Consider the following 72,089-nt stretch of genomic DNA (forward strand, 5'->3'; position numbering starts at 1 on the left):
TGCACTCCACTTTTCCACCTTGGTGACAACAAGAAGGGGCTAATAGAGATAGAAACATATAACTAAAAGAATAATGGTGCCAAGAAAAATATGTCATTCAATAAAAAAACAAAAGTGTATCATGCATGAAAGGCACTTGTTCCAAAAAAAAGAAGCACATTTCTTACATAATCAAACCATACCTAGAACACACCCCGAAATGAGCTGTAAACAATGGAAAATATATTAGTGTAAAATACATAAATGATGAAAAAAAATAGAGAATACATATAGATTATCCTGTTATGCTTCATAGTGATTTGCTTGTTTTAGTACATATGACATATGGTAGCATCCATGCATCTGAAAATTCTAGACTTCTATGTTATATACTCGATATCTTTTAAACAGAGAGTAAACTTTCACTTTCCACAACAAAAAGAGAGAACATAATTTTGAGCGCTAGTGTACAAATTCTGTTTGTTTCTCTACCACTATATGCCTACTATAACACATATTTTTAAGAAAAATATAGCAAGAACCACATATATCACCTACATCTAGACTTCTTCATTTTTATCTAAATGATAATCATTACTGCGATATCACTACATCAGTGCTAGTTTTATCATCTAGGATATTCGGCACCTATATTGCTTTGAACATCTGAAGAGAAATGATAAAAATCTTGGTATAAAAAGAGTGAAAGATAACATAGAAAATTGATTATGTTGTGGCATTTGCATGGATAATTCTTTTAGTTTGGCCTTCCACATCATATCCTTTATGTGATTCCGTCGTATTCCATCCCTTAGAGTGAATGATAAGATTGCTCAAAAGGAAAGTAAACAACTAACGTTTGTTGTACATTTGTATTTTTATGGCTGCACCATTTAATTTTCCACGTCATATGTTTGATCTGTACCACCATATTCTATCACATAATTAAAGAGGACAAGAACAAAAGTACGTGTCATATGCATTTATCCATTCATGACTCAATTCTTTATCCTTCCACATCATCAACTCCACCTCCAACTCATTCTATCCCTAAGAATAAATGAAGAGATAAGAAAGCTTAAGATAGAAACAAATATCATGCATTGTACATATGAATTCAACCATGGACCACCACCCTCGTCCAAATGTAGCCACATAATAAATCAATACCAAATTTCAGGTGACCTCCCTAGGCATTTCACTTTTATTTTTGGATTTTCTTATGCTAGTATTAATGCCATCATTTTTTTTTCATTCTAGCCCTTCAATTTTTCTACATATTCTTTTATGAAGTACTCTTACTTTTCTAACTACACCTCTCATTTTGTCTAATGGAATATAAGTTCTATGTGACCTCATTCAACAATTCTATAGTCAAAATATTTAGAATCAAATTACCCAAACGTTTTTATTGATTATAGCCTAAGATAAAAAATAATCGAGGCACAATTTATGTTAAGACATGGTAGGACACTAAGGTATGATACAATCAAACAAAATCGAGATTAAGCTTATTCATGAGAAATCCCACTCCACAAGATAAACTAACTATACCAGCAAATAAATACACGTGATGTCTGATTGAGTGTGATGTAGACACAGTTGGCAACCAAACTAGGAGCCGGTACCGCACCGCATCGCACCTAGAACGACTCAAGGGGTCGAATACCTGTGGGCTACGATTATAAATAGTCACTTCCTATGGAAAGAACTCTTCACCCAAAAAATTTCCCGTACAATCGCTATAGTTGAAGGCAAGAGACCCTTGTAATTTCCAAAAATATTCTAGATGGGAAACGATGGAGAAAAGGCATCAAAACTATGCAAGGAGGCAGGAGGGCCTAGCCTAGATTCAAGTAAGTGTAACCCTGATTTATTCTCAGAAATAGATGATGAGGAACTCTAACAAATTTCAAAGGTAGTTCCTCGTAGAATACATTGACTGATTAACCACCTAAATTAACTCTTGCAGATCTTGCTCCAACCATCGTGCTAGCGCTCACCACCGTCCCCATGGGGTGGGATAACCGTAGGAGGAAACAAGGTATTTTCTTTTAATCGGTTCATCTCTTATAGTCTTTTTTGTTGTTGTTTGATATTCAATATGGCTCTATTTGGCACAACTCTAGATCTTAGATCCACACAGAACTTGAAGAGTATATTAAATTATATTGTTTTCAAAATTATTTTCTACTCTAAAATAGGAACAAAATGATTCATCCAAGTGTTATCAACGTAATCATAGATCTAGATCTATGGATTTGTGGAGCTACCGATACCCAGGTCCAAGAAACCTTGGATCTGAAGTTGTGTGAAAAAGGGCCCTAATAAAATAATACAATAGTCCTTTGCTCCTTGTAAACTTTTATCCAATTCAAACGTTCGGCTATAACCTGTACTAAAATATGCCTATTGTATCAAACTCATGGGATCAATACCCAATTCTATCACAATGAAAATAAACATGATTATCTCTAATCATGAGATTCAATGAAATTTACACTTCGTTTTATACACTTTCCCGAGACAAATTATGAAAAATATCAATCAACAATTGACCATTGGCTTCCATGGGAGAGGGTAACTACGGTTAGTTGAAAGCCATAAAAACATAATAGTTTTTATTAGTAACTATCCCAAGTAGTAACTGAACAAAATTTTAGGTACGACAAAACTTGGGTGATTATTTGGGGTGATTGTTCTCCTTGCGTAGAACTTTCCCTGACTTTGGCATACATTTATATAGGAAGTACAATTTTAATTTTTGAAACTTGACCAAGTTTTAGCCCAAACAAAATGATATTTACTAGGCTGATCAAACCAGCCCCAACATCCCAATGAGGAACCCCTAGAGCATAATTCCTCAAAATCTACAGGGTGAAGCTGCCATTTCACAACCCACATAAAGGAAACCTAATTGTGCAATTACAGCAAACTCTAGGGTCATCTATGCAAAAGCATGCTCATTCCCCTCCTATAAGAACATCTAGACCCCATAGAGCAAACATTGTATTGCCCGGCTATGAGAATTTCCAACGTTATCTAGAGTATTTTCAAACAAATTCTTTGTAGCCTACCACTATAAGCTTAATCCCTCACTTGACCTTTCTTTCATGGTCTCGAGCGCAAGGTGGTTACTAATCCTCTATTTCTTTACTCTAGCGAGTACGATAATGAATGCACGTGGCCGAGGGGCTAGGAATGGAAACGGGCCCAACCGGGGGCGTGGGGGTGGAAGGGCTCATTCAGATGTGGTGGTTGGAGCAAACACCACCGTACTAGCAACAAGGAGGTGGGTTGGGTTGGAGATAGATTCCGTGCCAGGTAATGAGGGGCAACGTGACATTGTGAACTACTACCTCCGTTGCGCCACTGGCGTTGGTAATGGGGAGAGGGAGCTGGCGGTGGTAGGAACACACCATAGCAATAGGAGGGTGACTTATGTGGTGCATGAGCCATTCCTACAGTCCCTCAAGGAGCTGCAGGTGGCTGCGGTTGTTGGAGTTGAACGACTCATGTGGAAGTCGAGGAAGGATGTGGTGCACTGGCTCAACATGCTCATCTCAGGTAGGCACTTCTAAGTCCATTCCATCTTATTATCCACTGTGCTGCAATTTCATGCCTCCGTAGAGGGAAAAATGATTTTTTTATCACCTATGTTAGATTTATGGTGAGTGATGTGAGAGTTTCTTGGTTTTCTATGCTTAGCTTATTGATATTTGTTTGTTACTTTGATTATGCTCTCGTTTGTTTATGAAAAGATGAAATGTTAAACCCATTAAAGCTTTTAGTGGCTATGGATAGTATAAAGCAATGTGTAAGGGCCAACTTAAATATGGGTTATTCCCTATCTCTAGAGATACATATGCACACACAGGAAAAAGTGCAAAAAAAGGTGCTTTATACTTCTACTCTAAGCAACTTACAATTGCATTGTGGATTTACCTAAGGAGCTACATATCCCTTAAAAAAGGATCTCCATATGAATTCATTTAAGGACATATTTTTTGAAAGTTAATATGTTTATTATTGTATCTAAGGAGAGGGTCTTACTTCGGTAGACATTTCCTTTATGCCTTTACCGCTGTCAGTTTATTTATAAACATATCTGAGCTACCGACGTGCGGATCTTAACCCCTATGTACTAGTACATAGTTAGAGGGCCCTGGCCCCATATGCCAGTCACGCAATCGATGCTATTTTTGTAATATGAACGTGCTTGTAGTATATATTGTGAGCAAAATTTTCCAATATATAGTGAAGATATGCATATAGAGTTGAATGATAAAAAAAACTTGCTTGCTTTTTAGTATATTGTTTCCACTTGCTATTAGTATGGACTTGACCTTGCATATATTTCTTTGGGTTGGTTTGATTTAAGCTTTTGCAATTTAGATGAAGGCTTGCCAGATCTGTATATTTCAGACATGCAGAGTCATTAAACCCACAGAGTCATAGGACTACACTTAAATGGTTCTACACTTTTGTTCTTTAATAAGTCAAATATCCAGTTTTTTTAATCTAATTTCCTTGCTCTTGAACAAAGCTGTGAATTGAATTAATCAAGAGATATGCACTTTTCTAGCATTAGTGACACACACATATATGTCATTCTTCTGTTCTTTCTTCCTTTTGTTTCATTAGGAAAATGAATGGGCCTCATCATTGGGCAATCAATACCTCATACCTCAATGAGATAATGTTCCTTGTTACCCCATATTAACAATCTTTTTAGGACATGTTCAGTTTGATTTCCTTTTTGTTCATTGTATTATTAACATTTAGAATTTATACAATCTGCGCTAATGTTTGGCCTAGTCAGCTAATCACCACCACGGAAAGTGGCTTGCATATCTTTATTTACTTGGCTTTAGCCGATACTAATAGTGTATCATCCATTACAGATGTTGCATCTGATGAAGTTGCAATTTGTAACAATGATGGCAAAGATGCTAAACTTGCTAATATCTCCACAACAAAGGTACATTAAGTTAATTTCTGATCATTTTTATTTTTCATGAGAAATGCTTCCGATAAACCACTATATATTGAAGTTAATAAGGAAATTCCATTTTATTCATTCAGGGCTCTTCATCATCAACTGCTGGAAATGATTCAGGGGATTTCAAATGGTTAGGTCCTGAATCGCATTCTAAAAAAGGGAAGAGCTACAAATCCTTCTGGCGAAGGGGATTTACATTCATGGTACGCCTATCAATCATTCAACGCACATTTTTTTTAAATCTTAGAGGACTGAATCTTGGCTTACATCCATTGTGTTCATGACCCTTTTTAGGTTCACGATTTTGTTTACATCTTGGTCCAACATGGCAACAAACTTGTTGCTTATGTGGAAGAACTCTATGAGGATAACCATGCAAACAAGATGGTTCAGATACGACGGTTCCGCACACTCAACTCCACCGGTATTCAACTTTCTCCAGGTGTTAATGATAGAGAGATCCTCCACTCCGACAATTTGCAAGACATCGGAGTTGAATGCATAGATGGATTGGCTTCAGTCCTGAACGAAGAACACTTTGAGATGTTTCAGGCAATTGCCAACAACACCAACAGGCAACCCTACCTATGCATCCGGCATATCGACAATAACAGCAATGTCAAGACCTTTGACATTGCACAACTGCAAGGGTATTCAGAACAGGAGATATTTAGAATAGTCTCAGGCACACCTCCCGTGACCGTGCATCCCGACGCATCTGAAGGCAGCAAGAACACACCAAGATCATCAGCCAGAGGTCATCATCATCATCGGACCATGGAGAACCCCACTGCTAGTGATGAGACCAATGTTCAGGCCACAACAATCAATGTCCTTGCACGCAATGCTGCACCAACAGAGTCTGCTTCTGCTCTGATAAACTCTGCCCTGGAGAAGTATCTTGAGCAGTACTTCTCTCATGGTTGCCTTGTGGAATGCCTAAGCCAGGACAGTGGCATTAGGGGCTGTTGGTTCATCGGTTCAGTGATTAGGAGGTGCGGAGATCGCATCAAGGTGAGGTACCAACACCTCCAAGATCCCGAAACGCCAAGAGCAAACCTAGAGGTATGTCACCTAATTTCAGTACCACTTCAGAAAATGTAGTTCGTTGCTGACAAATTTTATGGTGGCCTCTATTGGTAGTAGAATGAATGTACACCTTTTGTTCTTTCTTATTCATTGGACCATATCGATTTATACTACTATAGTAGAATATTTTCCTCTACTGATAGTAGAACTCATAAATTAACACTTGAGATGACTTGTACGATTGATAATATTGATAGTAGAGCACTATCGTTAGAGATTCAATAGTAACTTCTACTGTTAATAATATGTTAGAGATAAGAGAGAATCCCTTATATGCCACTGAAAATTGGTCTGATCCCTTATATGCCATTGAAAATTGGCTCTTCCCTTATATGCCATTGATCCAAATTTGCACACCCTCTCATGCCACTCCCGTTAGTTGACCGTGTGTTGACCGTTAATTCTCAAGGAAAAAAAACGTATTTACCCTTCTGAGTATAGGGCATGCCTAACAACTCAGAGAGGGCAAATATGTCTTTTTTACTTGAGAGTTAACGGTCAACACACGGTCAACTGACGGTAGTGGCATGAGAGGGTGTGCAAATTTGAACCAATGGCATATAAGGGAAGAGCCAATTTTCAGTGGCATATAAAGGATCAGACCAATTTTCAGTGGCATATAAGGGATTATCTCTAGAGATAATGTAGTAACTTCTAGTAGATTACTACCAGTAGAGCTATATATAAAATAAAATTCTTTCTTTTATAGTAACCAGATGGCAAGCTCCCACTCATGTCCATGAAGCTCACCTTGAGTTAAGGGTGCAAGCGGCTACCCGCGAAAACCCACTTATAAGCTAAACTAATCCGTGAACTCGCTTATTTTGACCTATAAGTGGGTTCACGGGTGACCCACTTGCACCCCTACCTTGAGTTGAGAAGGCTGACACGAATTGATTGTTCTCCTGCAGGAATGGTTGCTTGTGACAAGAACCGCTAATCCTGACACGCTACGCATACGCCTCTCTGGAAGAACAAGAATTCGTCCCCACAATATGTCGGAGAGGGAGAACCCCTCTACGATCAGTGTTGGCACCGTCATTGACGGATGGTTGTATGATGGTTGGTGGGAGGGAATTGTGCTGAAGGTGAACGATGCAAGGAGGCTGCTAGCTTACTTACCAGGTGAATTGTCAGTTGATTACCTTCTTAGTGGATTCAAATTTAACAGTCCATGATGCAAATTCTTGCTTGTGTTTAGCTTGTTGCCATGTCAACGGAGTTCTTTCCCTCGTCTGAATTTGCAGGGGAGAAGAAGATGGTGCTATTCCGCAAGGATCAACTGAGGCATTCACTCGAGTGGATTGATAACGAGTGGAAGAATTTTGCTCACCGGGAAGATATCGCACGTCGAATCCCTAGTGCGGAAGATCTTAGAATAAGAGTCATTACTGCACGAGAAGTTCTTACAAGAGAAGAAGTAATGAAGCAATTGGAAGGCCTGAAAACAAACAAAGGTGGTTCAAACTCTGCAAAACCAGCTGCAGAGAAGGGAAGTAGCAGCTCTGCTACTAAGAAAACCACACCTGATCTCATTAGGCATGCAACAAATGATCTAGGATCTTTAAACTTCAAGCATGTCGGTGTTCCTGCCTCTGAAGAAATTAGAACTGATAACAAGGGATCGCAAGTTAATCTTGAAAATGTCCTAAAGTCGGACAGTCTAAAATGGACCGAGCGTAAGGCTAGAGGATCTTTTGGTCCAAGAATGTAGTCGGATGGGATCGTTGGTAGCATCAGCCATGGATACATCAAGGAACAGAGCCCCTGAGGAGATCCTGGAGAATTAATTGCCTGATGATGAAGTAGTATGCAAGATCAATGGAGAGCCATTGCCGAGCTAGCTGTTCATCAGATGAAAGAACTTGCAGGATATGAATTATGAAGGATGATGCATATTCTCTTTTTCTTGATGAACTATCCACCTTCTATTTTTCTTTATGAATTATGTTCTTTGGTGTGACTTTGGTTCATTTTCTAGGTTATTATGTCAACCACCTGAACTGAGTTTTGGACTTCTGATGTCAAAGTCCTGTGTGTGACGCAATCCATTTGGTTATATTAGCTCCATAAAAAACTTCAAATATCTTTTATTAATATCATGAGTGTAGTTTAGACCATTTTTATCATCCCCTTGTCATCTCATCCAATTTGAAATGAAATAGAGTTTGTAGTCTTAATTTTACCCCTGAATTGCTACTTCTGAAGTTAATGTCACTTGTCGGCAAAATTTGTTTTTGGCGCAACAAATGAAAAAAAAAAGCTGAGAAAGTAGCGAAGATTCTTTGGTTAATTTGGTCCATGCCACTGCAAATGTGGCTATTCAGAAAAATACCATTATCGTCTATTCGTAACCATGCCACTCCAATTTTATAAAATTAGAACCATGCCACTGCCGTCACCTTTTCCATCCATCCGCTTCCTTTCCGTCTTCTTCCTTCCTTCTCCATCTTCTTCACGGCATCGGCGTCCTGGGCCATCCCGTCGGCCGCCGCTCTCTGGCGACAGGGCTGTCTCCCGGAGCCAAGTGGTCGTCGCGGCAGCTGCCAGGTACCGCTGCTGCTCCCCACGCGCGCCGGAGTGCCGCCGGCCGTCGTCGCAACCGTGGGGTTCTGCTGCTGCTGCTCGGCCGTCGCCGCCACCAGGTGCCAGCGCGAGAAGGGAGGATACAGTGCGGTGGCTTCAGCTATGGCGGTGCAAACGACGGCGGTGGCGACGCCCGCGCTGACATGCGGAGGGAGGGACGGCGCGGGCTCCGGCACATGGAAGGAGAAGGGGTGCCGAGGGAGCCGGGCATCGGCGCTGACTCGGCACGCAAAAGGAGCCGGGGCACGGAGGGATGGGGCGGCGGTGCTGGCTCCGGTGCTCAGAGAAAGGAGGGAGGGGATGGCGGCGCCAGCTTGGCTCCCTCTCCTCCAAGCTTGCCGACTTGGCTCTGGGAGGCGGCGCTATCGCTGGAGAGTGGCGGCGGATGGGCTGGCCCAGCAGTGGAACTCGGTGGCGGCGATGGCCGAGCAGAAGTGGAACTCAGTAGCGGCGACGACTAAGCAGCAGCAGCGGAACCCCGCGGTCGCGGCAATGGCCGGCGACACTCCGGCACGCGTGGGGAGCGGCAGCGGGAGCAGCGGAACCTAGCAGCTGCTGTGACGGCTGCTGCCCCATCCTTTCTCTGAGCGTCGGAGCCGGCGCCGGCGCCCCATCTCCCCGCGCCACGGCTCCTTCTGCGCGCTGAGTCAGCGCTGCCTCCCGGCTCCCTCGACGCCCCTACTCCTTCCACGCGTCGTCCCATCCCTCCTCGTGTTAGCATGGACGCCACCCCCTCCCTTCGCGCGCCGGCGCCGTCACCGCCGTCCTCTCCCTCCGCACGTCGGTGCTAGAAGATGGAGAAGGAAGGAAGAAGATGGAAAGGAAGAGGATGGATGGAAAAGGTGAGGCAGTGGCATGGTTCTAATTTCGTAAAATTGGAGTGGCACGGTTACGAATAGACGAATTGTAATGGCATTTTTCTGAATAGCCACATTTGCAATGGGATGGATCAAATTAACCCAAGATTCTTTGCGGTCCTGGTGATTCAATTGATACAGAATTTTGCCGTCACAAGACAGAAGAGTCTGGACAATGATCATGCTCCCTGGTAAAACTGTCAGGGTTAAAATGAGTTTATCTGGTTAATTGCAACTTTATACTTGATTATTATTCTTGAATTGCTGATACCGTGAAGAAAGAAGCTGTGGAATGATCAAATACATTTCCATATAGCTATAAAAGGTGCACATTTTCTACATTATACTAATGACATATCTATCCATGAAGTACATCCATTCTTTATTCTTATCAAACTTCTTGAAACGTTGAAAATCTTACCACCTGTCCAACTTATCAATTTCTTGCATCCAAGTCTCAAACCCCAGATGGAACATCATGAACTGAATTATGAAAAGCTATTGTTTTTCTCTGCACCATTAGCATGTGGAGGCAGGAAAAGCCGAAATGCTCTAGCATAGCTTGTATGTACGTATGTCTTATCACTCACAAAGTGGCATCACTTAGTATGCATGTACGCGGTGAGATCACCTAGCATACATATGTATGCATACTCCATGGTCCATGTTTTGACTTGTGAAGAACAACACATGCATATACAATAAAGAAATCATTTATTACATGTATCTACTACATATCTATTACATCTATTGTGAGATATGCTTAAATCTATAGAAATTTTAAATATCAATATCTCTTTTTAGTAAGGAGTAAATATGAGAAAACATAAAAAAAAAATACAAACATGGGTGCACTGGGCCATGATGCCCTTGTGCTCATCTCCTGTTAGCTGTACAAGTCAAGCGCTCCCCTTTTCCACCTTGATGACATCAAGAAGGGGGTTAATAGAGATAGAAACATGTATGCACAAAAATAATGGTACCAAGAAAAGAATATCATTCAATACAAAAAATAAAAGTGTATCATGCATGAAAAGCACTTGTTCCAAAAAAAAAAGAAGCAAACATCATTGCATAATCAAACCATACCTACAATACACCAAAAAAAAAAGAGCTGTACATAGTGAAACATATATTAATGTAAAAAACAGAAAGGATGAAAAAAATAGAGAATACATATAGATTATTCTCTTACATTTTATAGTGATTTTCTTGTTTTAGTACATATGACACATGGTAGCATCCATGCATCTGAAAATTCTAGAACTTTACGTTATATACTCAATATCTTTTAAAAAGAGAGTAAACTTTCACTTTCCACAGAAAAGAGAGAACATAAAAGTGCTAGTGTACAAATTCCGTTTGTTTCTCTACCACTATATGCCTACTATAACACATATTTTAAGAAAATATAGCAAGAACCACATATATCACCTACATCTGGACTTCTGCATTTTTATCTAAATGATAATCATTACTACGTTATCACTACAGCAGTGCTAGTTTTATCATCTAGGATAATTCAGCACCTATATTGCTTTGAACAGCTGAAGAGAAATGATAAAAATCCTGGTATAAAAAGAGTGAAAGATAACATAGAAAATTGATTATGTTGTGGCATTTGCATGGATAATTCTTTTAGTTTGGCCTTCCACATCATATGCTTTATGTGATTCCGTCGTATTCCATCCCTTAGAGTGAATGATAAGTTGCTCAAAAGGAAAGTAAACAACTATCGTTTGTTGTACATTTGTATTTTTATGGCGGCACCATTTAATTTTCCACGTCATATGTTTGATCTGTACCACCATATTCTATCACATAATTAAAGAGGACAAGAACAAAGTAGGTGTCATATGCATTTATCCATGCATGACTCAATTCTTTATCCTTCCACATCATCAACTCCACCTCCAACTCATTCTATCCCTAAGAATAAATGAAGAGATAAGAAAGCTTAAGATAGAAACAAATATCATGCATTGTACATGTAAATTCAACCATGGACCACCACCCTCGTCCAAATGTAGCCACATAATAAATGAATACCAAATTTCAGGTGACCTCCCTAGGCATTTCACTTTTAATTTTGGATTTTTCTTATGCTAGTATTAATGCCATCAATTTTTTTCATTCTTGCCCTTCAATATTTCTACATATTCTTTTATGAAGTACTCTTACTTTTCTAACTACACCTCTCATTTTGTCTAATGGAATATAAGTTCTATGTGACCCCATTCAATAATTCTATTGCCAAAATATTTAGAATCAAATTACCCAAACTTTTTATTGATTATGACTTAATACAAAAAATAATCGAGGCATAATTAATGTTAAGATATGGTACGATGCTAAGGTATGATACAATCAGACAAAATCAATATTAAGTTTATTCATGGAATGTTTGGATTCGAGTTAACATCTTCACACATGTTTGTACGATTTGGTTATTATTTGCTTACATTGTCCCTAAATGATGATCTTTTAAGGGATGAATGCTTTAACAACAATTAAGTATATAATTGAACAGTTTCATGAAACATATAAACTTCATGGGGTTCCAATTACTTTATGAAAGGCGCTCAACATTTGCTAAAATCTGAATAAAACCAAAGGCTTCATTAATCAATTGAGTATATATAAAGAAAACAAATTATGTCTATGATAAATTCCAATCCAAAAGATAAGCTTCTTGCTACAACAAATATGTCTTGTAGAGACATTTTCCTAATATTGTAGAGGCATAGAGGCAGTTTGTAGAGACATTGAATTATGTGGCAACTATAGCAAATCATTGTGAACAAAGAGAAGAATTATTATCCCTTACCAATCCTTGAACTCATGACCTCTTGGGCTGATATTCTTTTATCTTCAATATGCTAATCATCTCGACCTCATATATGCTTTGTGTTGTTTACATCTAGTTACTTAGTATGTATTAATATTCAGAAAAGTGTCTCTACAGAGGTTTAAATGCCCCAAGAAAATGCCTTTATAGATGAGGCAAATTTCAAAATGTCGAGAAAATGTCTCTACAAGACAAACTTAATAAAATGTGCTAAAAGTGTCTCTACAAGATAAACTTAAAAAATGTGCTAAAAGTGTCTCTAAAATGTCTCTATAGTAAAAGTATTTTACACGATTTAGAAAGTGTCTCTAGACTATAGAGGTCCAAATTTTAGAGGCAATTTAAAAATCGCCTCTACAAAAGTGCCTCTACATAATGTTTTTATTATAGTAATCATACCAGCAAGTAAATACACGTGACGCCTGATGGAGTGTGCTGTAGACACAGTTCGCAACAAAACAAGGAGCCAGTAGCCCACCGTGCCGGGAATGACTCAAGGGTCGAATGCCTATGGGCTACGATTATACATAGTCACTTGCTACGGAAAGAACTCTTCACCCAAAAAAGTTCCAGTACAATTGTTATAGTGGAAGGCAAGAGAGCCTTGTAATTCCCAAAAATATTCTAGATGGGAAACGATGGCGAAAAGGCATCACAACTATGCAAGGAGGCAAGAGGGCCTTGCCTCGATTCGAGTAAGTGTAACCCTGATTTATTCTTGGAAATAGATGATCGGGAATTCTAGCAAATTTCAGAGGTAGTTCCTCTTAGAATACATCCACTGATTAACCACCTAAATTAACTCTTGCAGATCTTGCTCCAATCATTGTGCCTGCGCTCACCACCATCCCCATGGAGTGGTTAACCGTCGGAGGAAACAATGTATTTTCTTTTTATGATTCATCTCTTGTTGTCTTTTGTTGTTGTTGTTTGATATTCAATATGGTGATATATGTTAATAATTCACTAGCAATATATGTAGGCTCTATTTGGCACAACTCCATGTTGGGTTTGAAGAGTATGCTAAATTATAGTGTTTAAAAAATTATATTTAATCTAAAACAGGAACAAAATGAATCATCCAAATCTTGTCAATGTAATCGCAGATCCAAGTCTATGGATTTGTCGAGCTACGGATACCCAACTCCAAGAAACCTTGGTTCTGAAGTTGTGCAAAAAGGGTCATAATAAAATAATAGTCATTTGCATGTTGTACACTTTTATCAAATTCAAGTGTTTGGCTAGAACTTACGATTAGAGGTGGGTATTCGGTTTTTCCGGTTTAATCGCCTCGGTTTGATGGCTCCCTAAAAGATCGGTTTCTGTAGAATGACAACCGAAGAGCGTACGAATAAAACAAAAACCGAGAAAAAAAAAGACCAAACAAAATTGGTTTGGATTTTTCGGGGTTCAGTTTTTACCGACTAAATGTATGCCTCGATCTCCCATCCTCCCATCATGCAAAGCTAGCCATGGGCCCAAAGGTCGTGGGCTCCACCACCCACGCCCACAAGATAAAGCAAAATTACGTGAAACAATGAGGCAGATTCACTCAGAGCCTCAGAAACCAATCCTGTGCATGTGGACTTCAATTTACTTCGGTTTCTTTGGTGAGATTGGTTGACAGTAGGCGGAGGCCAAAGAAACTACCAACCACTAAACTGTATTAAAACGAAAACCGCGCCACCAGCTGAACACTGAAAAAAACCAACACTTCAGTTTGGTTCGGTTCAGTTCGGTGGTCGGTTTTCGAGAAATTTCTGCCCACCCCTACTTGTGCTAAAATATGCCTAATGGATCAAACTCATGGGATCAATTCCCAGTTCCATCGCAATGAAAATAAACTTGACTATCTCTAATCATGAGATTCAATGAAATTTACACTTCTTTTTATACACTTTCACGAGACAAAACATTTTCACCAACAACTGGCCATTGGCTTCCATGGGAAAGAGTAATTGTGGTTAATTGAAAGCCATAAAAATAGAATTATTTTTATTAGTAACTATCCCACATAGTAACTGAACAAAATTTTAGGTATGACAAAACTCGGGTGATTATTTGGGGTGATTATTCTCCTTGCGTAGAACTTTCCCTTACTTTGTCATACATTTATATAGGGAGTACAATTTGAATTTTTGAAACTTGACCCAAGTTATGGCCCAAACAAAATGATATTTACTATGCATGTGAAATTGTATTGGCAAATTTCTTGAGGCTGATCAAAGCAGCCCCAACATCCCACATGAGGAACCCTTAGAGCATAATTCCTCAAAACTACATGGTGAAGCTGCCATTTCACAACCCACATAAAGAAACCTAATTGTGCAATTACAGCAAACTCTAGGGTCCTCTATGCAAAAAAAATATTCATTCCCCTCCTATAAGAACCCCTACAAGATTAAAGTCTTCATATGGCTGCTTTTTTGTGGCAGACTAAACACGAGAGATATATTGGATAGAAGGAATTGTGCTCCTTTGATCTCACTTGCGTTCTTTGTTCGTTGCAGCAAAGAGAAACTCCGTTTCATCTGTTTTTCTAGTGTCCATTTAGTAGAAAGTGTTGGCATAAGCTTGGAATATCATGGAACACCTCTTTGGAATTCTTTCAGATGTTGGTGCTGGCAAGATTGAGGTTCAGGAGGAAGGGCTTTTTGGAAATTTGCTTTATTGCGTGCTGTCACATTTGGGAACAACGAAATAGGAAGATTTTTCAGAATATGGATCCTTCTTTTGATAGATTCTTCTACATATGTGTAGAATGAATGATCCACTTAGGCAATCGGTCTCTGATTGGTTACAAACTTTATAGTTCTTTAGGGAGGCTGTAGCCTTTTGTAATTTTTCTTTTTTGCTGTAAATACTTTTTCTCCTTTTTTATAAAATACACTACTGGGCAAATGCCTGGTAGTTTTCCTTTCAAAAAAAAAGAACCCCTACAACCCATAGCCCAAACATTGTATTGCCTGGCTGTGAGAATTTCCAACGTTGTCTAGAGTATTTTTCAAATTTCAAATAAATATTTGTAGCCTACCACTATAAGCTTAATCCCTCACTTGAACTTTTTTTCATTATCTCGAGCATAAGGTGGTCACTAATCTTCTCTTCCTCTACTATAGCAAGTACGATGATGAATGTATGTGGGCCGAGGGGCTAGGAATGGGAAAGAGCGCAACCATGGGCGTGGGGGTAGAGGGGCTCGCTCAGATGTGGTGGTTGAAGCGAACACCTCCGTACTAGCAACAAGGAGATGTAAGGGCTTCTAAACACATTTCATCTTATTATCCAATGCGCTGCAATTTCATGCCTTCGTACAGGGAAAAATGATTTTTTTTTTATAACCTACGTAGATTTACAGTGAGGGATGTGAGATTTTATTGGTTTAACGTGCTTAATTTATTGGTATTTGTTTGTTACTTTGATTACGCTCTTGTTTTGTTTATGAAAAGATGATATGTTAAACCCATTTGAGCTTTTAGTGGCTATGGATAGTATTAAGCAAAATGTAAGGGCCAACTTAAATATGGATTATTCTGTGTCTCTAGAGATTCATTTGCATACACAGGAAAAAGAGCTAAAAAGGTGCTTTATTACACCACCACTACTTTTAGCAAATTACCATTGAATTGTGGATCTACCTAACGAGCTAGAAATTCCTTAAAAAAGGGATCTCCATATGAATTAATTTAAGGAAATACTTTTTGACAGTTAATATGTTTCTTATTGTATCTAAGGCTGCGTTCTTTCCCACCCCCAACAGTGCTCACGGAAAACGGAGCGATCCATTAGCACATGATTAATTAAGTATCTGCTATTTTTTTTAAAAAAATGGACTAATATGATTTTTTTAAGTAACTTTCGTATAGAAACTTTTTACAAAAAAATGCACCGTTTAGTAGTTTGAAAAGCGTGCTAACGGAAAACGAGGAGTAATAGCCTGAAAAGAACGCAGCCTAAGAAGGGTCTTACTTCGGTAGACATTTCCTTTGATGCCTTTCCCGTTGTCAATTTATCTATAAACATATTTGAGCTGCTAACTTGTGGGTCCTAACCCCTATGTACTAGTACACCGCTATAGGGCCTTGTCTCCATTTGCCAGTCACACAATGGATGATATCTTTGTAATGTGCACGTGCTTGTAGTATATATTAGTGAGCAAAATTTTCCTATACATAGCAGAGATATGCATATAGAGTTCAATGATCTAAAAACTTACCTTCTTTTTAGTATATTGTTTCCATTTGCTATTAGTATGGACTTGACCTTGCATATACTTCTCTGGGTTGGCTTGATTTAAGCTATTGCAATTTAGATGAAGACTTGTCAGATCTGTATGTGTATTTCAGACTTATCATGGTTATTAAACCCAATGAGTCATAGAACTTCACTTAAATGGTTGTAAAGTTTTGTTCTTTAACAAGTCAAATATCTTTTTTATTCTAATTTCCCAACTCTTGAACAAAGCTGTGAATTGAATTAATCAAGAGATATGCACTTTTCTAGCATTAGCGACATGGACATATATGCCTTCTTCTATTCTTTCTTCCTTTTGTTTCATTAGCAAAATGAATGGGCCTCATCATTGTGCAGTCAATACCTCAATGAGATAATGTTCCTTGTTACCCCATATTAGCATCTGTTTTAGGACATGTTCAGTTTGATTTTCTTTTTGTTCATCGTATATTAATATTTACAATTTTTACGATCTGCACTAATCTTTGGACTCGTCAGCTAATCACCACTGTGAAAATTGGCATGCATATATTTGTTTTTTCGGTTTTTGCCAGTCCTAATAGTGTATCATCCATGATAGATGTTACATCTGATGAAGTTGCAATTTGTAACAATGATGGTGAAAATGCTAAGCTTGCTAATATCTCCACAACAAAGGTACATTAAGCTAATTTCTGATCATTTTTATTTTTCATGAGAAATGCTTCCGATAAAGCACTATATATTGAAGTTAATAAGGAAATTTCATTTTATTCATTCAGGACTCTTCATCATCGGCTGCTGGAAATGATTCAAGTGGCTTCAAATGGTTAGGTCCTGAATCGCATTCCAAAAAAAGGGAAGAGCTACAAATCCTTCTGGCGAAGGGGATTTACATTCATGGTACGCTTATCAATCATCAGCGCATTTTTAAAAAAAATCTTAGAGGACTGAATCTTAGGCTTACACCAATTGTGTTCATGACACTTTTTAGGTTCACGATTTTGTTTACATCTTGGTCCAACATGGCAACAAACTTGTTGCTTATGTGGAAGAACTCTACAAGGATAACCATGCAAACAACATGGTTCAGATACGATGGTTTCACACACTCAACTCCTCTGGTATTCAGCTTTCTCCAGGTGTTAATGATAGAGAGATCCTCCTCTCCGACAATTTGCAAGACATCAGAGTTGAATGCATAGACGGATTGGCTTGAGTCCTGAACAAATAACACTTTGAGAAGTTTCAAGCAATTGCCAACAACATCGACTGGCAGCCCTACCTATGCATTCGGCATATCGACGATGATAGCAATGTCAAGACCTTTGACATTGCACAGTTGCAAGGGTATTCAGAACAGGAGATATTTAGAACAATCTTAGGAACACCTCCCGTGAACATGCAACCCGACGCATCCGAAGGCAACAAGAACACACAAGATCATCAGATAGAGGTCATCATCATCATCAAACTGTGGAGAACCCCACTGCAGGTGATGAGACCATGTTCAGGCCGCAACAATCAATGTCACTGCACGCAATGCTGCACCAACAGAGCCTGCATCTGCTCTGATGAACTCTGCCCTGGAGCAGTATCTCGAGTAGTACTTCTCTCCTGGTTGCCTTGTTGAATGCCTGAGCCAGGAAAGTGGCATTAGGGGATGTTGGTTCATTGGTTCAGTGATCAGGAGGCGCGGAGATCGCATCAAGGTGAGGTACCAACACCTCCAAGATCCTGAAACACCAAGAGCAAACCTAGAGGTATGTCGCCTAATTTCAGTACCACTTCTGAAAATGCAGTTCGTTCTTGACAAATTTTACGGTGGCCTCTATGGGTAGTAGAATGAATCTACACCTTTTGTTCTTTCTTATTAATTGGACCATATCGATTTATACTACTATAGTAGAATATTTTCCTCTACTGATAGTAGAAGTCATAAATTAACAGCTCAGATGACTTGTACGGTTGATAATATTGATAGTAGAGCACTATCGTTAGAGATACAATAGTAACTTCTACTGTTGATAATATGGTAGAACTAAAGTAGTAACTTAGAGTTATATAGTAAAATAAAATTCTTTCTTTTATAGTAACCAGATGGCAAGCTCCCGCTCATGTCCATGAAGCTCACTTTGAGTTGAGAAGGCTGACACGAACTGGTTGTTCTCCTGCAGGAATGGTTGCTTGTGACAAGAACCGCTAATCCTGACCCTCTGTGCATACGCCTCTCTGGAAGAACAAGAATTCGTCCCCACAATATGTCGGAGAGGGAGAACCCCTCTACGATCGGTGTTGGCACTGTCATTGACGGATGGTTGTATGATGGTTGGTGGGAGGGAATTTTGCTGAAGGTGAGTGATGCAAGGAGGCTGCTAGCTTACTTACCAGGTGAATTGTCAGTTGATTACCTCCTTAGTGGATTCAAATTTAACAGTCCATGATGCAAATTCTTGCTTGTCTTTAGCTTGTTGCCATGTCAACGGAGTTCTTTCCATTGTCTGAATTTGCAGGGGAGAAGAAGATGGTGTTATTCCATAGGGATCAACTGAGGCATTCACTCGAGTGGATCGATAGCAAATGGAAGGCTTTTGCTCACCGGGAAGATCTCAGAATAAGTCATTACTGCACAAGAAGTTCCTACAAGAGAAGAAGTAATGAGGCAAATGGAAGGCCTTCAAACAAACAAAGGTGGTTCAAACTCTGCAATACCAGCTATGCACTGAATTCACCAGGATCTCCTCAGGGGCTCTGCTCCTTGATGTATCCATGGCTAATGCTACCACTGCTCCTTGAAGTATGCACGATCAGTGGAGAATCATTGCCCAGCTAGCTGTTCATCAGTTGAAAGAACTTGCAGGATATGAATTATCAAGGATGATATATCTTCTCTTTTTCTTTCTGAACTATGCATCTTCTCCTTTTTTTTTTTTATGAATTATGCATCTTTGGTGTGACTTTGGTTCATCTCCTAGGTTATTATGTCAACCACCTGAACTGAGTCTTGGACTTCTGATGTCACAGTCTTGTGTGTAATGCAGTCCATTTGGTTATATCAGCTCCATAAAAAACTTCAAATATCTTTCGTGAATGTCTTGGTTGTAGTTTAGACCATTTTTATCATCCCCTTGTCATCTTATCCAATTTGAAATGAAATGGAGTTTGCAGTCTTTTACCCCTGAATTGATACTTGTGAAGTTAATGTCACAAGCCAGCAAATTTGTTTCTAGAGCAGTAAATGAAAAAAGAAGCAAAGGAAGTTGCGAAGAGGCTTTTGGTTCAGCTGAAGCAGAATTTTACCAGTACAGGACTGAAGAATCTGATCAATGATCATGCTCCCTTGGTAAAACTGGCAGGGTTAAAGTGAGTTCATCTGATTAATTGCAACTTTATAGTTGCTGTTATTGTTGAACTGCTAATACTGTCAAGAAAGAAGCTAGGACATGATGAAATATATTTTGCATCTAGCTACGAAAAAAAACGCACCTTTTTTACAGGTATGCTGATGACAAATCTATCCATGAAGTACATCATTTTTTTTATTCTTTTCAAATGCCAATGTTTTCTTGAAACGTTGAAAATCGTACCACCTGTCCAACTTATCACTTTCTTGCATTCAAGTCTCAAACCCCAGATGGAACATCCATCACGAACCAAATCCTGAAAAAAAAATAAAAAAGAGGAGCCAGCAAATTGTTACATACATCGTAAAAGTCTGCACTTTCTAAAAAAACAAAGTCTCAAAGTCGATGGAGAAACATATCTGCATCTCACTGTCAAGTTCTTTTACTGAATCCATGGGTTCAGACTTCAGGCTGAAGATACAGAGAAATGAAACGGAGAGCTCATGAGAAAAGGTGAGATGAGAAGCAGCTAAAAGGGGCTGTGCATGGAAGCCAGGCTGCCACAGAATCCGATTCTGAAGACACGCATCGATCCCACACAAAAGGAATGGAATGAACCGAGTCACTGAGCAGCCATAAAAAGGGGATTAAAGAGGCACGCTTGCTTAAGCACTAACCAAAGCAGAGCAAGAATCCGGCCAACTCCATGCTTTTTTTCCACTACCTTTTCTGAAGCTCTGAACTCTGAAGAAGTAGTAGTAGTCTGAACCATAGTTCAGTTTCGTCATCGTCGTCTTCGCCGTCGCCGAGGAAGAGCTCCTTCTCCATGGACTACAGGGTAACAGCCATGGCCATGAGTGTGTCGAAGCTTGAGAGAAGTAGCAATGGGATGATGATCATATGATGCTCAATCACTGTGCTTGGTTGCTGTGTTGCAGCTCTACTACATGACGCTCAGGATGAACATCGACTGCAACGGGTGCTACCACAAGATCAGGAGGGCGCTGCTCCAGATGCAAGGTATCGCTCCGTCCCTAAATATTCAACGCCATTTTAAACATATCTGGCTATCCATCTTATTAAAAAAATTTAAGTAATTATTAATTTCTTTTTCTATCATTTGATTCATTGTTAAATATGTTTTTATGTATACATATAGTTTTACATATTTTACAAAAACGGAGGGAGTAGGAAGGTAGCCGGTCTGGCTGGCCATGGCGACGCCGGCCGGTGAAACGAAGCTTTTGTTTTTTTTTCTGCCATGGCGACGCCGGTGACTGATGCTGCTGCTGCTGTGTGTGCGCTTGCTTGGTTTGCAGAGCTGGAGAGCCACCTGATCGACAGGAAGCACGGCAGGGTGAGCGTGTTCGGGGCCTTCAGCCCGCAGGACGTGGCGATCAAGATCAGGAAGCGGACCAACCGCCGCGTCGAGATCCTCGAGGTCAGGGAGGCCGCGCCGCCGCCGCCGCCCGCCGGCGACGAGGGCGGCGGCGGCGGCGGCGGCCACGCGGCTTAGAGCTGAGGCCTTTGCCTGAACTGTCCATGTACTCATACAGACACAGTTTGTGTTAGGTTCTGAAATTTTCTTCCAGCTAACCCAAAAATAATAATAATTTTGAGTTTCTTCTTCTTTTGACAACGTTGTGTTAGCGTTTATCATCAAATGATTTACCAGAGCTTAATCGGTAATATCGATTATGCCTTTCTTTTGGAGTCAGGAGTGATGTGTAGGCTTGTTTTGCTTGGGTGTTAGATAAAACTTCCCAAGGTATGAATGCTAAATGTGAAATTTAGCAAATGGAAAACAGATTTAATTTTCTCATTTTGAAGTTTGGACAGGACAAAATTGACTTTTTAGGAGCCATGTAATATTTTGCATTTCAACATGTTCACAAACTGTGATGTATTGTCCATGAAAATCAAGGCCTCCATTTCAATAGTACTACTAGTACACTCATCAAGAATCAGGCAGCCAGGACCAATGCTAATATGAGCATAGCACATAGAGATGAAAAAGAAAGGAATATAATCAGATTTTTCTTGTGCAAAATCTATTAGTACCAAACATGTGATACTTGCTTCACAAAGTAATCAAAATTCCTTGGCAATTGGTGAGATTCTGGAAACTTACCTGTATGCGAGAACCTGTTGCGAGATAAGTAGTTTTCAATTACTCATTACCTGGGAGAATTAGGGACTCAGAGTATCTATCTTCAAGTAAAAAAAATGTATGGAAACTGGAAATGAGCATTTCACTTATTCCGTGGCGGGTATAAGAAAAAATATTGATCATATGGCAATAACATTAAAACAATAACAAAACTATTTACAATTAATGGCTACAAATGCTCGGTGGAATTATTCTTCCAATTCGAATCAAACAAACTGCAGATACTTAGGGAGCACTTGTGAGGGACATTTTCCCTACAATGTTAGGCTCTCAGGATCCTCAATGATCTTCGCAAATGTCTGCAGGAATGCTGCCAAATCAGCACCATATATAATCCTGTGGTCAGCAGTAACATTGACCTGAAAAGGTTGGGAGAAACATAGTTCAGAAGCTTCAGAGAAGTATCTCTGAAAGAAAAATTTATTGCAACCAGTGAAATGTTGAAAGGTAAGATGTGCTGTGACACGCTGCTGGGAACTGTCCACACAGAATCGATAGATAATAAGTATAGATATAAGTCACAAAAAACTTTTTTTAAACTAAACTAAGTCAGTGATTGACTGAAAGAACAACAGACTGGTATGAACTCATTACAGGAACCAACTCAGAGAAGCCAAACATCCAGTTGGCACCTCTAGGTTTTAACAATAATGACACAAGCATGAAGCTGAAAATAACAGGTCTACACTATGCACTTATTACGTTCAATCAGGTGCATATAAATTATTCCACTTGCCGATCCAATTACAAGATGACAAAATATACTTAGTTCCATATTTGCAAGGAAATCTTACTCATTGATTTTTAGAGTTGAATGCATAATTGCATATGCCAAATTACTATCAATGGTCAGTCACTGAGCATGAGCAGAGCTTTGAGGCATACAGGCCGTAAAGTGTGAAAAACAAACTAACCAGCATTTCGTTCTTGATGCTAAAGAAACCATCTTTGTTGGCCACCAAAGTAGGTCTCGATCCTCCAACAGCCATAATAGCCCCCTGCATTGAGCGAGCCATCGACAAACAGTTGTTCTTAGTTCTCATATTGCTCAAATACAATTCTGTCAAAATTTCATACTGACTGGGCAGTCAATGAAAAAACCTACCTGACCAGGTGGAAGGATTGCATCGAATCTATCCACACCAAACATACCCAAATTAGACAGCGTAAAAGTCCCTACAAATCATCAAACTTCAGGTAAGCGTGGTTTCCATAAAAAACCAAGTGCCAATCACAATACAACATATTCTGTACCTGAACTGTATTCGTCTGGTTGGAGCTGCTTCATGCGTGCCTTCTTGAGCAGGCCTCTCCACTTTTGTGCAAGAAGGTATACATCCAACTGCAATGTTAGTTTTTTTCAGAAAATGTTAGATCATTCACTAGACGCTAATTCGCAACAATGCTACATTTCTTAACAGAACGCAGCTACCGCAATAAGCATGTACCTTATCAACATCCTCCAAGACAGGCGTAAGAAGGCCGCCCTCGATCGCGACAGCCACAGCAATGTTGATACTACTGTTGTAACTGAAGCTCTTCCCATCCCTGCAGCTGGCATTCACAACCGGGTGCTGCGTGAGCGCCATGGCCGCGGCCTTCACCAGCAACAATGTCTTTGTGACCCCTTTCGATTTAACCTACTCAATTCATTTCAGTCAAACTATAACTAAACTGTAACTCTAGCAGCTATGAATTTCACCAATTTTGCAGGGGATTCATAGAAATGACACCTTCTCGCATAGTGCGTCGAGCTTGTCAGTGCACACGGCGTAGCCGACTCTGAATGTTGGCACTGACAGGCTCTCCATCATGTTCCTGCTCACCGCGGCTTGCATCGTCGTGAACGGCACCACCGTCGCGCCAGGCACCGGTGGCAGCGCTGCTGGTTGCCGGGGTGCCGCCGCCATCGGCGGCGGAGGGCGAGGAGCGGGGTGGTGAGGCGGAGGCGGAGGGTGAGCAGCGGGGTGTCTGTGTGGCGATGGAGGTGGAGGCGGAGGCGGAGGTGGAGCGCCCTTTGGGCCCTTTAGCTTTGGCTTGATGCCAGCGGCCGCCTCGACGTCGGCTCCGGTGACGCGGCCGTGTGGCCCGGTGCCGACGACCATGGAGATGTCCACCCTGTGCTGCTTCGCTAGCTTCTTGGCGTGCGGCGTGGCGACGCCCTTCGTCGGCGGCGGTCCAGGAGGGGCATGTGGTGGTGGTGGCGGCGGCGGCGGCGGCGCAGCCTTGGGAACGTGGGGAGGAGGGGGTTCTTGGCCCGGGCCTCTCGGGAGAGCCTGTGCACGCGCCTGCGCGACGGCGACCTCCTCCTCGGACTCCGCCAGGAGGGCGATGGGGGCGCCGACGGGGGCGGACTCACCGGCCGGGACGAGGACGACGGCGACGATCCCGTCGTAGAAGGTCTCCACGTCCATGTCCGCCTTGTCGGACTCCACCACCACCACGGGGTCCCCCTTGGCGACGCGGTCCCCCTCCGCCGCCGTCCAGGAGACGATCCTCCCCTCCGTCATCGTCGAGCTCAGCGCCGGCATGAAGATCTCCCGCACCTTCGCCCGCACGACGCTCACCCTCCGCCGCCGCGGCGCCGCCGTGACGGGTCCCGCGCCGCGCGCGCGGCCCTGCGAGGCGGTGGAGACCGGGAGCGAGAGGGACGCCAGCGACGCCATGGTCGAGCCGACCACCAGAGGGGGGAGGAGCATGTCGCGGGCGGTGGTGCGGCGGCGGCGGCGGAGTCCGGCGACCTCGTCGGCGGCGGCGCGAGCGGAGGAGGAGGAGGAGAAGAAGAGTCGCCTCAGTGAAGGCGACCATCCCGCTGCCGTGTGGGCCCCACGGCGCGTGTCGTTCCCGTGTTACTTGGGGCTCTCTCTGGGCCGTCCGATCGAGATCGGACGGTCCAGATCGACTTCATTAGTCTGAAACTTGTGCACGAGAATCCTCTTAAGAATTTAGTATTACGCTTAACGCCTTAAGCCCCCACCCAAAAGATATGGATCGTGATTTCGTGGATAAAACACACTCGTCGCAGATAAACCGCCCGATGGAGATCCCACGGCTCTGATCGAGACACGTGTAGTGACTCAAACATGTTCATTGAACCGAACGTCATATGACGTTCCTCTCTGTCCTGATCAGAAGAATTCAGTGACGTTTTCCTGCTGTTGATTTCTACTCCCCACGTAAAAAAAAAAAAGACAAACCCTGGATTTCCGCGTCCAACATTTGACTGTCCGTCTTATATAAAATTTTTTTATAATTAGTATTTTCATTGTTGTTAGATGATAAAATATAGTTAATACTTTATGCGTGGCTTATCTTTTTAATTTTTTTCATAATTTTTTTAAATAAGAGGTCAAACGTTGGATATAGAAATCCAGGGGTTTTTTTTTTATGGAGGGAGTAGTGAAAACCAGGACATTTCCTTAGTGTTGAGAGGCTGAAGAAAGCATTTGTTCCCTTTTCTGACGTCGTGCTGACAAGCAAAATAATTAGTCCATTCCGTAAACATAAACATGCATGAAAAAAGAAAGAGTGAATTATACTTTGGACCAATGTTTTATTGTCAAAGTTTTACTTTGGATCACCCTATACTTAATCTTTTTTCTTTGAATTAGGTAAATTTACGTTTGTTGCATAATGGATCATCCTAACTCTCTTTGCTAACCATGTCAGTGTCTCCTTCAACAAAGGTATGGCATACGTACAGATATGAAAGTTCACCGACACACTGTTAACGATTTGCTCGAAGTCATTGAAGTGCAAAAGATGTGGTTTATGGTACTCTATTGTGCAACAAAGATAAATTTATTAGTCCAAAGTGAAAAGATTTAACAAAGGGTGGTCCAAAGTAAAACTTCCGGCCCCTTTCCCCTGTCACTCCCTTATGTTGAGGAGCAGGATCGAAGCAAGACTCTATCCAAATCTCAAAGAATAACAGCTAGGCGGCCAGTGGGCAAAGAAAGGGGGCGGGCCAGCCGGTCGGGGCCCACCCGCCTAAACGCAGCGCCCTTTCACATTATCATCTACCATTCTTTCTTTACTTATATCTACATAAGATATCACCTGAATCGCCCCCATCTATCCTCTTGAGGAGAAGTTTGTTTGGTTTCAAACTCCGATTCAAGCAGGAGGAGTACGCCATACTAATGTGTCTTGGATGATTCACATCTTCTGGTTAGGTGCTGATTGCACGCAAAGAGTAAGTCCTCCTTAAGTTCAACTCAACCTGTAGTTGATGTTAAGATAAGGGGGTTCTACAAACCGGGATAATATTAAGGAGCCTGCTAAAAAATAAAAGAAAGGTGGTTGGTAATGAAACATGGCCCAAAATGAAATTAACTTAAAATAAAATTTTCTGTCTAAGATTTCTGGGTTGCATGATTAAACAAGGAATATTGATCAAATGGTGTCCCATCATCATCATGGCAAGAGATGGCGAGAGCACTGAACAATATAATCACCAAACCTGTAGGCGAGGCAACCGGTGGCTGCTACTGAAGCAAGCCATCAGGCATCGACCATGGCAATTGTCATCCATCCAGCCAAGTTGCCAACGACCAAGCTCGCTCGATCCATGTGAGGTCAAACTTCCAAGTCTTCCCTGATGTTATTTTAGGGAAATTTAACTATTTGTCACTCATGTGACATGGCAATTAACGATTTGCCACACCCTATCAATGACATGTGAGCCCTCATGTGTCTATGATATATGAGGCTAGTGGTAAATCATTAAACAACATCCGTAATAATGGCAAATAGTTAAAAGCCCCGTTATTTTAAGGCATCATCTCTTCTGCTTTATCTAATAAATTCTGGCACATCTTTATCAATCTAACCTGACTAATGGTAGTATAAATGCCCTCCTAACTGGCTGATGGTTACGTGTGCTAGCATATGTATCTCGAATCCGAATTTCTATTAAAAGAATCCTAATAAATCCCTTTGAAACCTTGGCTCAAGTATGCAATTGATAGACGCGTCGCTTATAAAGTGTTTGGTTGTCGGTTACACTTTATCATAATTTACCACGTTTAAGGTTAGATAAATTTAATTGCTTGGTAGTTATTTGGTTGTATCCACTGTTGTGACATTCTAGACGACGAAAAAAGTGTGGCAAAATTTCCTAATGATGATTAAGATGTGGTGAAGAATTTGATTTTTCTCAACTTAACCAACTATGACACTATAAATAGTGATAAAGTATACTTAGGAACTACACAACTCCTTAGCCTCTTAACGATGCACTCTTGATTTTAAATTATGATACTCTACTATATTTTAAAGGGAGTATATCTTAGGCTCCTTTCGTTCTCTCAATTGGCAGACATAAATTTAGCTCACGTAAAATGAGAAACAAATTATTGGACATGATTAATTAAATATTAATTACCATAAAAATTAAAAAAAATAGATTTATTTGATTTCTTTTAAACAATTTCTAAAAAACTTTTTATAAAAACACAATGTTTAATATTTTAAAAAGTATGCAAATGAAAAAGAGAAAGTTGAATTTTCGAGTCGAGAAAAAAAAAACTATGCCTTACCGCCATAGAATAAAGAAATTGTTTATACTTCCTATACATACTACTACTACTCGAAATTAATATGTAGTAATAAAGTAGTACCAGCATTTAGAGCTTTGTTCCTTAATATTCTAGGGCAGATTCTTAACATTATGTGCCACAGGTCAGCCACCTGACATCAGATTAAGTGTTGCCGTGCTGTGGGCTGTCACGGAATTGAAGAGTTTCAGGCACATGTGTTTTGTGCAGAGGAAAACATGGGGTCAATCCTGACGACTCAGTTTTTTTTCTGAAATCGTCTTTTCTTTCCCTAATCATATCAGGAACATAAAGCCGCCGGCCCACCGGCCGCCATTTCGTCGCAGTTTCTGATAAGCTGAACGGAGATTAATTATTAGAGCACCTATAGTAAAGTAAGGTGCTCTCTATAAAACATGTACATCTTAGCAATAGATTAGATTAATAGTAAACCACCTCAATAGTATGTCTACATAGGTATCTATAGCTCTATAATGTATTGCCTCGTTTTTCTTAATAGACTATCTTCAGGTTAGTAGATAGCTTTGCTCTCTCTCTTCATTTAATCTCTTCCAAATAAAAAAATATGCTGACATGTATCTCTGGTAGAGAGCCTATAGATATGGGCAGATCACCTTTTGTGTTTCCCCATTGTGAATGTTGTTTACGTGCGTAAACACCTGGCCTGACAATGCGAGGTGCAGCGAGCTTCACTCCTCTCCATTTTTACTAGACAACGTACATGTACAGCAGCGCCATAGTAAAAGTAGAGGTTTTATGCTTCCGTATCTCACTAATTTGTCCGGGAGAATAAATTTTAGTCACTTCGATTAATATTCACGTTTTCAGTTTTTTTATTGAGTTAATTAAAGGCATAGATTTCCTACTGAAGATAGTACCAGTACAAATATACATACAACTGTAATTGCGAGGTTATTTACAGGAGCTGGCTGAGTGCTTCTGTTAGGGTGTGTTTGGTTGGAGGGATATCCCTCGTTTTTTTACGCGCACGCTTTCTAAACGGTTAAACTGTATATATATATATATATATATATATGTGTTACTTTAAAAGTAATATTGATAATCTTTTTAAAAACATTAGGTAATACTAAATTAATCACGTGCTAAGAGCAATGATAATAATAGAGCTCACTTCCTACTATTAGTTCATTTTAAAGCCAACATATATTATAGATTAGTTATACGATTGGCTACAATTTTCTTCTTATCTCTCTATCTCTCACTTATACATTTAATGCATTTGTCTTGGAGCTTGTGATAAGCTAGTTCTTGTATGAGAGCCAACATCCTTAATTTTTCACTACCTCTCTTCTCCACCTAAGCTTATAGTAGCCTTATAGCTTATCATTATTATACTTGCTCTAATGGACTATATTGTTTTGCATGTTCGGAGGAAAAGTTCGCAACTCCCCTTTACCGAACACAGCTGCTATGTTCGGTTTCTTGAGTTGGGAACTTACACTCCATGCACGCAAAACAGCGCAACTCATTAGCGCATGATTAATTTAGTATTAGTTATTTTTTTGAAAATTTGATTAATATGAATTCGTATAGAAAATTTTTGTCGTTTAATTAGTTTGAAAAGCGTGCGTGTGAAAAACGAGAGAGATGAGTTGGGAAAGTGAAGAACCAAACTCAGCCTTGCATTGCTAATTAGGAATATCTATTGATGTAGAATAGAGAGAAGAAAAGAGACAAATAGTTAACAACTCAAATAATACCCTTAGCCTTTATAAAATAAAAACTTTGCTCCATTAGGTGAAGAAAGAATTGTAATAAAACTATTTTTATTTCTAGTTAAATTTTTTTTAATCTATTAGAAGAATATGTATATAGTCTTTAAATAAACACGTATCGTCTAACTTCGAACATGCCATAAAAATACAATAAATCTTCTATGGTACAAGTTGTACTATATACAAAATACTCTCCCTCCATTTCATATTAAAAATATTTTTTTCTTAGTCAAAATTTTTTAAGTTTGATGAAGTCTATATAAAAATATAACAATTTTTTAACACAAAACAAACAAACTATCAAAATATATTCACTGTTATATTTAATGAAATTAATTTAATATTGTAGATGTTGCTAACTTGATCAAACTAAAAAAAAGTTTTAAAAAAAATCAAAACGACTTATAACGGAACGGATGTAGTAGTAGATTGTATTGCAAAAAAGAAAAAAAATTCGCCCCCACCGTTCCATATCATAAGTCTCATTGACTTTTTTAAATCAAACATTTTAAAAATTTGATCAAGTTTATAGAAAATACAACAACATTTATAATATCTATTTTGATAGTTCCTACAAATTTGATTAAAACTAGACAAGTTTGTTTTAGAAAAATATCTAAACGACGTATGCCGGAGTGTAGTGGAACCCCCTACTCCACCCTCCCTTGCGATAAGAGTTTTTTTTTCTTTCTTAGTAGCTTATCTTCTATGTATATGTAATCAAACTCTGCTCTCTTCTTCTATTATATTGCCGTGTAATTCTTTTTACGTGTCCGTAAAAGAAAATAAACAACTTATGCCCTGTTACTTCTCATGCAAAAAAACTTTCACCCTGTCATATCGAAAGTTTGGACACATGCATGGAGTATTAAATATAGAAAAAAACTAATTACATAGATTGTGTGTAAATTGCGAGACGAATCTTTTAAGCCTAATTGATCCATGATTTGATAATGTGGTGGTACAGTAAAAATTTGCTAATGACGGATTAATTAGGTTTAATAAATTCGTATCGCAGTTTCTAGGCGGAATCTGTAATTTGTTTTGTTATCAATCTATGTTTAATACTTTAAATGTGTGTCCGTATATCCGATGTGACACACCAAAACTTTTCGTCTCACGAACTCCGGCCGAGTTATGAAATTAATTTTTCCATTCGTGTCCGAAAACCCCTTTCGACATTCGGTCAAATATCTGACGTGACACTCAAATTTTTTTTTCGCGAACTGAACACACCCTAAACTGAGCCTTTATCCTGCTAAGCTCTCCCGGGTTGGAGTCTTCTTCCATTTGCTTTCGAGTCGTCTTCAACCCCTCCACCCCCGACCTGTTCCAGCCGCATACACGCCGGTGTGCCCATTTTGTCAACGCGCAGTCTCCCTGACTTTCTCTCCTCCCCGGCGCTGCGCTTCGCCGTGGAGTGCCGTGAGCCCGTGATGCCACGCGACGCGCCCCCCAGCCGACGCCGACGGCGACATCTCTGAAACATTTCTCCTCGACCACGGCAACCCAAAACCCCACCCCACCCACCAATCCCCAACCCAACCAAACACCACCACCGCCGCCGCGCCCGCGCCAGCAGCAGCAGCAAGTAGAGCCACGGCGGGGGAGGCAGGGGGGCAGCAGGGCATGAAGCCCCGCGAGCTCCTGGAGCGCATCGCACGGCCGTTCAGCTCGTCGTCCTCCCGCCGCGGCGGGGGCGCGGAGCGGCGGCGGCGGGAGGAGGAGGAGGCGGACCTGGAGGCGATCGCGGCGAGGGAGCAGCGCGCGTTCCGGTACGAGGCCCTGAGCGCCGCGACGCGGGGGTTCTCCGAGCGGCAGAAGCTCGGGCAGGGCGGGTTCGGCCCCGTCTACCGCGGCCGCCTCGCCGACGGCCGGGAGGTCGCCGTCAAGCGCCTCGGCGCCGGGTCCCGCCAGGGCGCCCGCGAGTTCCGCAACGAGGCCACCCTCCTCTCCCGCGTCCAGCACCGCAACGTCGTCAACCTCATCGGCTACTGCGCCCACGGCCCCGACGACAAGCTCCTCGTCTACGAGTACGTCCCCAACGAGAGCCTCGACAAGATCCTCTTCTCCTCCCCTCCGCCGCCGCCCCGAAACTTCCACTGTGAGTACTCCAATTTCTTCTTCCTTCGCCATTGCCTTCCGCAAAATTTTCACCGCGTGAACGGAACCAGTTTAATCATCCGATGGACGCGTCGTTTTTTTTTTTTTTTTGGGGATCGGATTATCAGTTCAATGCTTGGAAAAGTCGCGTGCACTGTTTCTTGTTGCTAGGACAGCTCATTGCTTGCGTCAGCGGGTGGTCATCACCGATGCATCGATCTATCTATCTAACAAATTAAAATACGGCTGCTACTAGATGCTTTGCTGTTGCTGACAAAGCTCTTCTCTTAACAATTACTACTAGCTCACTGCATTTGCACACTGTGGCACAATTATAGTTTTGAGTTGCATACTTGCATTATCTGGAGTCTTAGAGATAAAATCGGATTAATCAGGCATGGAAAATTTGAGGCAGATTTGTTACTACAAGATAGGGCATATGTTCATTTGTTCGTTCTTGAAAAAATTGTGTCTTGCATTTCCCAACTGTTTGTTTTCCCTGTTTATGAGATAGTAGTAGCTTCCATAGGAACCTGGAAAAACTCTTCCATTCATTCAAAACTAGTATGCTTAACTGTTCTTGTACGTTTCAAGATTCCTCCCAAATTCTCTTAAATGAAATTCCTCCCAAATTAAAATTGGAAGCATCTCTCTGGATATTAGTGGTTGTTTGGCTTACCAAAAAGAAAAATAGAAACTCAAGGAACCATCAACCCATTTGGTTTGTTGAATAAAACCCAGCATTCCCAGCAAACCACCATTTGGTTACAAGGAATGGGACTGTGATAGAAAAATGAGTGAAGGTTTAGGATGGAATGAGATGAGAAGAATTGTATGGTTAGGATAAAAACTATCCTTTGATGGGTAATATATTCTTTTTCCAAGCCCATTTGCCAAACGCCTCCCAAAGTTTTTGTTAGGCAAAGCCAACTAAAGCTCACACACTTCCAAAATCTTAACAACAACAAAAGCATAGTTTATGAAAATTTGGGGATAACTTGCATTATTACATTAGTAATAAACCAAATAGGCCACGGATAGCTTGGTGCATTAGACATTCAATAACTATGGCACAGTGATGGTTGTGGATGACCAGAGTCGTTGACAAGTACAGCGACGCGTCGTCTCCACATCGCTACCCTGTTGGGATTTTGGAAGAAGACGCAGCAGTCACAGAAGCCGTGTCGTACTAGTAGCAGTACCGAGTCCAAGATCGATCTATCATCAGCAACCACATCTATGAACTTTGGCCAAGGCTTCTGATCAATCACACGATCAAAGTCTCTACTTTGCAAAATTCAATCACATAATCAAAAGTCTATTTTGCAAAATCGCAAAGGCAGGACTTCATCTATGAACTTTGGCCAAGGCTTCTGATCAATCACATAATCAAAGTCTCTAGTACTTTGCAAAATTCAATCACCTAATCAAATAGTCTATTTTGCAAAATTGCAAAGGCAGGGCTTCTCGGCTGTTTTCCTATTAGGCACGCGTGCGATTTTAGGAAGCCAGCTGGCTGCCGGTGCCGGCTCTAACCTCAGTCCTCAGAATGTACTGCACGTAACAAACTCTCCTGCTCCAAGTAATTGATCTTTTATAATAAGGTTGCAGTAGCGATCTTGTTATGATTCGCCTGGTTTTGGTCGCATGCGCTAATTTCTTTCTCTGACCAAACCTCTAGTATTAGTTGAGATGAGAATTCAGGTCGCGTTTATCCATTTCTTCTTGCTTTTGATTTCTCGTGCATTTCTAGAAGCGGCATTCTGCTGCTGCAGATGAGACACACACACACACACATGATTGCGTATGGATGCATGAGAAATCGATCCTGCAAATGCTGCTCTGCTTTGCCTTTTCGCTAAAAGGGCGATTTTCATCATGCGTGGTGGTGTGCCTTTCTGGTCAGAGTGAGTTCGTTCAGGGAATATAAGATTCGACGGACTAACAAACCGTGGGGCCCTCAGAAGAGAAATTATGTTCGACTGATTGGTCAGAATTCAGAAACCAAATCATTCTTCTCACGCTTTGTTCTTTCTTCTGTCTGATTGCTTCCTCTTTCTCAAAGGCGGTGTGTGTTTTCACCATATCCCCGTAGTGGTTTTGACGATTTTGCACACTGCAAAATATATTCTTGTGCCTCCTTTGAAACAAAGTAATTTTGTATAATTTATACGATAATTTGAGTTAATTCACATGAAAAATCATAAGAATTCTCCCTGTGGGTCCTGGATGCACATACAGTGTGAACCAGCTTCTCAACACCCATGCACATCATCTTCAGTTATTATTATTATTATTAAAAGTTCATTGGTTTGACCAAGTCAACCCTCATCTCTGGGTCAAAAAAGTCTTCTCCGTTGCATGCCCAACACCACACACCTACTCTTTCGTTTTCCTTTCCCTCCTGGTGGTTTTCCTATTAGGATTAGTTGGGTCATTTGGGGTCTCCACAAGCTAGTAGTACTACTAGTACTACCTACAACAACAAGTAGGTGTACCGGGCTACCAGCGACCTAGCCATAGGATAAGAGCAGGTATAAAAGCAGGCTATAAGCCAACTATAAACATATTTTAAAGAGATAAAGGAAGAGAGAAGAGCAGTGGGCTACATATCTGTAGCCAGCTACAGCACAGACTCCAAGACGTAATGTGTATATGACATGCGGAACCTTATATTAATAGTATAGTAATTAACTAGTGTATGAATTAGCTATTACATTGGCTATAGATGATTTGAGCTAATAGTAGGCTATACTATTAAACTTGCTCTAAATTATGTATAGCCAATATAATAGTCAATTCATATAATACTTGCTTACTATACTATTAATACATAGTCCCACCTGTTATACACATATTACGTCTTGGAGTCTGTGTTGCAGCTGACTGTAGATATGTAGCCTGCTACTCTTCTCTCTCTTCTTTTATTTCTTTAAAATATCTTTATAGCTGACTTATATAGTATGCCACTGTATCTTCCTTTATCTTTTTAAAATATCTTTATAGCTTGTTTATAGTCTGCTATAGTATCTGCTCTAACGTGCTTGACTCGTGTGCACGGCCGGACCGGGGGGCCAACTAGCCAAAGCCCAAAGTACTCGCAAACACGCCTCTGCTGTCTGCTCTCCTAGTGGTTCGTTTGGTCCTGGGTGACGCAGAGGCGTCGCCGTCTGAATATCTGTGAGAAGCCGATAGCAGTAGAGCGCGTCGGTAGGAAATACGAGTACGTGGACACGCATGTGGCGCCAAACTTGCTGCCGTGCGGACTGGGGGCGAGAGGGGAACAAACGGACGCTGGTTTTTCAGGGCTGCATACGGTGGGCGGGCTGCCTGGCGGCTGGATCCGTGGGTCAACAGCTGAAAAGGCTGCACGTGCACACGTGTGTTCTCACGGTGCGCAAACGACGTGAGCAATAATAGTGTGACGGAAGTGTACCAGAAAAAGGGGAAATTATGTGCTGCAAATCTCCTTATGTATTGAAGACTTAGAAAAACTACCATTAGATCGAAAAATGGATAGTTTAAGATTCGTTTACATTATTATGAGTAAAAATTTTACTCCGAATAAATTTGAGTAAATCTGCGAGTAAAATTTTTCATTCGTAATGGCGTGAACAAATCTTAGAATGTAGAAAGAGTTTTGGGGTTGATCAGTTGATGGATGTAAATAAAATTTGATTTATATTAGGGACCTAAAGTAAACCTTTTTCCCGATCTTTAATTGTCCTGTCCTGCATTGGGCCCATAACGGCCCATATGTTTTCCCTGTTTTGCTTCGTTGTTGCGAGAACTGCGGTTTCTGAATCTTGGCATCATGCCAAGAAAGGGTTCATGATCGTTGCATTCCATGTACTACTACTACTGCATTTGTATGGAGTAATAACGAGAGTTTTGGCTTTGGTGGATGCGTGGTGGATCAGCGGGCAGCAGCAGCGACGGCGAGAGGCGGCGGCGGCGGGAGGAGCTGACGTGGGCGCGGCGGCACGAGGTGGTGGTGGGCGTGGCGCGCGGGCTGCTGTACCTGCACGAGGACGCGCACACGCCCATCATCCACCGCGACATCAAGGCCAGCAACATCCTCCTCGACGACCGCTGGGTCCCCAAGATCGCCGACTTCGGCATGGCCCGCCTCTTCCCGGAGGCCGGCGACGGCCGCTCCCACGTCCAGACCCGCGTCGCCGGCACCAACGGCTACATGGCCCCCGAGTACCTCATGCACGGCGCCCTCTCCGCCAAGGCCGACGTCTTCAGCTTCGGCGTCGTCGTCCTCGAGATCGTCTCCGGCCACAAGAACTCCTCCTTCGTCCCTCCCCCCGACTCCGACGCCGACAACCTCCTCGATCACGTACGTCCTCTCCATCCATCATCTTAATTTCTCCATCGATCATCTTAATTTCTCTCTTAAAGTTAATCTGTTTTAAGTCTGATCAAATTTATAGAAAAAAGTAGTAATATTTTTAACCTAAGACAAATTTATTAAGAAAATATATTCAATTATTAATTTGATAAAATTAATTTAGTATTATAAATATTACTATATTTATCGTTAAATTTAAAACAGACGGAGGGAGTACTCATCAACTTCTCTTCGATCTCTCATTCATGGCGATGGATTTGCTTCGTGTGGGCAGGCGTGGAGGCTGTACAAGAAGGGGAGGAGCATCGAGCTGCTCGACCCGGCGGTGAAGTCGGCGGCGGCGACGGAGCAGGTGGAGCTGCTGGTGCGGATCGGGCTGCTGTGCGTGCAGGCCGACCCGCGGATGAGGCCGGACATGAAGCGGGTGGTGATCATCCTGTCCAAGAAGCAGAGCACGCTGGAGGAGCCGACGCGGCCGGGCGTCCCCGGGTCGCGGTACCGGCGGAGGTCGTACGGCACGCGCGGCGGCGGCGGCGGCTCCCACTTCTCCGTCGGGTCCACGTCCGGGACCAGCTCGCCGTCGACGTCCACCACCGCGTCGCACGCCACCACGTCGGCCGCGTCCAACGCCATGACGACGACGACGTCGAGCACCCACACCATGCGGAGCCAGGGGCTCCCCTTGCACCGGGAAGAGAGAGGAGTGGAATTGAAGAAAGATGATGAAAGCGGCTGAACTGTACATTTGTCCATTGTTTTTTCTTTTTTGTTCGCTCTCTCTCTTGATTTCTTTTTCTTCTGGTGATTGTTCGAAGATTTTAGAGTAGATAGATCATAGATGGCAATATTATTTTTATTTTTTTGCTACTTGATAGTGCTGTAGTTCATAGAATCGATTGGATTATTGTAGGATGCTGAAGCGAAAACGATGATCGTTGTGTGCATAGAGAATTAATGCGAGATAGAATGTTAAAGGAAAAAGAAAAGACAATCGTTCTTGCATTTACATTTTTGTGAACTTCAGGAAAATTTGAAAAAAAAAATCTACAATGAATAAGTTCAGAATTTACACCCCTTCTTTTGGATCCAGGGTTCAACTTTGTAAAACATATATTGTTGTTTTCATGAGGTAGGCTGTTGAGAAGTACTCCGTAGAATTTTGCAATGGAGCATTTTTAATATATTCATGGAACATAAGGTTGTTCTTTTACCAACATGTACTTTATTTCCAGATGAGTAGATTTTTCTTAAAAGCTAAGTTTTCAGAGCTGAAACAGTGTAACTACTGTATTTATGCAACAATTTTTCCCTTCTGGGACAAAAGTTTAACTTTTAGTTTCTTCCAACATATTTATGCACTGTGCAGCAGTTACATTATGAATGTACTGCACTGTTGCAACTTGTCAAGAAAACTAGTTGACACGAAAGAGCAACATTTTCAAATAGCTTGATGAAACAAGTGGTTTTGGAGCTCTCTAGCTCCGAATCCTCCGTTTGGAGCCAGAAAAAATCACTGAAGAAAGGAATGCACTTCGACCTGTTTAGATGGGATTAAAACTTTTAAGTGCCTATCACATCGGATGTTTGGACACTAATTATAAATATTAAACATAGACTATTAATAAAACCCATCCATAATCTTGAACTAATTCGCGAGACGAATCTCTTAAGCCTAATTAATTCATGATTAGCCTATATGATGCTACAGTAAACATTATCTAATTATGGATTAATTAAGCTTAAAAAATTTATCTCACGAATTAGCTTTTATTTATGTAATTAGTTTCGTAAGTAGTCTATATTTAATACACTAAATTAATGACTAAATATACAGACTAGAGTTAAATCACTGAATCCAAACATCACCTTAGCTATTATTCTCATTGCCAACTCTTGGAATTGGGTGCACAGAATGATCTGTAGCATGAGTTGGGAACGGATCCGTAAAGTCTCGTTCACCGACGGGAATTGCACAGAGTAACTGCAGTCTGCAGAGGACATGCGTCCGTAGTTCACTGTTGGACTTAAGGTCTGTTCTTTTCTCCAATAAAAATTGAATGAAGATTAAGATTTTCGTGGCATGTTTTTAAACCGCTAAACGGTGCGTTTCATACGAAAACTTTCTATATAAAAATTACTCTAAAATATCATATTAATCGATTTTTTAAGTTTATAATAATTAAAATTCAATCAATCATACATTAATACGTTTTACGTAAAAAAAACCTTAATCTTCATCTTCATCTTTAGAAGAAAAGAACGCCAATCATCATCACTTCGATTCATGTTCGACGGAGATTGTCCGCGGTTACCGCTGTTCAGTAGCTGTAGCTGAAAGGTGGGCCTCACACCCCTAGCCCCACATATTATTTCATTTCAGTTACTCCCTCCGTCTCAAAATATAATCATTTTTAGAATTCGACATAGTTTTTGGGATACTATTTTGACCAACAATATCTATAAAGTTGAAATGCTTTAAATAAAAAGAGTTGCATATTTAAGGGTGGATGTCGAGCTGGCTCAGCTCGGGTTCGGTCTAGCTCGTTAGGATAACGAGCTAGCCCGGCTCGGTTCGTTAACCTAACGAGCTAAAAACCCCAGCTCAGCTCGGCTGTAAGCTCGAGCCAGCTCAACTCAGCTCGGCTGTAAGCTCGACTCAGCTCGGCTGTAAGCTCGAGCCAGCTCAACTCAGCTCGGCTGTAAGCTCGACTCAGCTCGTTTAGCTCGCAAGCTGGCACATGCTGACGAAGGTCGCTTTCCTCCTCCATGGCGAGCGCAACGGTGAAACGGTTTGGATGACCAACAGCTGCATGGTGCACACACACCACCAGAAGTAGCAAAATAAATCGGGTGAGATTTATTGAGAAGTGCTGGAAGTCTGAAACTACAAAGGCACACCTGAGCAGAAGAACGACGGCAACGGCGATTGCTAACATGTGGGCTGTGGTGAAGTCATCGTCCTCAGTGAGCAACGAGATCGACGAACAATCGAGGCTGTAACACCGTGCTGCGGTGCTCGGACCTGGGAGCACAAGATGGTGCAACGACGGAGTGAAGGCTAGGAAGGAGGGAGGGCGGAAGCGCGAGGATGCGGCTGCCGACGAAGGAGGCGAGGTGCCGAGGCTGCGGTAGCGGTGCGATTCACAATGGCGATGACGGAGGCGCAATGGGATTGGGGATCGATGGATTGATTCAAGAGTAAATTTAACAGAACTACATGTTTTATGATTCAAGTTGCAGAAAACCATAAATATTTTGATACTTGGTACTTAAGTACATATATTTTGGTAGTTTAGTTTCACAAAACCACACTATCGATGAATGGATTTACTCGTGAGATGACGTGGTCGTTTCATCTAGGATGAAGACGTGGCATCCTATTAATTTCGTGCGATGGCTGGTAATAGGATGACATGTCCTCATCCTAGATGAAACAATCACGTCATCTCGCGGGTGAATCCATTCATTGATAGTGTGGTTCTGTGAAACTACACTACCAAAATATATATACTTAAGTGCCAAGTGTCAAAGTGTGTGTGGTTTTCTGTAACTTGGACTACAAAACGTGTAGTTTTGTGAAATTTACTCTTGATTCAATCCAGGGACACTAGGGTTGGAATATTATGGGCTTTGGACTTTGGAGCGTTTTGAGCCTTAGAGAAAAAACGTGGACTTCATTGTGGCCTAGTTAAGCCTGCCAATGGGTTGGATTGGAATGGGTCTAATGGATTAGTTTTCAATTTGGATTCACTTGGTATGGGTGTAAAGGAAAAAGTCCACATTGACTCCCTTAAAAGTACGCCGAATCTAATTCATACCCCTTAACTAGAAAACCGGGTAGGATGACTCCTCCAACTATTAAAACCGGTAAATTTGACTTCCTCAGCGGTTTTAGAGATGGTTTTGCTGACATGGCGCTTTGACTCGGTCCAACTGGTTGACTCAGCACGTGGGACCCACATGTCAATGTCACATTTTCTTTCTCACTTTCTTTTCTCTTTTTTTCCCTCTTTTTCTCCCAGACCGAAAATTTCCCCTATGCCTCCGAACGGCACCACAAACCGCCGCCGTTCATGGATACCTTCAAGGACGCCATCGATGCTCTTCTCCCCGCCGCGGGAACCCGGCCGATGACGGATGCAGGTTACATATGTAATTATAGTACAAATATAGTGTAATTATGAAAATTACATATGTAATTATAGTATAAATATAGTGTAATTACGAAAATTACATTGTAATTATGTTACAGTTACATTTGACAGATTTTTAGGCTAATTTTCAGTCGAATGTTGTATAGATAGTCCCTTAAGAAAATGCAACGAGTCGAGTCGAGCCGAACGAGCTAATGAGCCACGAGCTTTTCGTCCACCCCTACGTATATTACGATAGTTTTTGTTTAATGACAAATCTAGTAACATCCATTTTATATGTTTGAACTTTTTTATTTGTTGGCTATTAATAGTTAAAGTTGTAAATGTTTGACTTACCACTACTGTAATCTTTTTTAACGTGAACGTGTGTAGGATTGTTGCACGTTCAGAGAAGCATTACGCTTAATTTACAAGCGAAGCATTGCCAATTAAAAATCCACGCTAGCTAGCTTGTGCGTGCAACAACATCTTTACCGATGGACACACGTTACATATATTTCCCTCAGTCACCAAACAGTTGTATGGTCAACGACACCATCAGCCGTAAATCGATCGGCAACTGAAATGATACACGCGACACCAATATCATCGTCTCCACACACCACCACCACGCATGCATGCATGCAGGAGTGCACGCATGGCGACCTCGACTACTCCCTCCGTTTTTAAATATTTAACGCCGTTAATTTATTTAAATATATTTAATCGTTTATTTTATTTAATTTTTTTAAATATGTAAAACTATATATATAATAAAAACATATTTAATAATAAGAAAAAAATATTTTTTTATTTTTTTAATAAGATAAACTGTCAAATATATTAAAAAAATTAACGGTGTTAAATATATAGGTACGGAGGGAGTACGTAGACACGAGCTAGCAAGACAACAAGGCAAGCAATCAAGCGGCACCGGCGCCGCCGTCGACCATCGCCGGCCGGCCGCCGACGCGATGATGATCAAACCTTGGCGAAGCAGAGCTTGACGACGGCGCACTTGAGGAAGCAGGCGACGAAGGTGGGCGGGCTGACGATGTCGGCGACGCAGGTGCCCGCGCACTTGACCAGGCACTTCTGGCAGTTGCTGGGGCAGATGGTGGCGGCGCCGTCGCCGCCGTCGAGGAGGTCGGCGAGGTCCTGATCGTCGGCGAGGCGCGTCTCCAGCTGCTGCAGCGTCGTCGGCGTCGCGTCGTCGTCGTCCTCGACGACGTGATCATCCACGCGCGTGGAGGTGGCGGCGGCGGCCGTCGTCGTGAGCTGCCCGGCGGCGACGGAGAGGGCGACCATCAGGCAGAGGACGGCGGCGGCCATCTTAACCGCGGCGGAAGTGGAAGCCGCCATTGATGGATTGTAACTTGGGACGCGAGAATGCAGCAGGGGTGAGGTGAAGTTGTAGCTTGTAAGCGTGGGGACCGATTGGCTTGGCTAGTTGGCTTACGAGGAAGTAGGGTTCGCTATATTTATAGAGTGCACACATGACACTGCATAGACATTGAGGGCCGAAATATTAAGAGCAGGTACAATAGCAGGCTATAAGCCAGCTGTAAACATATTTTAAAGAGATAAATGAGGTGAGAGAAGAGCAACGGGCTACATATTTGTAGCCAGCTATAGCACGGACTCGAAGACACATTATGTGTATGACAGGTGGGACCAGGTATTAATAGTGTAGTATGTAACTATTGTATGAATGAGCTACTAGATTGGCTATAGATGAATTGGAGCTAGTAGTTGGCTATACTATTAGACTTGCTCTAAGTCGACAGGGACGGAGCTAGCTAGGTAGGAGAGGGGGTGTCAGAAATCCGGTCAAGAATTTTTTTTTTCATTATATATGTACTCCTCAATCTAAACTCATACATTCATATCAGTCTAAACTTGATCTAAACTAGAGTAAAGCAAGCAAGTGGTATCGCTCTCTATTTCGTTAAACTAGAGTAAAGCAAGCAAGTGGTACTGCTCTCTATTTTGTTTTAGCTTCGCACCTGTAAGTTGTATCATATATTCCGTATGTACGTTGGAGAGAGAGCCAATTTACAACTTAATGAACGTGCACTCATATATATTTCGGGCCCGGCATAGAACTATTTTGTCCGAAATTTTTAACTTTTTTAATTCAACCAGAATTTGGTCAAACCCAGTCAAGATCTTTTCAAATTTAATAACAATTTCGTCCAAGCTAGCCCCCGCCGTAAATACGCAAAACGAAATTGCATAACCTGGCAGTCATGTCTTAATAATGGATCGAGATCACCTGCAGTTGTAATGTGGACTGCAACTTTAGCAGTCCTTGCGTGACCGTCAGATCAAAGAAAAACAGCTCAGATTCGGCCAGAACACTATAGCACGCGTATATAGTCCTGTAGCGCCCTGTAGCATGTACTGTAGCGTTGGCAGATTGGTTATGACGTGGCACAGCTATCTGTCCTTTATCAGCTTGATCCGATGGTTGTGAAGGGATGTGACTGCCTAACTTGCAGTCGCTATAACAACTGCACCGGATCTTGATTCCAGAATAATATATGTAGGAACTAAAGGGGTTAAGAGATAAGAAGATTAAATATGCTGTAATTTTAATACTACACATACTTCAATATATTGAAGCATACTTCATAAAAAAATTGCAACTGTAGTCATTCAAAAGACAAACTAGTAGGGAGAAGAAATTACTTGGATGCCCCTTGTTAAACAAGGGAGTGGTTGGAAGTGGGAAAGTAGTTGGGCTTAAAACAAGGAAAAATTAAATGACAGAAGTGCTATAATTTTTTTTACTGAATTTAAATGTTAGAATTGCATTCTGTTTGGAACGAATGATGTACACTGGTTTGATTTTTAAATTTACTATCTCCATCCCAAGTAAGCTCATTTTTTACTCATCTCACACGTACCAGTACAAAACCAATAATTCTAGAACACCCCTACTTTATCAAATCTCAATACAACTATTTCTCAATCTATCTACTCCCAATACAATAATTTTCTACTTTTATAAACTCTGATGCAATGATTAATTACTCTAAAAATAATTATTTTATGATAAATGGAATGAGCTAAAAATGAACATATTACGGACGGATGAAGTAGCAAAAGAAAGGAAATTCGTGTTGCTTTCCATGTATCATAGTCAGTAGCGCCTGGACAGCCCCTTATCCCTTAGATTGCAATCCAATGGTGATCACTCTTACCATTACTAATTGAAATCGAAGTCCTTAATTTCTTATATAAAAGTTTGAACAATAAATTACTCTTATCTAAACAAGAAATAATTTTACAATCCACGATAACTTACCAGTATTACATGTAAAAATATGCAAACTTAGATTAAAAATAGACTAAAACCATATACAACGACAAAATTGCATAGCACTACCATGTGCAATTCTTGGTGACTGGGAAATTTTCTTGCGCCTGAAAGTAGCAAAATCATCCCATATATATACTATAGTCTATGTATAGTATGCACATTACAATATCATTAAGATGCGCGTTTATCCCATAAACCAAACATGTGAAATACCAATTACCGATGTGTTTGACATAATAATGAAGAGGGCCCTCTTACCTTGAAGAAGTTATCTTTCCTTGAAGAGATGGCATTCACAAGGTACGAGCAATTTTATGTTGTTGTTAGTCACTGCGAATATTTTGGGTTAAATGGCTAAACCCTTTGTCTTTACTGTTGTAAGGAATGACCGAATATTCCCTAAATATATGGGAATTATCTAAGAGTTCAATAACCTACATTTATCTTTGACCATGTCCTTACAACAGGAGATGGTAATTGTGCACTGAACATTCATTTCCTCGTTCCAGATCCATTTTGTCTTGCAATGGCTATATATGCAAGAGTAAATTTCACATTGAACCACTTTTTATCACCAATGGATCACCATTTAATCAATGTTTTTGAATTGGATAATCTTACCTTTGTCCCACTTTGGACTACCTGACTCTCTTCTCAAGCATATGAATGATTTTGAGTACACCAACTTCTACTCATCAATGAATTCCCACAATTATATTGAGTCTATTGCTTTGATATATAACAAATTGATGCATATGAATAAAATAGTTGAGGGTGGTCTAAAATGCAACAATGATAAATTTATCTTGTTGAGAGTGGAAAATTTGTTAAAGGGTGGTATAAAACAAAATAATAATAATAATAATAATAATAATAATAATAATAATAATAATAATAATAATAATAATAATAATAATAATAATAATAATAATATATTACTTCCTCCGTTTCACAATGTAAGTCATTCTAGCATTTCCCACATTTATATTGATGTTAATGAATCTAGATAGATATATATGTCTAGATTCATTAACATCAATATGAACGTGAGAAATGTTAGAATGACTTGCATTATGAAACGGAGGAAGTATCCTGTAGGGAATCATGGTATCTGTTACGGAGGACCTAATGGAAATCCATGAAATCTGGACGGGTTTACGGTTGGAATATTCCGTTGGAAAAGTAATTGCCAACGGTATATAGAATCACCGTTGGCGAGTTGACAAATCCCCGACACACTCAATCCCGACCGATGATCCCCCACCATAAACTATCGGTCATAGCATTTCCAATAGTTTTGTAGGATTACCAACGGTGATATTTACCGTCGGCAAAGATTGCATGTCAGTAGTGATAATAAAAGGTAACCTAAAGTAAAATTTACTGTTGTAAATAAATGTTCAATGCGGAGCTCCCTCGCATGGGCCAGGCCAACATGTGTAAGGTATTTGGGCCTGAGAAAAGGGACGATTAATAATCATGTTGTGTAACATTGGCAATATAAACAAAGAGATTGAACGAGCTAGCTAAGGTTCAATCTCTAGCTAATCACACGCATAAGAAATTAGTTAATTAAGAACTGAATGGACATAACTACTCTCGTTTGAGTACAAACATAGATAACATATAGATTAGTACGAGCACCAGCTCATCTAGGCATCAACATGGCATGTAAACCTTCTATTCCAAAATATAAGATATCCATAGTTATCATTTATCAATATTTATAACATTTGAGCAATCATTAAACAAATAAGTATATGGGGATGTTTGATTGACCACAGTACAACATATATAGAACACAAGTGTAGCTTGCAACAAGATTAAGTGCAATTATACCATCAACTAAACGACTGCCTAATAAAATAAATTGTGCCATAACTAAAATTTAACATGGTTACTTGAGGCATTGTTCGTATTTGAATGTTTTTTCATATGATGCAAATTTTATAGTTGTTGATGATATATAATGAAAGAAATTTTGTTGTTGGGTGAGAGGCACTATAGAAAAAAAATATTTTTATAGCCAGAGGGCCCATGCAGACAATGGCGGAAATAGCTTGAAGCCACGCCTAGGCTATCCTATCCTCTCCTCTATAAATTCAATCATTTTTTTTAAAAAATATATATATGAAATTTGTATGGACTTTGGATCCCAGGCCTAGGGCTTGAGCCCTAGCTGGCCTAGATCCGCCACTGCATAGGCAGATTAGGGATGCGCCGGTAGAAGTGGTGGATCTGCCAAGGTCTTCATCTCAGCGGTAGCTACAACTAGCTAGGCCTCAAAACCACCAAATCATTGCAACGATGGCCGTGGCGAGGGCGCACGTTGTCTCGGCAATGGGGACGACAACCACGGTGAGGGATTCTACTTGGCAGCGGTGACAATTACTGTGGCAAGCTCGTCGTCAACCAGCTATGGCAGATTGGCAGGTGAGCTCATTTGATTGGTTTTTTACTATGAAATTGAGATGATGTCGTTGGACAGTTTGTTTCTTGCAATCTGTGTGAAATTGAGCTGGTTATTCTATTTTGGTTTGGTCAGTTTTGCATGCATGATTTTCAAGGCCAGGTTTCAGGGTTGGATGAGGAATTTAGCGGTTGACCTAGGTTTTTCTTTAGCACCAAAAATTATTTTTACAGGTGGATGCATGGTGTAACTTGCCGCCTACAAAACAACTACTTCCTCCGTTTCATATTATAAGTCGTTTGACTTTTTTCTATTTAAACTTCTTCAAACTCGACAAAGTTTATAGGAAAAAAGTATTTTCAACATAAAATGAAAATATTATCAAAATATATTTAATGTTAGATTCAATGAAACTAATTTGATATTTTAAATGTTACTAAATTATTCTATAAACTTAATCAAACTTAGCAAAGTTTAACTAGGAAAAAAGTCAAACGATTTATAATATGAAACAGAGAAAGTATTATAATATGAAACAGAGAAAGTATTATGTATGTAGTTGCGCAGCCTCCTATATAAAAGTTATCGATCGGTTATAATAAGGGGTTCATATACATGTCCATCTGTGAAAATCCATTATGTGCCTACCGCAAAAGCTATTTAGCAGTGAGGGAGTACATATAATAACATGTATCGGTAAAATGCGAAAACTTTGTAATATAATTAACGATCGATTTATTGGACTGATGTATATATGAACACACAGATTGACCTAGGAGTTTCTCGGTCATCGATCAAGTACATATACGTGGCCAGCGCGACAACAATTGGCCGATATGATCGAAATCGATAAGACGATAACCGAGACACAGCCGACACACGACACAACATGATCCTCCCCCAGAGACCCATGATCAGGGACACATGCACTAACGATGCATGTATGCATACATGAAGCTTGGGGAGGTTAATTCGTTATTCTTTGCACACACACATATGATTATATTATTATTAGGTGAAAACGACCGATCGATCGCGATTGATGACGAGCCGAGACGACGACGTGATCGATTGATCGATTAGGCGCCGAAGGCGAAGCACTTGCTGGTGGTGAAGACGCAGGCGAAGAAGCAGGTGGGGAAGCCTTTGATTCCCTTGGGGAAGCACTTGATCCCGCAGGTGGCGATGCACGTCTTGCACTTGGTGGTGCTGCAGGAGCAGCCGGCTCCGACGGCGTCGCCGGCGCCGTCGTCGAGGAGGGCGAGCTCCTCGGCGAGGGCCAGGGCCTCCTCCTCCTGCAGCTCGATGCGGTCCTTGAGGCGCAGCAGCGCCGCCGCGTCGTCGACGGTGTCCGGGCGCGCGGCGGCGGCGGAGGCCATCAGATGACCGGCGGACAGGAGGAGCAGGCAGACGACGGCCATCTTCACCACGGCGGAAGCCATTGATGATTAATTACTTAGCTTGGTGGGTGCGGGGTGTGTGTGCTGCAGTGTAGTGCAGTTGCAATGGTTTGTGTGTGTTGGTGTGTGGTGTAGGGAAGAAAGGATGGTCCGCTATTTATAGAGCGAGATCGATTGAGGGCGCCAGACGAAGTTGTATTGTATTGAATTGTAGGCAACTAAAACTGTTACTCCCTAGCTAGCTAGGAGTAGTAAAGCAAGTACTCCCTCCATACACAAAAGTTACGCATATTACTTTTGACATCAAGACCAAGGAGAAATTAAATCACTTTGAATGTTACAAAATCAAGGAGTGAATGCAAGTATGCAACCAATGAGTATTTAGATGACTTTTTAGGTTCTAATAAAACATTTAATTTATCTCTTCATTTAAGTCTTGAATGCATAAAGACTATAAATATGAACAACTTATTTGGAAAAACTCAAATGTGAAATATGTGTAACTTTTGTGGATGGAGAGAGAGTATATAATAGCAGCCTATAAGCTAGCATATGTGGAGAAGAAACGAGCACACGTTTATTATCACAAAATCAATTTTCACTGGTGACAAAAATCAGTTTTCTCAGGCAGCTGGACACGGCTCGTCCTCAAGTGTCCGAAAATGGGTTGTTTTCACTCAACCTGACTGTAAACCGGGGGAGGGGGGTGATGTTCGTATAGCCGACTAGTCTAACTCGGCCGCCTACTATAAGTGATTTTCACAAACAGGCTAGTTAGTTAGGACGGTCGTCTAGGAAAATAGTTTTTCCAAGCGGTGTACCTAACCGAGCCATCTGCAAAAAAAAAAACTTTTATTGCACATGGCCATGTTAGACCGGCCATCTAGGATAACCAAAATTTCCATAGGTGGCTAGCACTTTTAGCAAGTCACCTGCTGCGGTGGTTATTTGAATGCTTTTTCAATTGAAACTTTTCGATTATTTAGTTCCATATGATTATAACAACTACTAGCATATGTATACAACAAAAAATAAACATATCTATATTTATATCGATGAATATTTACATGTGTATTCCAATTGGATTGCAAATGGTCAATCTTAGATTGGATTGAATAATAAAATTAGATTACATTAGTTCTATTTCCCACCATCTAAGGACTAAGGATAAAAATCCTTCTATGCCCCTAAAAGTTTAACCAATCCTTTTTATGCCCCCAAGTTTTGTCTACTGTTGGATTTGATTCCTTTCATACCTATTCCGTTAATTGACGGTTAGTTGAATGTTTAATTCATAAGAAAAGGACCATTTTGCCCTTAGACATGAAGGAAACATGGAAATTATAAACTAGCTATATTGTTGGAAGTGTATAATTTTGTTATGTAAGACTATTATATTCATGATTTTATTGGACAATGTATTATTCACGGCAAAGTTTTTTTTCATGATGACATAAAAATTAATATTTATTTACTTATTAAAAGAGTATATGTAGCATTTTTTTATGGTAGTTCAACATATCTTTTTCTGTTGTATATATTATATAGGAATGTTTTCCAAAACTATGTTTATCATTTAAAAAAATGCTGCACATACTATTTTAATATATTAAATTTTTTGTACAACAAACTTATGAATATTATAGTCACACAACAAATTTCTATACTTCCAACAATTTAGTCCACATATTTCTACATATTCCTCACATATTGAAGGGTAAAATTGACTTTTCTACACATATTAAACGGTCAACTGACGATAAGAGTATGTAAGGGATCCAAATCAAAATTTAAAGGTATACCAGGGAGTGAAGAAAATTCAAGGGTACAGAAGGGATCGACTAAAATTTCAGAGGTATGGAAGGAATTTTCTCCTAATTAAGATTTTGTCAACTGTTGCAGAACACTCTCATTGTTGGAAAACGAGCTAAATCTAATACAACAATCATATTGGAGGAAAGTTCCATATTTCTTAGATAAAAGTTTGAACGGAAATTACTATTTACAATCCACAATAACTTACAAAAATTACATGTAAAAACATGCAAACTGAGATTAAAAATAGACTAAAACCATATACGTATGTACAGTGACAAAATTATATAGCACTACAATGTGTAATTCTTGGTGACTGAAAAATTGCAAACTTTAATGCGGCTGAAAGTAGCAAATCATCCCATTATAGCCGAGGCATAGTATGCACATTACAATACCATCAAGGCCCGCTTTGAATTAGAGGATTGTCATAAGAATTTTGAAGGTATCATATTTTTTTTCATACATATTCCCAAATCATAATTTGTTATTATCCTCAATAAGCCGTCCCTAGACCTGTATAAGAGTCCCGTATGTGCACCCTTCCACGCTTAATTAGTGAACTATTAGAGTTCTAATAGTGGTGGATGATTATGTATCCCTCCTTTATATTATTATTTATACTATTGGCCTTATTAATCACTAAACATGAATCGATATTTCAAATCGCAATTTGAATCTCATATTCACAAAACCGACACGTTCTTTAAATAGCAAATTTGGTTATTCGAGTTTCTTAACAAGGATATATGTACTGTAATGAAAGTATAACTGATGTCCTGTAAAAGTGAATGTAAAGTACTGTTTGGAATTATTGTGTATGAATTCAGTTACATGTCACAACAATATATTATTAAAAATCTATAAATAATAACAATGTTTAACAATCCAGTCCATGCCATATACACTATTTTGTAAGAAAAAAACTGAAACAAAGACATACAATTAAACGAAAATTGCAATTCCCAAACTACTACTACTACTACTACTACCACGAGAATTCAACGCATTGTAATGTCCATGAATTAAATTCAAGGCATAAATATATGATAAATCAAATCAAATCTGAAATTTAGCATTGTAATGTGCATCTGAATTAAACGAATATTCCAGCATGGGTGCATTAAGAAAATATCTAATTTGGGCTAAAAAAATTCGAGTATAGGACAATTTATTATAAACTATTCTTCCTATACAGGAACCAGCAGTTTATTAATTTAAAAATCCTGCTAATTGAAGGATGGATGTTTAAACAAATTACTATGCCTAAGAAATTAAAGGATTAACTAGAATGATGAGCACGTGCCCTAGTGTTGAAAAGTTCATGCATGTGTCAACTTGTAATTAAAATTCAGCACGTACATGTATATTGAAATGGAGGGATGCGACAATTAAATTATATATATACCAAGTATATTAAGCCTAGCAGTCATCTTGATAGTAGATAGTTCAATATATATAGTAGTACTGACTACTACCCAGCTATTGCATACTATTTTGTCTACGAAACTTATTAAGCTGACTGTTCTTTTTTTTTTGAAAAAAAATATATCCACGCATGCTGCGTGAATAACATGATTGTAACCGAGATACGTAGAGATTTATCATCTGTCATCCATGAAAGAAATATTGCCAACTTGGAGAACCACCAACCATTAAGATGCTTGATCCTAGCTGCACGATTGACTAATAGTTCAGTCCCAAAAAAATTAATGGGGTAATGGCAGTTTAATAATGAACAATAATTTTCGTCATGGTTAAAAGAAAACAATAATCTCGGTACCATGTACATTGTCATGCTAGGTTTTGCCTGGTTTGCCTCTATGCTCCTGTCAGACCTATATATCTACCTCCTCATTCGTTGCAAAACGGTAGCTGACATGCATATACCTATACAGTATCCATAGCATATAGTAGGAATAAACCAAAAAATGATGCTTATGCGTTTTGTTGGAAGAATCAGAACGTTACATATATTAAAGCCTTCTACTCCTACATACGTATGATTTTATTTGTACCGCTCAAAAAACTATCCAATTGCTATATATATATCATGCATGTGTTGACTCCAACAATTTCCAGCTATATATGTAGGACATATATGTACGCTACTGCCCATATTCATTAATTAACTTCCTTTATGTGTTTCTTTTTAAAAAAACAAATTATATATACCACGTACAAAGATCTATACTCTGGAACATGTTAGTGATTTTTTTTTGTAAAAATAAACTATTATAATATCTCAAGTCAATACTCAGAAATCAGCTGATATATATAACACTATATGTAAGCTAGTTGCACATGACTCGTATTATGCATGGTCGAAGGTCGATCGATGTTTAAATTAGTTTCGCTAAAAAAAAAGTGAAGTCAAAATATGACCACTCTCTCTATACACAGTTTGACGTTATCAACAACTGTGTACAATTGCAATTTTTTATTATAGTTTTTACATTTCCATGCACCCTTAAAAGGTACCAAGAGGCAGTACCAGTGTACTTATCTATGAATTGAGAGCTGAGGTGACAATCTTTTGAAAGACCATGAAGCCATTTGATCCTGTCATCAAACTAGCTATATTGATTTTAAGCATATTGGACTCTGATTTTGTCTCGTAGAAGATGGTTTTAAGATGCTATCTTACATGAATGCTACATACATATATATATATATATGTATATGTATATATATGTGTATGTATATGTATATATATGTGTATGTATATGTATGTATATATGTGTGTATATATATGTATACATATATATATATATACATATACATATATATATATATATACATATACATATACATATATATACACATATAAACACACACACATATATATATATACACACACACACACACACACACACACACATATATATATATATATATACATATATATATATATATATATATATATATGAAAATTATAAGCTACTACCGGGAGTAGCTACTCCCTTCCGTAATGGATCAGGTCAATGAAGGGGATCCATTAACCAACCAGCCCATGTAACAGTTTATTGAATTAAATAAATAACTAAGTACTTAGATTATGGCTTGATTATCGGCAGCACACAAACGAACGTACCAACCTTCTGCTCTGTTTTAATCTAGGTTTTTTTTTCTTTCGCATGCATGTGCATTCAAAAACCGAGCAGAAGGTCTTGACGAGTTTCTGTCAAGATTCGTTTCTGCTTTTTGTTATATTCTGCCTATTTTTGTTAACGTTTCAGATTGTGTTCTGCTCTTCCTGATAAAACTGGTATTGTGATCACATGACATAGTTAGCAACTGACGAGCAGAGAGTGATCTGTTTTACTGGGAAAAGCAGAAAGTGTTCTATTCTAGAGGGAGTGATGTAGCAGAAGGTGATGCCATATATCTACATACACGAGAAATTTATGCCATTTACTAATCGCTTGCCAGCCATTGCACGCATTGATGCGCACTGTATGTGAACCAGAAAAGGAGCAGGACAAGCTTTGTTAGGAGCAGAAAATCAATACGAAAGAGAGCGGAACTTCGGTTAGTTTGTTAGCAGAAAATTAGTTCTAAAAAGAGCAGAACATCAACAACCGACCGCTTATATGTAGAACACCAGGGAAGAGCTGATGTTCTGCTACCTTTCAAACAGAAATTCTGCTCAATGTTCTGCTCCTTTTAAAATGGGTCTTCAGAAATGATCTTCTGCTCCTTTTCCAGATCTATTCTTCTACTAATTAGACGAGCAGAAGATCTTCTGAAAATTCATACGAGCCATCTAACTTGTTTAGCGCTTACCACCGTAAATGTAGTAGCCGGTTGATCTCATCCTAACTGATAAATGGATTGGCCGGTATTCTGTTCCCGGCGGAGCAGAAAATGGACGCAGGCAGAAGCTCATATGAGAAAATATATTTTCCGTTGATGTTCTGCCATTTTTAATATACATTTTCCGCATCCACACCTTTTCAGTTGATGTTCTGCATTTTTTCTACTTAAAGCAGAAGATTTTCTGCTTGTCATCCAGTTGATGTTCTGCATTTTTTCTTCTTAAAGCAGAAGATTTTCTGCTCGTCATCCAGTTCCATGTACTGCCCATATATATAGCATCATCAACCGGCCAAAACAAGCAGAAGATCATGCACTTGCATGTGCTGCCCCATCTATAGAATCATCAACCGACTAAAACGAGCAGAAGGTGAGATCCACAACCTTCTGCCTATATTAATTTCCATAGAACCTTCTGTTCATATTAACCTTCTGCCCTATACGCCTATGTTAATCTTCTAAACCATCTCTATATGGTTATTAATTTTCATAGGGAACGAGCAGAAGGTGATCTAACCTTCTGCCTACATTCTGGCCAGGGAGCTTCATATAAGAAGATGGGATTTAGTTACATGAGCAGAACATAATGTTGTTTGTACCTAATCACCTATTAGCTAGGGAGCAGAAGGTCCTGCATGCACTTGATATTCGACGAATTTTTTCAGTTGATGTTCTGTCATTTTCTGTTGAGACGCTGAATTTTTGTAGTTGATGTTCTGCTGTTACATGGATTTTTCTTTCGTTTGATGTTCTGCCGTATTTAGTTAATAGTTAGTTTGAGAGGCAGAAACTCCATGCTAGAAGCTAGTTTGCATGCAACCGTTAATTAAGTGATTTATTAAACTATTTAGTTAATTGTTTAATCTACTGATTTATTGGATCCTTGCTTATACCACTAACCCACTAAGGGAAGGGAGTAGCTACTCCCGGTAGTAGGAAATAGGCGTCCTATATATATATATATATATATATATATATATATATATATATATATATATATATATATATATATATATATATAGGACACTCATATGGGGCACCATGGTGCCCGGGCACCATGGTATCAAATGCACAAAATCACTCAAATTTTTCAAAATTTTCAAATTGTGAGTATATACCTAGTTATAATAATTTGATTCATACCTATACCTATCAACAAAACAACTCAAATTTAACTTTATTTCATAATCCATGATTACATACCTAACTAATTATATGTATGGATGCTATATACCTAGAATCAAAATCTAACAAAAACAAGTTCAAATTCAGTTCAAATTTGTTTTGAACTAGTTAGTTAGTTAATATTAATACCTAAGTAATTGAAAAAGTTTCATACTCATTTGAATTGGGTATATGCTCAATTTCAACAATGGTGCCCGGGCACCTTGGAGCACCAAACAAATTTACTATATATATCATACATATATATATATACATACATATACATACATATATATATACATACATATATATATATATATATATATGTATATATATATATATGTACATATATATATATATATATATATGTACATATGTATATATATATATACATATGTATATATATATATATATACATACATATATATACATACATATACATACATATATATATGCATGTCTAGTAGCAACAGCTAGATAAGATTTGGTTAATTTATTAGCACCACATTGGGAATTATTTATGATTGCCATCTTGTTTGCTTCTGAAAGAGTAGATAACTTTGGCCATTGTTGATGCTATTTTGAACATAGTTCGCTGATCTCTTAATTCAATTGAACCAAGAAGCCTAGATTTAAGGGTATAAGGGGCAGACCCATGTGAGTGATGACCAAAAGTAGAGGTAAACATACAATAATATTCAATGGTGAATGCCACAGACTTATCACCGTCAACGTGACCTAACATATATACCAGGTGCAAGCTAAAGCTTTGTTTTTTTTTAAAAAAAGAATGGGCAAAATCATAAACCCTGAAAATAGGGATAAAAATCACATATGAATATGAAAGTAGAGACATAACACAATTACGCCAATTAAATAAAGTTTGATTCCCAGTTAAAAAATAAAAAAGAACAAACCACAAGAGAAATTGAAATGATTCATAAACTAAAATAATGGAATAGAAATAAAATTAAATTATCAGTTGTAGTTTGGCCAAATGTATTCCATATCACAAAATTATGAAACTTTCAAGGGAAGAAAAATAAATTAAGCAATATTATTGTATAGAATTAAATTCAATGCACAAATTAAGATATGATAAATCAAAGATAATCATCTCAAATTTAGCGCCATTGTAGGAAAAAAGCATAAGAATTCAACATGTACATTTCGAAATACTAAATTTGGACTAAGTGTCAGTTCGAATCTGCGTTTGGATGAGGCTTTTTTCGACACATATAACGAGAAAAAGAGACATTAGAGTATGATCAATTGAATATATACTAACTATTATAAATCTGCAAAATTAGATTTGTTTGTTTTTAAAAAACTTACATATAGAAAACTTAAAAAAATGTGTTTATAGAAAATGGGGTAGTTGCTCACACTGTCACACAAGATGCTAAATGGAACGCAACCTAAAATAAAATTGTAGGGAAATTTATTAGTATATAGGGACTAATGTTGAGAACACGTGCCGTTGTGTTGAAAAGTTCATGTGTCTAAAACAGCTTGCATTTAAAATTTTGCACATGTATATATATATATGAAATGGTACGTGGAAAGCGACAATTAATTAATTCATTAGTTAAATCATAGCAGAAAATATATATTAAGCCTAGCAGCCAATGTTGATTTAGGAGATAGCTCAATATATAGAGTCCTACGCATTTTCCACGTTCATATTGATTTTAATAAATCTAAAATATATATCAATATGAATGTGGAAAATGCTAGAATGACTTACATTGTGAAACGGAGGGAGTACCTAGCTATCGCCATTTTGCCTGCGGAGGCAGATAAAATTATTAAGTTGATCGTCTGTATTTTCTTTTAAGAAATATATCGGCCTGTATGCATGCATGCTGCGTGGATAGCAGGATTCAATACGTAAGTAATAGAGATTCATCAATGAAAGAAATATAACCAACGACTTGGAGAACCACACCAACCACATTAGGATGTTTAAAAATGAGTACTTAAAGGTAGTTAATTCAGTAATGAACAATAATTTTGGTCATGGTAAAATAAAACATTAATCTTGGTACTACGTTGTCATGCTAGGTGGCTTGGTTGCCTATTCTCCTAACTGTACCTCCGGCCTCCCTCCTGATTCGTTGCAAACGGCCGCTGACATATACATATTGTAGAATTAATTCTCATACATGCATTATCCATACATGTAGGAATAAACCGAGAAATGATGCGCATCCGTTTTGTTGAAAGAATATAATCACACATTAGATAAGCTCTACATAAGCAAGTGATGATTTTTGTGCCGCTAAAGAAACTATCCAATTGCTATATACTCCCTCCGTATTTTAATTAATGTATGACGCGGTTGACTTTTTAACCAACGTTTGACCATTTATTTTATTTAAATTTTTTTGCAAATATGAAAACATTTATGTCTTGCTTAAAGAACATTTGATGATGAATCAAGTTATATTAAAATAAATAATTACATAAATTTTTTTGAATAAGATGAATGGTCAAACGTTGGACAAAAAGTCAACGACGTTATACATATTTAAAAAAGAGGTAGTACTATATTATGTGTTGAGACTTTAAAATTTTCCAACTATCATTACCACAGGTTTGGACATCAGTGCTGGTTCAAAACTAACGTCGGTGACGATTTTGGAACCGGCACTTCTGTCTCAGCGATAATCAGCCAGCGGATCATTATTGCCAGATTGCGAGCCCACACTGATGAGATTGCAATCGGCCCCATAAGAAACACATCCATCTACCAAGAACAGATCTAAGAATTCTCCAACGGATCAATAATTTCAATATCCAAAAGATAAAAACGATTCATCCAACAGAACGAACACCAAATCAACAAAATATTTCAGCTGCCAGTGTCATTCCCTCCCGCCGCTGGCTGAGCTCCACGTGACGACACAGACTCTTCCCTATGAACGGACTCGCCGCCGCTCCTCTCGCCAGTCCTCTATCACTAGTCCTTTACTCCCACTACACCGGATCAGGTCACCTTTGATGGCCATAAACCCTTACCTTTGATGGGTTTAGGCCTGGTCAAAGAACAGTGGTCATTGTTGTGTCCAGTCACCTTTGACGGGTGACCGACTGTCAGAGGTGATAGTCATCTCTGACGGGCAACTCTGACGGGCAAGTACTCCACCGCTTGTTAGAGGAGAGGATCCTCTCCTCCCACATGGTTTGCTGTTGCCGCTAGCTAGCTCCTCTCACAAGGCCCATCATCACTGCTGGCCATGCGCAGCCGACCGCCGTGCATGCCCTCTTCTTTCCCCTTTCCTTCCTCCATGCATGACGCAATGAAGGAGGCATCACTGATGTGGTGTTTTGTGGTAGTTGTATACTATGCTTCTTATAAAAGAGAGTAGTGGTGGTGGTTCTACATACCACTGCCCCACTACCAACTCCTAGTTTTTTTAAGGGGAAAAATGACAGGTAGGTCTAGATGGTCTAAATGTTAGCTACTCCAACCAACTCTTCACTTTTTGTTGAAAGAAAAAAAGAACAGTGTAAGGCTAAAAATGTCCACATGTTAGTATCAAATACGTACAACAATTAAGATATAATAATAACATATTAATGATAATTTTTTTTATTAAAATCCCGCTGCAACACACGGGGCAAAGACCTCATTTCCTTCCATTACATGCCTGTTTCTGGTTTTCTAACGAATAGATACAAAGATCTCAAACTTGCTATGTGTTCTTGAGAAATATTCATGATTAATATTTCTAGTCAATAATCTGAAATCAGCTGATGCACCAATCGTTAATTATATGGTGATAAACGTATTCGCCGAGAAAAAAGTGAAGTCACCCCCCGGGGTCTCTCTCCCCCATTTCTCTTCTGTAGTTTGACATTTACAACTACAATACAATATGTTTTCTTTTAATAATGGAATATAATCCCGACCTTTGCTCAAAGAGCTACAGCCAATTAATTATTACACCAATTCACCAAAAACTCACACCTGAATAAACAAAAGGACACACAAACTAAAAAAAACTCACACAGCATAACAAGATCACAAAAATTATTAAATTCTATTTGTGAATCTCCATCCAAAGTTAGCGAGCAACTGCATAACTATTGAATCAAAATTACGACATATAACTTTCACTGACTTGATTTCTTCATCACACTTTAGCAGTTGAGCTCAGAACCGGGGCCAGTATGTTGCCCTGAAAAGAATATGCATATAGGATTATAGGACATAGATGGTGATTTATCAAAAACCATATCATTTCTACACAACCATATAGCCCAACATATAGCAGATGCTCTAACAAGAATAAGTTTGGTAGATTTTTTATCAACCCCCACAAAGCAATTCTAAAAAATATGAGATATACTATGAGGAGCATATAAACTATAAAAACTAGTAGTAAACTGTAGAGCTCTCCAAAGAAATTTTGCATAGTAACACTCCACAAATAAATATTTAATAGTCTCATTTCTCATAAAAACAACATTCAAACTACCATGTCAATTTCTCCTAGCTAAATTGTCTTTGTTATACTGTCTGTACGTATAATTGTTTTCTTATTACGATGTGCATTAAAACATACCGGTGGTAAGTACCAGTTCACCACTGATTATATATAAATTGGGAGGTGACAGGGTTTTGGAAGACCATATTTCTCAAAAAAAAAATATTATATTAGTATAGCAATTTTTGTTAATTATTTATTATACATAACGCGTGAAATTACACTTATGAACGCATACAATCACATCCTATATTCAAATCGAGATGCATGCATGCATACATATATAACAAGCCATATATGAGTGAGCTGAATTAATAAATTCCACGCAGTAAGTGGCAAGTGGCAAAGTGTAAAGTATGTAATAAGCTATACAATCAAACAAAAGTACTTCCTTAGTCATACATATGACGAATGCTATAATATTTAGCGTGCTGAGAAGCTTCACACATGGCTCCATATAATTAAAACAAAACAAGACATTAAATAATGGAAAGCGTTAAATTGTACTGCGACGACCATGTTGTTTGACAAACTCTCCTTCTCCCTAGAAATCGGGATAAAATAAATCTATTTAGGCTGTAACCTTTTTTTCTTATCCGTGTAGATCATTTTTTTTTGTTTACCTTTCTTTTTGGTGAAATGAAAGAAGCTATAATTTGAAAAATAATATTACGCACTGTTGCTTTTAATCCTTTTATCTTAATAAACTCGTTGTATTATCTTATTGGAGTTGTATAAATAAGGCCGTTCTCCTAACACTGTTTCAGGTTCTTAAAAATATGGTGCCACTTTTTCAGTCACTTTGCTCTCAAGTATACTTCTATCTAACCTATCTCCTCTTTCACAGAGATAAAAATTACTGTTAAATATAATTTTATTTGTGTATTAGAAAAAATATAATGCAAATATTTAAAATTACATTCAAATATTAAAACATAAAATGTAATTACAATATATGTTTTGAAATTTACAATCTAATTACAGTATTTAAGTGTAAGTAATCTATAGTGTGAGAACGATTTAACTGTTTTATAAAATAATATAGCGTCATAAATATAGCTACTCCCTATAGTTTTGTGTGTGTGTATGGGAGGAGGTATTTTGCATTTACATAAAGGCTATATTTATAGTTTTACAAAATCTGTAGGTTTTCATCTATAGTTTCCCAAAAGGAATAAGTCTATTTTGACTACTATATGTAAGCTATATATATATACATACATATGTATATATAACACTATATGTAAGCTAGTTGCACATGACTCGTATTATGCATGGTCGAAGGTCGATCGATGTTTAAATTAGTTTCGCTAAAAAAAAAGTGAAGTCAAAATATGACCACTCTCTCTATACACAGTTTGACGTTATCAACAACTGTGTACAATTGCAATTTTTTATTATAGTTTTTACATTTCCATGCACCCTTAAAAGGTACCAAGAGGCAGTACCAGTGTACTTATCTATGAATTGGGAGCTGAGGTGACAATCTTTTGAAAGACCATGAAGCCATTTGATACTGTCATCAAACTAGCTATATTGATTTTAAGCATATTGGACTCTGATTTTGTCCCGTAGAAGATGGTTTTAAGAGTGCTATCTTACATGAATATATATATATATACATGTATATATATATACATATATATATATACATGTATATATATACATATATACATGTATATATATACATATACATATATATATACATATATATATACATGTATATATATATATACATGTATATATATATATATACATATATATATATACATGTATATATATACACACATACATATACATATATATACACATATACATATATATATATATATATATATATATATATATATATATATATATATATATATATATATATATAGAGTGCATAGGACTACAAGCATTTGCACCAAATTGGTATAGGGATATTAAGTCTAAAAGGGATATAGAAAAAATTATTCAAAGATTAGAAGATATCCAAATTATAGGAGAAATTCCTATGAAATATTGGGAAAAAAATGCTATTGAGTGCAAAATTAATATAATAAACCCAGAGTATATTATTAAGACTAGCCCAATAGAAGCAACTCCGAAAGACATAGAAGAATTTAAGATGCATATAGAAGAACTGTTGAAACTAGGAGCCATAAGAGAAAGCAGAAGTCCATATAGGTCTGCAGCGTTCATAGTAAGAAATCATGCAGAAGAAGTTAGAGGTAAATCTAGGATGGTCATAAATTATAAAAGACTAAATGATAATACTATAGAAGATGCCTATAATATCCCAAATAAGCAAGAATGGATTAATAGAATACAAGGTAGTAAATATTTCTCAAAATTTGACTTGAAAGCTGGATTCTGGCAAGTAAAAATGGCAGAAGAATCTATAGAATGGACTGCATTTACATGTCCTCAAGGACATTATGAATGGCTTGTTATGCCATTAGGATTAAAAAATGCACCAGCAATTTTCCAAAGGAAAATGCAGAATATATTTAACGAAAACCAAGAATTCATATTAGTCTACATAGATGACCTGTTAGTCTTCTCAAGGACTTACAAAGAACATATTGCTCATCTTGAAATATTTTTTAGAAAGGTGGAACAAAATGGGTTAATATTATCCAAAAAGAAAATGGAAATATGCAAAGAAAAAATTAACTTCCTTGGACATGGAAGATACAGGATTATCTTCTCCTCAATACCACCAAAATTCACACCACCTGTTCGTCCAGCAATTCATTATATATATATCATGAAGGGACAATTTAATTTTCAAGAAGACGGTCTTAGCAAACTATCGGATGAAGAGGAAGAAATATATACAACAGTTGCTAATCATGAAAATTGGAGATTATTTTCTGAAGCTGCAGAAATTGAAGAAGCTATCACCACAGATTATGAATATCAGCTGGTTTTCCAAAACAAGATCACAAGGATTTTTATCAGCAAATTCTACAACCAAAGTTATGAATACTTCAAGGGAGCAGGGCGCATAATTAAACCGGATTTTGGAAATGAATGCTCCAAGAAAAGTTACTACAGAAGCCTGGCTCAGTGGTTTCAGAAAACAGAACCATCAGAGATTGACACGGTACAATCAGCACCAATGATAATCAACGAAGATAATGAATAAAGATCTTGTCATCCCCGACAAAGATCACTATTCAAGATCAGGAATCTACACTATTCCAGATAACAATGGATCTTGGTGGCCATGGGCAGCCAGATGAATAGAATTCTTTAAGCTAAATATGTTTTTCAATATATATTGATAATAGAATATCAATAATTTGGGCGTGGAAGAAGAATAAACGAAGATTTCAGAAGACTACTCAAGAAGGAATCCAGAAGAAGGAATCCAGAAAGACACCCTATAAAGCATAAAGGAACAATATAGGGTGCGGTGAATGACATATCCCTGTGAAGAATAAAACTTTCGGTGGAAAGGCCTCGACTTTAGCTAGCTCTCGTGAATCCACAGTAGCGAAGAGATAAGCAGGAGACACAGGCGAAGCCATCTCTGGCCTCTATAAAAGGAGACGTTGGCCTTCACTCCGAAGACACACAAGAACGAAAACACATAACAACAACGAAGACACCATTCAGAGCAAAGCTTCCAAGCGCGCTCTCACCCTCCATTCCACCGTTCTTAGTAGTAGTGACTTTAGCCTACCTTGCATAGTATATTGAAGCAAGGAGTTGTGTTATAACGCTGTGTAAGGTAAGAACAGCTTGCTTGTACCTACCTTCGGGTTTCCCGAAAGGGAAAACCGTATGTAAGCTTATCTGTTTAATATGAAGTAATTTTCCTTAAGTATTCCTGCACGTTTGTTCTAGACAAGTGTTTATGCTAAGGACCCTATAGGAGAAACCTCTTCGGTTTGTTCTCGTTTTTAGCCTGCATCTTGCATAGGCGTCTGGAGAATCGGTATCCGTAGAGAAGTGTTCCCTTCGGGTGGAACTGCCTGGGGAGACGATAAACTCTTAGCTAGAACAAGTGTGGCTTGGAATATCTTTTTAAGTTGCTTCTAAAAAGACAGATAGGTGAGGCATACGGTGAGTACCGAGTAGGACTTTATATCATCTGAAGCAAGCTTCTGAGGCTGTCTAAATAGGATTCGCCACCCTGCAAAGATCCTAAAGTTAAAATATCTCTCGAAGTGAACAGTATTGAACAGTAATTTAAACAGTAAACTGAATAGTGTTTTTGAATAGTAATCAGCCGAATAAACAGTAAACTGAATAGTATTCAGCCGAATAAATAGTGTTTTTTGTCCGAAGCACAAGAGTGGTATCATAAGTGAGTCACAAGAGTCACAAGAGTGGTATCAGAGCCAGTCATTATAGAGAAATCAAATTCAGAAGCTAATATTGGAAAGGTAATTACTACCAAAGATAATCTGAATATAAGGTGTAGATTAAATCACATTGAAGACCATAGTTAGCACTCTAACAATAGTCAATTAAATTTAATTGTTGATCTGATATATAATTTTTATATAAATTGGGATAAAAAGCAGGAAGATTTAGAGCGAAGGATTGAAGATTTGTTTAAAGAACGAAAGCAATCTGAAGAACAATATTTGCTTGTCAGTAATAAATTAAATTCAGTGCTAAAAGAGCTAGAGGAATATAAGACAAGGCAGAATAAGATATTACAAAACAGTGACTATATCAAAGAATTATTAGAAATAATAAATTCTAGTAAAGGAAAAGAGATAGTTTTGGCTTCAACAGGCATAATTACCTCGTCTCAAGCTATTAATTCAGAAAAATGGACCTATCTAGGAGTTTGTTTAGAAGAATAGCAAGCAGAGACGATAAATCTTTAAGTTGTATTGATAAACAAAAAGGTAAAAATGAAGACATAGATGAGCTTGAAGATATTGCAGAAGTAGACAAACAGCTCGAAAGATATCAACGAGATACTTTAAGGGCAATAAGACCTCAACAAATATATTGCATGGGATTTTTTGAGAATAAAAATGGGTTATACAGAATATCTAGAGAAGTAGAGTTAAGCGTTTTAACAAAGCCAGTTGAGTTAAAAATTGTAGCCAAGGAATTTGAAAATGGATTAAAGTATTCAGGGTATAAATATATTCACCAAGGTATGTATATAATAGGAATCAAAGGTATGACAAGAAAGAAATTAGGAGCTAAAGTTCTAATAACTCTGTTAGATAAAAGGTGGGACACAATAGATAAAGCAGCATTAGGATTTTTAGAAGGTGACATGAATGAGAATATGTTGATAACATATATAGCCCCAGATCTAATGATGCCTGTAAAAGAATTTATAGATAAAATGAGTTTTGGTTTTCAAACAAAGGGATACGAGGAATTTAAAGGAACAAATTTGCTAGTAAGCATAGAATTTATAGGAAGATTAACTAATAGAAGTGCCTCCAAATACAAAATAAATGTAAATGACGTGATTGAAAATATGCACTCTAAGGGAATAACTTTCATGAGCCCTTTAAAAATAAGTTCTGAAGAAAGGGCAGGAGAAGAATGGAAAATTAGTGATTTAATTGAAAGCAAAACTTTGAGTCAGCCTGAAAATTTTATAAGTTATCAAAATAGTAAAGGAAATACCAGCATTAGATTTATAAATTACAAACCCAGAACCACAGATGACTTAGAAACAGAAGCATCTGATAGAAATATAATAGATAATAGAAGACATAGTGTTTCAGAGTTTATGGAAAAATTAGATCAAGAAAGTGAGATAAAATATTACGAAAATAAATTAAAGGAAATAAATGAAGAATATAATAACTCTATGAAGTGTGAGTGGCCTAAAATAAGAGATAAAGAACTTTATTTCTATAGAGAATTAGCTAGAGTAAAGAAAGTAAAGAAGAACGAAGATATGGCAGTAGAAATTTTTAAAACCCAAGAAACCAAGATAGAACAGATAAAGAGGAAAGAGCAAGATAAGTATGACAAAGAAGAGCAAAATCTTGGTAAAATTTTAAGTGAAGAAGAGCAGTGGGCAGAGAATGAAAGATTATTTCTTGAAAGTTATGAAGAAGAAATTAATCTAATAAATGAGATGGAGAATATAGAAAATGAAATAGACAATACAGAACAATATAATGATTTTATAAACACATTAGATGAAGTAGGGTTACATAATCTTGATAATGCAATGGAAGCTATGGAAGTGGACTTAGGAACAGGAAAGAGAAAAAGATATGGAGAAGGTACTGTGAAAAACGAAGGAGAAAGAGAAAGACCAGCTAGGGCAGCAGGAAAATGGCCCCCTGATAGAGAAGAATTTTCATATAACTATATACCAGGTCAATATAGGCATATGGGTACAAAGAGAAGAGACTTTGAGAAGCCTGTTAAATTTCAAAACCAGAGGAGTGATGGTGCTATATTAAATTTAGCCGCACATGACCCTATTGATTGGCCTAATATTATTAGTATTTGGAAAGGTTTAATAGTTCAAAAATATATACAAAACCAGCACAATATAGGAAGTAAAGTTGAAGATATGATAACCTACTTAGAAACATTCTTAGGTGAATCTGCTAAGATTCTATGGGAACAATGGGTTGAAAAGAATCCTAATAATTATGAAGAATTGAAAAGAGCTGGTAGCAATCCGCATAATTTTGCAAATGTTATATCTAACATTATTATAGCTGAAGATCCGGAATTAGGTTATACAACTTTGCAAAATGAAAGGTTAAAAGAAATAGAAAAATTAACGTTAACAAGTTGGAAAGGCATAAAAGAATTCTCCCAACATTATTTATATAATGCTACAACTGCTAAACAAGGATATAACAGGGGAATAGTTGAACGTTACTTTAATAAATTACCTGACCCACTAGGAAGTATGATATTTGAAGAATATAAAAAGGAAACTGAAGGAGCTGAAATCAATATCTCTCAAGCTATAACTTTTGTGTTTAAGCAACTAAGAAAAATATGCACGGGTATCCAAGCCCAAAGATCTATGAAACACTCGGATTACAATTTCTGCAATAAAATAGTTCAAATACCCTTGTCATATGGAGAAGACAAGCCTAGAAGTAAAAGGATTTATAAACATCAAAATAGAAACCATAATAATATTAGAACAAAGAAAAGATATTTCTTAAGAAGATCAGATAATAGAGCACCCTTCTTACATAAAAGAAATGTAAGAAGATATAATCCAAAGAAAACCTATGACAAAACATGCAGATGTTTTATATGCAACTCGCCAGATCATTTAAGTAGAACATGCCCAAATAAAGATCAAAAGAGATATTCTAGTAAATATGAAGAACAAGAGAGGGTTCTAATTATAGATAGCGTAAACGAAAACATATTAGTATGCGATGATGAAATAAAAGATGACGAATCAATATATTCTATCATAGAAACAGACGAAGTTGAAACTATCAACGAAGAATATGAATCATCCGATGAAGAGTTAGATTTAATTGACGAATTAGCAGGTCTAAAGGTTGAAATGATGGATCAATTAAATTGTGAACATGATTGGATTAGAGGAAAGGGTGACTATAATATCAAATGTGCTTTTTGCATATATTACCCTAGTCAAGAAAATAGAGTGACTTGTAGTATATGTCTAAAACAAGCTTGTGCTGAATGTATAAAAGCAAATAAACAAAAATGGAGAAAAGAAATAGAATTAGAATCGGATGAAAAGACTTTATCTAGTAGAGTACGAGTGTTAGAAAATAGACTAAATAAACTAGAAGTAGAATTAGAGAACCTAAAAAATAATTGCGATATTAAGGCATTACCAGAGAATAAGGACATACAAAACACCGAATTTAAAGAGCAATTGATAACATTAAAAGACAGTAATACTGCTAAAATAATTCAACTAAGAGAGGCCATAACCAATTTTGGAAATAAATATATAGTAAGATTGCCTTTCAAAGAAATATTAGGTATAAGAATCCCTGTTAAAGTAAAATTGACACCCAAAGTATCTTATAAAATATTAGCACTAGTAGACACTGGGTGTACAAAGAATATTATTCATGACAAATATTTCACAAGATGTCCTGAAATAGTTCACACAATTGATGACAATAAGGCAGAAGTTTCCACAGACATGTCCGGAATAAAGAAAATTCATAATCAGTTAGCTTATAATATGGAGGTTTACATTAATGCAACTAAATATATAATAGATGAGATTACAATAAGAGATTTGTCAATGATTAATGATGACATGATAATTGGCCTAAGGTTCCTTCAACAATCAGTACAAACCACAGTAATACATGAGCAAGGAATTACTTTTATCCCATATCAAAATAATGTTCCATATATCTCAGAGGTACGAAAGCGTGGTGGAGTCTCCCCCAAACTCGACAACTTAGAAGTACCCAATCTCGAGCCTGAAGAAAGAATTATTATATATGTATATGTATATATATACATGTATATATATATGTATATGTATATGTATATATACATATATATATATATGTATATATATATGTATATGTATATATATATGTATATATATGTATATGTATATATACATATATATATATACATATATATATACATGTATATAATATGGAGGTTTACATTAATGCAACTAAATATATAATAGATGAGATTACAATAAGAGATTTGTCAATGATTAATGATGACATGATAATTGGCTTAAGGTTCCTTCAAGAATCAGTACAAACCACAGTAATACATGAGCAAGGAATTACTTTTATCCCATATCAAAATAATGTTCCATATATCTCAGAGGTACGAAAGCGTGGTGGAGTCTCCCCCAAACTCGACAACTTAGAAGTACCTAATCTTGAGTCTGAAGAAAGAATTAATGAATATGAGCTTAGTGAGAATATAGACAACTATTATATATCAAATTCCAATATAGAGTGCATAGGACTACAAGCATTTGCACCAAATTGGTATAGAGATATTAAGTCTAAAAGGGATATAGAAAAAATTATTCAAAGATTAGAAGATATCCAAATTATAGGAGAAATTCCTATGAAATATTGGGAGAAAAATGCTATTGAGTGTAAAATTAATATAATCAACCCAGAATATATCATTAAGACTAGCCCAATAGAAGCAACTCCGAAAGACATAGAAGAATTTAAGATGCATAAAGAAGAACGAAGATATGGCAGTAGAAATTTTTAAAAACCAAGAAACCAAGATAGAATAGATAAAGAGGAAAGAGCAAGATAAGCATGGCAAAGAAGAGCAAAATCTTGGTAAAATTTTAAGTGAAGAAGAGCAATGGGCAGAGAATGAAAGATTATTTCTTGAAAGTTATGAAGAAGAAATTAATCTAATAAATGAGATGGAGAACATAGAAAATGAAATAGACAATGCAGAACAATATAATGATTTTATAAACACATTAGATGAAGTAGGGTTACATAATCTTGATAATGCAATGGAAGCTATGGAAGTGGACTTAGGAACAGGAAAGAGAAAAAGATATGGAGAAGGTACTGTGAAAAACGAAGGAGAAAGAGAAAGACCAGCTAGGGCAGCAGGAAAATGGCCCCCTGATAGAGAAGAATTTTCATATAACTATATACCAGGTCAATATAGGCATATGGGTACAAAGAGAAGAGACTTTGAGAAGCCTGTTAAATTTCAAAACCAGAGGAGTGATGGTGCTATATTAAATTTAGCCGCACATGACCCTATTGATTGGCCTAATATTATTAGTATTTGGAAAGGTTTAATAGTTCAAAAATATATACAAAACCAGCACAATATAGGAAGTAAAGTTGAAGATATGATAACCTACTTAGAAACATTTTTAGGTGAATCTGCTAAGGTTCTATGGGAACAATGGGTTGAAAAGAATCCTAATAATTATGAAGAATTGAAAAGAGCTGGTAGCAATCCACATAATTTTGCAAATGTTATATCTAACATTATTATAGCTGAAGATCCGGAATTAGGTTATACGACTTTGCAAAATGAAAGGTTAAAAGAAATAGAAAAATTAACGTTAACAAGTTGGAAAGGCATAAAAGAATTCTCCCAATATTATTTATATAATGCTACAACTGCTAAACAAGGATATAACAGGGGAATAGTTGAACGTTATTTCAATAAATTACCTGACCCACTAGGAAGTATGATATTTGAAGAATATAAAAAAGAAACTGAAGGAGCTGAAATCAACATCTCTCAAGCCATAACTTTTGTGTTTAAGCAACTAAGAAAAATATGCACGGGTATCCAAGCCCAAAGATCTATGAAACACTCGGATTACAATTTCTGCAATAAAATAGTTCAAATACCCTTGTCATATGGAGAAGACAAGCCTAGAAACAACAATAATATTAGAACAAAGAAAAGGTATTTCTTAAGAAGATCAGATAATAGAGCACCCTTCTTACATAAAAGAAATGTAAGAAGATATAATCCAAAGAAAACCTATGACAAAACATGCAGATGTTTTATATGCAACTCGCCAGATCATTTAAGTAGAACATGCCCAAATAAAGATCAAAAGAGATATTCTAGTAAATATGAAGAACAAGGGAGGGTTCTAATTATAGATAGCGTAAACGAAAACATATTAGTATGTGATGATGAAATAAAAGATGACGAATCAATATATTCTATCATAGAAACAGACGAAGTTGAAACTATCAACGAAGAATATGAATCATCCGATGAAGAGTTAGATTTAATTGACGAATTAGCAGGTCTAAAGGTTGAAATGATGGATCAATTAAATTGTGAACATGATTGGATTAGAGGAAAGGGTGACTATAATATCAAATGTGCTTTTTGCATATATTACCCTAGTCAAGAAAATAGAGTGACTTGTAGTATATGTCTAAAACAAGCTTGTGCTGAATGTATAAAAGCAAATAAACAAAAATGGAGAAAAGAAATAGAATTAGAATCAGATGAAAAGACTTTATCTAGTAGAGTACGAGTGTTAGAAAATAGACTAAATAAACTAGAAGTAGAATTAGAGAACCTAAAAAATAATTGTGATATTAAAGCATTACCAGAAAATAAGGACATACAAAACACCGAATTTAAAGAGCAATTGATAACACTAAACGACAGTAATACTGCTAAAATAATTCAACTAAGAGATGCCATAACTAATTTTGGAAATAAATATATAGTAAGATTGCCTTTCAAAGAAATATTAGGTATAAGAATCCCTGTTAAAATAAAATTGACACCCAAAGTATCTTATAAAATATTAGCACTAGTAGACACCGGGTGTACAAAGAATATTATTCATGACAAATATTTCACAAGATGTCCTGAAATAGTTCACACAATTGACGACAATAAGGCAGAAGTTTCCACAGACATGTCCGGAATAAAGAAAATTCATAATCAGTAAGCTTATCTGTTTAATATGAAGTAATTTTCCTTAAGTATTCCTGCATGTTTGTTCTAGACAAGTGTTTATGCTAAGGACCCTATAGGAGAAACCTCTTCGGTTCGTTCTCGTTTTTAGCCTGCATCTTGCATAGGCGTCTGGAGAATCGGTATCCGTAGAGAAGTGTTCCCTTCGGGTGGAACTGCCTGGGGAGATGATAAACTCTTAGCTAGAACAAGTGTGACTTGGAATATCTTTTTAAGTTGCTTCTAAAAAGATAGATAGGTGAGGCATACGGTGAGTACCGAGTAGGACTTTACATCATCCGAAGCAAGCTTCTGAGGCTCTCTAAATAGGATTCGCCACCCTGCAAAGATCCTAAAGTTAAAATATCTCTCGAAGTGAACAGTATTGAACAGTAATTTAAACAGTAAACTGAATAGTGTTTTTGAATAGTAATCAGCCGAATAAACAGTAAACTGAAAAGTATTCAGCCGAATAAATAGTGTTTTTGAACAGTGTTTTTTTGTCCGAAGCATAAGTGTGGTATCAGAGCCAGTCATTATAGAGAAATCAAATTCAGAAGCTAATATTGGAAAGATAATTACTACCAAAGATAATCTGAATATAAGGTGTAGATTAAATCACATTGAAGACCATAGTTGGCACTCTAACAATAGTCAATTAAATTTAATTGTTGATCTGATATATAATTTTTATATAAATTGGGATAAAAAGCAGGAAGATTTAGAGCGAAGGTTTGAAGATTTGTTTAAAGAACGAAAGCAATCTGAAGAACAATATTTGCTTGTCAGTAATAAATTAAATTCAGTGCTAAAAGAGCTAGAGGATTATAAGATAAGGCAGAATAAGATATTACAAAACAGTGACTATATCAAAGAATTATTAGAAATAATAAATTCTAGTAAAGGAAAAGAGATAGTTTTGGCTTCAACAGGCATAATTACCTCGTCTCAAGCTATTAATTCAGAAAAATGGACCTATCTAGGAGTTTGTTTAGAAGAATAGCAAGCAGAGACGATAAATCTTTAAGCTGTATTGATAAACAAAAAGGTAAAAATGAAGACATAGATGAGCTTGAAGATATTGCAGAAGTAGACAAACAGCTCGAAAGATATCAAAGAGATACTCTGAGGGCAATAAGACCTCAACAAATATATTGCATGGAATTTTTTTTGAGAATAAAAATGGGTTATACAGAATATCTAGAGAAGTAGAGTTAAGCGTTTTAACAAAGCCAGTTGAGTTAAAAATTGTAGCCAAGGAATTTGAAAATGGATTAAAGTATTCAGGGTATAAATATATTCACCAAGGTATGTATATAATAGGAATCAAAGGTATGACAAGAAAGAAATTAGGAGCTAAAGTTTTAATAACTCTGTTAGATAAAAGGTGGGACACAATAGATAAAGCAGCATTAGGATTTTTAGAAGGTGACATGAATGAGAATATGTTGATAACATATATAGCCCCAGATCTAATGATGCCTGTAAAAGAATTTATAGATAAAATGAGTTTTGGTTTTCAAACAAAGGGATACGAGGAATTTAAAGGAACAAATTTGCTAGTAAGCATAGAATTTATAGGAAGATTAACTAATAGAAGTGCCTCCAAATACAAAATAAATGTAAATGACGTGATTGAAAATATGCACTCTAAGGGAATAACTTTCATGAGCCCTTTAAAAATAAGTTCTGAAGAAAGGGCAGGAGAAGAATGGAAAATTAGTGATTTAATTGAAAGCAAAACTTTGAGTCAGCCTGAAAATTATATAAGTTATCAAAATAGTAAAGGAAATACCAGCATTAGATTTATAAATTACAAACCCAGAACCACAGATGACTTAGAAACAGAAGCATCTGATAGAAATATAATAGATAATAGAAGACATAGTGTTTCAGAGTTTATGGAAAAATTAGATCAAGAAAGTGAGATAAAATATTACGAAAATAAATTAAAGGAAATAAATGAAGAATATAATAACTCTATGAAGTGTGAGTGGCCTAAAATAAGAGATAAAAAACTTTATTTCTATAGAGAATTAGCTAGAGTAAAGAAAGTAAAGAACAACGAAGACACCATTCAGAGCAAAGCTTCCAAGCGCGCTCTCACCCTCCATTCCACCATTCTTAGTAGTAGTGACTTTAGCCTACGTTGTATAGTATATTGAAGCAAGGAGTTGTGTAATAACGCTGTGTAAGGTAAGAACAGCTTGCTTGTACCTACCTTCGGGTTTCCCGAAAGGGAAAACCGTATGTAAGCTTATCTGTTTAATATGAAGTAATTTTCCTTAAGTATTCCTGCACGTTTGTTCTAGACAAGTGTTTATGCTAAGGACCCTA

At 38.1% G+C, this 72,089-nt stretch overlaps 7 protein-coding genes across 7 annotated transcripts; 4 read left to right on the plus strand and 3 right to left on the minus strand.

Annotated features, from left to right (window-relative positions):
- The first annotated feature begins 1,671 nt into the window (after positions 1-1,671).
- On the plus strand, positions 1,672-8,263 carry LOC107277693 (uncharacterized). Its single transcript, XM_015755808.3, has 8 exons — positions 1,672-1,835; positions 1,952-2,023; positions 3,142-3,546; positions 4,884-4,960; positions 5,065-5,184; positions 5,276-6,046; positions 6,982-7,195; positions 7,318-8,263. The coding sequence occupies exons 1-8, from the start codon at positions 1,769-1,771 to the stop codon at positions 7,782-7,784; spliced, it is 2,193 nt and encodes a 730-aa protein (XP_015611294.1). The 5' UTR covers positions 1,672-1,768; the 3' UTR covers positions 7,785-8,263.
- An 8,904-nt stretch (positions 8,264-17,167) lies between these two features.
- On the plus strand, positions 17,168-19,748 carry LOC136351711 (uncharacterized). Its single transcript, XM_066303978.1, has 7 exons — positions 17,168-17,251; positions 17,356-17,402; positions 17,568-17,697; positions 17,820-18,068; positions 18,181-18,336; positions 18,751-18,964; positions 19,087-19,748. The coding sequence occupies exons 1-7, from the start codon at positions 17,168-17,170 to the stop codon at positions 19,404-19,406; spliced, it is 1,200 nt and encodes a 399-aa protein (XP_066160075.1). The 3' UTR covers positions 19,407-19,748.
- Positions 19,749-20,483: 735 nt separating this feature from the next.
- Positions 20,484-21,543, plus strand: LOC107277236 (heavy metal-associated isoprenylated plant protein 9). Its single transcript, XM_066303907.1, has 3 exons — positions 20,484-20,755; positions 20,856-20,937; positions 21,237-21,543. Exons 1-3 carry the CDS (start codon positions 20,744-20,746, stop codon positions 21,431-21,433), a joined length of 291 nt encoding a protein of 96 aa, XP_066160004.1. The 5' UTR covers positions 20,484-20,743; the 3' UTR covers positions 21,434-21,543.
- A 607-nt stretch (positions 21,544-22,150) lies between these two features.
- LOC4347022 (dihydrolipoyllysine-residue acetyltransferase component 4 of pyruvate dehydrogenase complex, chloroplastic) lies at positions 22,151-24,901 on the minus strand. Its single transcript, XM_015795672.3, has 6 exons — positions 23,821-24,901; positions 23,536-23,727; positions 23,342-23,429; positions 23,193-23,263; positions 23,002-23,085; positions 22,151-22,446 (listed from the first exon to the last, which is right to left on the minus strand). The coding sequence occupies exons 1-6, from the start codon at positions 24,784-24,786 to the stop codon at positions 22,342-22,344; spliced, it is 1,506 nt and encodes a 501-aa protein (XP_015651158.1). The 5' UTR covers positions 24,787-24,901; the 3' UTR covers positions 22,151-22,341.
- A 5,768-nt stretch (positions 24,902-30,669) lies between these two features.
- On the plus strand, positions 30,670-36,827 carry LOC9271360 (cysteine-rich receptor-like protein kinase 43). The gene is made up of 3 exons (XM_015795683.3): positions 30,670-31,485; positions 35,405-35,829; positions 36,116-36,827. The coding sequence occupies exons 1-3, from the start codon at positions 31,011-31,013 to the stop codon at positions 36,575-36,577; spliced, it is 1,362 nt and encodes a 453-aa protein (XP_015651169.1). The 5' UTR covers positions 30,670-31,010; the 3' UTR covers positions 36,578-36,827.
- A 3,574-nt stretch (positions 36,828-40,401) lies between these two features.
- Positions 40,402-41,425, minus strand: LOC4347026 (uncharacterized). The gene has a single exon (XM_015755906.3). The coding sequence runs from the start codon at positions 41,334-41,336 to the stop codon at positions 40,956-40,958; it is 381 nt and encodes a 126-aa protein (XP_015611392.1). The 5' UTR covers positions 41,337-41,425; the 3' UTR covers positions 40,402-40,955.
- Positions 41,426-46,424: 4,999 nt separating this feature from the next.
- LOC4347027 (uncharacterized) lies at positions 46,425-47,451 on the minus strand. Its single transcript, XM_015755337.3, has one exon. It carries the CDS (start codon positions 47,149-47,151, stop codon positions 46,789-46,791), a length of 363 nt encoding a protein of 120 aa, XP_015610823.1. The 5' UTR covers positions 47,152-47,451; the 3' UTR covers positions 46,425-46,788.
- Between the last annotated feature and the right edge of the window lie 24,638 nt (positions 47,452-72,089).

This window comes from Oryza sativa, chromosome 9 (assembly GCF_034140825.1).
Source record: "Oryza sativa Japonica Group chromosome 9, ASM3414082v1".
In the NCBI taxonomy this organism is placed as follows: Eukaryota; Viridiplantae; Streptophyta; class Magnoliopsida; order Poales; family Poaceae; genus Oryza; species Oryza sativa.

Coding starts and splice junctions, on each gene's coding strand:
- LOC136351711 (XM_066303978.1), top strand. CDS start 17,168: ATGATAGATGTTACATCTGATGAAGTTGCAATTTGTAACAATGATGGT. Junction 17,252..17,355: donor CTAATATCTCCACAACAAAG/GTACATTAAGCT, acceptor TTATTCATTCAG/GACTCTTCATCATCGGCTGC. Junction 17,403..17,567: donor GATTCAAGTGGCTTCAAATG/GTTAGGTCCTGA, acceptor GACACTTTTTAG/GTTCACGATTTTGTTTACAT.
- LOC4347026 (XM_015755906.3), bottom strand. CDS start 41,336: ATGGCGGCTTCCACTTCCGCCGCGGTTAAGATGGCCGCCGCCGTCCTC.
- LOC107277693 (XM_015755808.3), top strand. CDS start 1,769: ATGGGAAACGATGGAGAAAAGGCATCAAAACTATGCAAGGAGGCAGGA. Junction 2,024..3,141: donor TAACCGTAGGAGGAAACAAG/GTATTTTCTTTT, acceptor TCTTTACTCTAG/CGAGTACGATAATGAATGCA. Junction 4,961..5,064: donor CTAATATCTCCACAACAAAG/GTACATTAAGTT, acceptor TTATTCATTCAG/GGCTCTTCATCATCAACTGC.
- LOC4347022 (XM_015795672.3), bottom strand. CDS start 24,786: ATGCTCCTCCCCCCTCTGGTGGTCGGCTCGACCATGGCGTCGCTGGCG. Junction 23,728..23,820: donor TCGACGCACTATGCGAGAAG/GTGTCATTTCTA, acceptor TGAATTGAGTAG/GTTAAATCGAAAGGGGTCAC. Junction 22,447..23,001: donor GCATCAAGAACGAAATGCTG/GTTAGTTTGTTT, acceptor CAACCTTTTCAG/GTCAATGTTACTGCTGACCA.
- LOC107277236 (XM_066303907.1), top strand. Junction 20,938..21,236: donor GGCGCTGCTCCAGATGCAAG/GTATCGCTCCGT, acceptor CTTGGTTTGCAG/AGCTGGAGAGCCACCTGATC.
- LOC9271360 (XM_015795683.3), top strand. CDS start 31,011: ATGAAGCCCCGCGAGCTCCTGGAGCGCATCGCACGGCCGTTCAGCTCG. Junction 31,486..35,404: donor GCCGCCCCGAAACTTCCACT/GTGAGTACTCCA, acceptor GTGGTGGATCAG/CGGGCAGCAGCAGCGACGGC. Junction 35,830..36,115: donor CCGACAACCTCCTCGATCAC/GTACGTCCTCTC, acceptor TCGTGTGGGCAG/GCGTGGAGGCTGTACAAGAA.
- LOC4347027 (XM_015755337.3), bottom strand. CDS start 47,151: ATGGCTTCCGCCGTGGTGAAGATGGCCGTCGTCTGCCTGCTCCTCCTG.